Genomic DNA, 72,089 nt, shown 5'->3' with positions numbered 1-72,089 from the left:
AAAGCAATAAATATTTCAATCAAATGTTACAGTAAATTACAATGAGCCTCCAGTTCGTTTCATTTCATTCAAATTGTATTACATACAGTAATACATTATTTTTATAAATGTTATTTCCTACAAAATGCACAAATAATACATACCCCGGTATATTGGAAAGTGGCAATTCAGATTATATCATCCCACTAAATGTATCTTCCCGATCCTATCCTCTCTCCTATCCTCTCTCCTCTCTCCTATCCTCTCTCCTATCCTCTCTCCTATCCTCTCTCCTATCCTCTCTCCTCTCTCCTATCCTCTCTCCTCTCTCCTATCCTCTCTCCTATCCTCTCTCCTATCCTCTTTTCCTATCCTCTATCCTATCCTCTCTCCTATCATATGCTAACATTGTGAATTTCCCAGGGGTATTTAGTTTTTCTTGTTTTCAACTTTGAGAAGCTGTATAAACATGCTAGGTCGATTGATATGTAATGTATATACACTTCGAGCTAATATCTGCAACAAAGTCTTGATTTAGTTACAAAATGATGCCCAAATTTCTAACGTGTGTGTATGATGTAAAATACCATAACTGACATTTACACCGGTCTACTTTAACTCTCCATCTGAAAACCCATAAACATATCCCAGAATCCTTACCAACAAATGGAACACAAAGGACACTTCGATCAGAAACACGATTTACTGATACTGGTTTGGTGATTTGGTGACAATCTTTTTGGAATCGACCTTTATGTTTTCACTCGATACTGAATTGGTCCAGGTAAACGATATCTATTATTACCAAACTAGTAAAATATTTGTGCTTACTCATTACTCGATCTTTAAAAAATAAATTCTGTATTTTCCAATAATGGATTTCAAATGAACGTTTAGGACATGTTTGTGGGCCAATATGGCGGACGATTATTTTCAGCTGCGGAGATAATTATTTCCGGCTCAGTGACTGGTCAATTAATTTTCGCGTCGGAAAGGTGAATTGTGTATGGATGAAAAAGCAACAGGCAGGTTACGATCAACCTCGGGCCAGCAGTGTCTATCACCTGTAACCTCTAAAGATCGTACGACAGATACAGGTTGAGAGTAGTACTGTGACTGGTTTTGGTAGGAAGCGTTGGATACGATACTGTATATCTACATATCTGTCTGATGTAACGGGAGTTGACACGGTACCATATACAGACTGAGACTACTGGTCAAGGCTCCTCTCTGTCATCTTATTATCAAATAAATAAAGGAGATTAAATCAACAGGATTATCTGACCAGTACACTTGACCCGAATGTACTACGACATTTGACCGCTACATGTGAACTTCTTATCGAAATAAAAGTACACGACAAATACTGTTCTAATCATGACCCTGCGTAAACTGAAAACCTTGCAGAAATGGTGTGTTTTTTAAGGAAAACGTTCTCGTTAGAACGTCGTGTAAAAAAGTATCTGTAAAAATAAACGCAGTTTACATACTAGTAAACGATAAAAAAAGCAAGAAGTATTCCTTATATTAACATTTTAACGTGTGTTTTTATCGGCATTCCCTTTTCGGCGTTAACCTATAGACGTAACAGTCGGACAATTAATGGAATCGCTAAACAGCTCATTCAATTTTAGCGAAAATGTAAGTATAAAGGTATATGACTTGTACAGTTGTATGTTAATTATATAACGACATACTGCCCTAATTACGACCCTGCGTAAACCGAAAACCTGTACAGAACTGGTGTGGTATAAGGGTATGTGGCTCGTACAGTTGTATGCTAACTATATAATGTAAATATATTCTGTATACATAAAAAGTAAATATTTCGAGTCATGCTTACTGATGCTACATCTGGTGGAGAAAGTTGTGTCTTTGTTCAGATGTGGTGGAGAAAATTGTTTCTTTGTTTTGTGTCCTATCTCTAATTAAGCATGGGGGTGGTGGTGGGGGGGGGGGGGGGGGGGGGTATAAAAATTCAACAGTTGTCTCCGTGGTTCCCTAATATTTTGAGTTCATTAAACTTGTTCTGCTTGTTGTCGATGGGTTATACAATGATAAGTCCATCGTTGCCATTCCAACAAAGATATGGTTAGCGACGTGTTCCAATTATCACGTTTTCTGCGACAGATGTCGACTGACGGAAAAAACCAGCTAGGTATCCAGAGATACATGGTCGACACCGTGGTCACAATTAGTACTATTGTATCTCCTTGTACGACATGAAGTCAGACGTTTACAATGTTATACCCCGTGGTTCTGATGTCACCACACTTGTCCTCATTTTGTCGTCATCTATATCAAAGTTGGATTTGGAAGGCACAAATCGTTGATGAAGCAGAAGACGCTTACCCTGTCAGAACCCCTGGTCTGGGATCTCCGATGTTCCTTTAACAAAAGATTCTACGATATACTATCCTACAGCACGCAGAGCCGCAACAGAGGGGATCAAAAGGTATACAAACAATTAGGAGACATAGTCCCACTTCATGAAGATTGTATGGCGTTTTATGACAAGTGGAAACGGTTTCCACGGAGCGGGCGAGGAAGCAAAGTTATTTCAACAAAGTATATGTGTAATCCGTAGAAATTCATAATTGAATTTGTTTTTACTTCAAACTGGACACGATTTTGAACACTGAAGAAATTTATATGAATTTCACTACTATTTATAGACCATTGATACAATGTTGGATTCTTCATAGAAAAATCCACGGAAATGTTTACATAGCCTATTATTAAGTGCTTGAATCATCCCTAGCTGTTTAAAGATACCAGCGAATAACAATTCAATAACGAATTTGGTTTAACTCGGTATTTTTAGTTTTTTATTTATCTATATTTCCTTATTTTTTTAAAAATATCCTTCAAAATTTGCTTATCCCCAAAACTAAGAACATGGTATGATTGTCAAATAACTGACGGATAAAACACATAGCTTACAAATTAGCATGTTGATAAAGACTGTAGGGCATTTAAATGGATTGGGCGTTTTTGTTTTTGTTTTTTTTTATTGTTATTATTATTACTATGATTGATTTCATTTATTTATTTATAACTAGTGTTTATTTATTGATTTATTATCATTATTCATACGTAATTACGGTGAGTTGATGTTATTGAACGTGTTTGTTCAGATGGATTATACACATTGATATCTATGTACGAAGAGTACTTTTCTATTATCAAAATCATGATTTACTTAGGTGGTAATTATAAGGAGTTGATGAACTCGTGAGTTCATGGAGATTACACACGTACCAGCTGTATCTATCTGTGCCACGCTGCACTCACACAACCCTTTATCTCTGTTTCTACGTGTTGTAGTTTATCTACAGAAGGACGTCCTCTATTCTAGCCTTGTACTCTGTGTTTTGACTGCCCATCCAAAACTATGTCATTTCTGTCTGACTGCTACGACGAGTTTACATGTCATGATAACGTTTGTCCTTCGACATCCATCTACTTCATTCACGAGGTCCTTCTTCAGAACATACAGTGTACGTCTGACGTAACATAGTTTTAGTGTTCTGCCCTATTAAAAGTTTTCGCGTCCTTGAGCAAAATATTTCTTACATCGGAGAAGCATGCGACAGTCATGGTTTACCAGTCCGATTTTTTTTTTTTTTTAGTACAACCCAAAACGTACATGTGGTGTTAAAACAAACATCTTTACAGCATTTACCCCCTTACATTACCTGAAGGACACGTTCAACAGCAATGAACCCCTCCCGTAAAGATGTAAAGAAGTACAACATCACCACACTACAGTGTATCCACGCCCTTTTGAATCTTAATTGGTCGTTAGCCATAATTATTCCTGTTCATAAAAAAGGAGTTTTAAATTTACAGGTATTAGTTAATTATATGTATTGGTGATCATTTTTCCTCTGTACCAAATAAACGTATTTTAGATGTGTATACAAAATATGACCTTATTACCAATTCGGATTTCGTCCAGAACTTAGTGCGGCTAGTTCTATTTTTGTATTACATTCTATTATAACGAACATTTTATCTTCGTTTATACTGTTGCTTTGTTGATTTCTGCGAAGAGCGTTTGATCTTCTTGTTGACAGGTTTAGATTATGGCGTAAGCTGACTAAGCTTGGTATTCGAGGGGAAATATTAACTGTCATTATGTCGTTGTACAAACCTTGTGTATCAATTCACGATAAATGTTCTAATCATTTTGAGTATAATATTCGACTGATGCATGGGGGAATATCTCCTCTATTGTTTTTAGTTTCTGTTAATGAATTCGAAACCTCATTTATTGAAAATGGTGCTACAGATCATGACGTTGCCGAGTTAAGTTTGTCTTTGTTAATGTATGCGGATGAGTTAGTAATAATGTTTTAAGCTGTTGAATGTCTTTTAATTAAACCTGGATGCTAATTCAGCTATATTGAAATTAACAGTTAACACTGAAAAAAATGTTGTATTTAGAAATGGAGGTCGTATATGAGATAGAGAACGATGGATGGATAATTGTGTGAAGGTGGAGGTTGTAGATGTGTCAAGCTATTTAGGAGTATAACTTTAATTCAAGTAAAGATGCTCTTTTTCCAAGCTGTTCCATCTTGATCAAAAATTGTACAACATTATTGCATTTATTTTATACGTTTGTTTGCAGTATATTGCATAATGCGTGTGCTGTTTGGGGATCTACAAAATGCTTAGATATTGAGATATTACATTTGCACTTTTGTAAGAAGATTTTTAAAGTGAAGAAGTCGACTTGTAATGCAGTGGTGTATTTTGAATAAGGTTTGTATCCTTTAAAATGTATAAGATAAGATATTGGTTAAAACTAATGGATTCGAAAAATTGTATTATGAAGACTGAGCATTCCTTTTGAAGAAGTAGCAATATAAGCAATTGCTTAAACTGGATTAATGTTGTCAAACTGTGTTTTCTCTCTCGGATTTGCAGATATAATACATGAATTGCTATTCTTATAACCATAAACGTATGTTGTATTTGATAAAAAGCATTTGATAAAGTCAACAATATCTGAGATATATTATTAACTTCTTAAGTCTTTTGTGTGGTGTAGATTGTAGATGTTGTAGTTGTAGAGTTGAATAAAGATGAAGTTGTAGAGTTGAGGTTCCTCTGTTTATTGGTGCAGGTGGGTATATGATGTGTCCGTACGCAGACGGCTAAGAGCGACCATGTCCGTGCAAAGCACGGCCGAAGGACCGACGTGTCCGTGCAGACGGGTAGGAATGACCTTAGTATGAATGGAAGGCTAGCTTTTATAATGATCATGATGTGCATTGGCCGGACAGATATATTTCCCCTCACTTAATATGGTTATGGGGATCGTGACCTGAAGTCTACATGTAAACACCACATTAATTATAACTACAAGAAGATAATTGGATACAACCAGTATTACATAAACACTGAATAGCTAACATCCAAGTTGTTTAGAGAACCGAGGTCCATCTAATTATTGGCAAATTAGCTAACAAGTGCACATGTAGATATGTTTATTTACAGGTTCTATATATAATTATATAAACTTCTACTGAACATTTACAGTACATTTCGTTTCTATGCAATTTAAAAGATTTCAAATTAGATATAATTTGACATCAAGCGTAAGCGAAATAGTCGAAATTAACACTTATTTTTAACAGGTAGATTTAACAGGTTAAATCAAAAGTATGAATTGTTAGTTATTAGAGGCCTCACCTTAATATGTTTATATAAACCCTAAGTAAAGCTACAGACCCTTAAATACTATTAGAAAAAGTTTATTCTGGTACATATAGTAATACAACGAGAGATCAAAAACTCTGTATTAGCTGCAATTTAGATACAGAAGACGAATACTATTTTATTTTGCGATGCAGGAACAACCTGAGAGTAAAATACATAAAGCCATACTATACTACTGGCGAAATTCTCCCATGTATAAACTATCTATGTGATCTTTGTATACTTTCTAGATATATATTTGAGACCGATTAAGGAATTCGTTTGAATATCATATTTTATTTGCATTTAGAACATGTTGGTTGAATTAATAACGGATTATGTAACCTACATGTTGCTGTCATGATGATTCGTTTGCAATATTTGAATAGCAAGTTGAAGCAGTAAGGTTTACTATTTTTGATTGACAGCTATTCCAATGTTTATGTTTACACCGGAAGTAGAATCCTTAGGATTGCTCCACGTGTTTACAGTCTAAACAGTTTCGTTATAAAACAACGAGCATCCATGTAAAGTTCTAATTAAATTTTTAATTGTTTCATCATAACTCGTCATTCAGAATGGCATCAGCTCTATTAGGGCCCTTTATCCCCCGTTCTCCGTTTCCCAAGGGGATGATGATAGCTGGCTAGTGGTTATCTTGTAACAGTGTATCCTATAGATCACCACATTGACCATAGAGTCTAACTAATGATTACTCCCACATATGACCCATATAGGGCATATCTTGTGGATTAGGGAACCACGTTCTCACTTTGTCTAAGACACATTTAGGTAAAATATCCCTTTTATGCCAGGCTGGATTTCTCCTATGTGGGTCCTGCTGCAAAGCTTGCAGTTTCTTTGTTTTGTATCTATCGTCCAATCACACTTCCCTGTGGAAAAGCCTTGTCTAAAAACGCTTTTATTTCTCTTTCCTTAAACTGTTATTTTACCTGTTTAGCTCAGTATTTTTAGTTTTCCACCACTTTTGCCGGTTAAATTCACCAGTAATACAGGGCTTACAGAAGCAATATGGACACTCTTCATAGTCTTCTCTCTGCTCAATAATAAACTTATCATTATCAGTCTTAGGTTTACTCTCTCCCTTTTAAAATAACAAAAAATACAAAACTACAATGGCTACAATTCAGAATAAATAATCACATATTAACCACTAATGCTTTTATTTACAAGATTGGCCTAACACATAATCCTAACTGTACATTCTGTTATGGTGACAGGGAGACAATCACCCATATTTTATGGGAATGTAATGAAGTTCAATTTTGAATCACTTTTAGATTACATTACTATTCCTTTTGCAATTAATAAACAAGCTATGCTATTTGGATTATTTGAACATATAGGCATTTCTAATAAAGTTGATAATGAAATTATTTTAATTCTTAAACAATTTCTGTACAAAACCAGGTGTGCTCATAAATCATTAAATGTTGTGGAGTTGGTAAATTTAATAAAAGATTATTACACAGTCCAAAAGTACATTGCTCAGGGTAAAGATGAACAGTGCCTCAATGCTTTTAATTATGAATGAAAAAAATGGTTAAAACTACTGAACATACATGTACTTGTTCGAAAGTGTTGAAAAAAACAACAAAACATCTATCTTTTTATTTTATAAACCGTAAGGCTGACCTCCTCTCACCTTCATATCACAGGGTAAGGCTGACCTCCTCTCACCTTCATATCACAGGGTAAGGCTGACCTCCTCTCACCTTCATATCACAGGGTGGTTAATATCCCCCTCTATTCCCTATCTTTTCAATCACCTCAACCCCCCCCCCCCCCCCCCCTGTTTTTCCTCTCTCTCTCTCTCTCTCTCTCTCTCTCTCTCTCTATCTCTCTCTCTCTCTCTCTCTCTCTCTCTCTCTCTCTCTTCCTTTCTCTGTAGCTCTTTTTATTTGTGTTTTGTTTTGCTTTTGTCCTGCTGTTCTTTGTGTTTTGTCCGATTCTATATGTCTTCATGTTGTATACGAGTGTGAATGTAAGGTGGGTTGGATATACCATAATTATAGTTTGATCAGTTAAACTGTTCGAATGAGGAAATGAAGAAAATTGTGAGCGAGTAATTATATAATTGTACTTGTGAAATGTAACCTGTTGTTGTTTATCATGCAAAATCTTTAAAAAGATAAAAGAAATCTAAAAAAAAAAAAATAAGTCTTATTTTCTGTCTCAGACTCCAAACAAGTCATGTCATACATGTGTTCATTAAAATCCCATCCATTATGAAGAAATAAATGACGAGTAGTATCCTCTTGAAGCTGTGTTACTTTCAGAGAAATGACTTGTTTTTCCTCAATTCATTCATTGTTCTAATCTGTACTAAGCCCCCTGAAGTAATTAGTTCTGATCACAGAACAAGTTTGGGATGGTGTACATGGGAAAACAGTGTTTACTCATTGTATGAGTTCGAACTTTTTCTATTTGAAAACTGATCTTTTATAAGAATATATCAATGGACATAATAATAATATGTTAAGTTCAGAACCCCTTCTACGGCCCACTTGTCACAGAGGAGCCATGTGCCATTTTGGCGGGACCATTCTCAGGTATTCCTATAATGGTCACAGCCTAACACAGGGGTCAATTGATCAGTGTCTTCAATTTACAACAAAATCATCAAAATGTGTAAATAATTGCTTTATAAATATATTACAATCTGATTGATGTAATTCTATAACTGGTTTTCCAGTTTTCTGTAGATCAACTTATGTTTGTATATGTTTTTATAATTGCCTTGAATACTTCTTTCCAGGATTGATTTTTATATTTTTGCATATGTTTTATGATTGTGAAAATTGTTAAGAGGCTGTGGATATTACTTGAACATTGGATATTTGAAAAAACTTATATATTTAAATCTGTCAAAAAGCAAATGCTGCTTAAATAGGTAAACAATATGACATACATAACCTGACTCATTGTTAACAATATATCTATAAACAGCGTGTTAAAGGGGAACAACTCATGTTTGAAAGTGTAAAGAGAAAACTTGTGGACTATTACAATATGGGAAAATATACATCAAACATAAATAGTAAGTACACTCTATTCACTCAAAATCTTTTTGATCAATAGACAGAAAAGAATTGTTTCATGCATTTTTGTCATCGGTTCTGAAACATAAATGTATACTAATTATGCTGCCTTTCTATGTGGGAATCGAATAAGTAATGGGGAATTGAACAAGTAATAAGGTATTAAAAAGGAAGGGAAAGGTGGAATGGGCATTGGGAATGTTTAATTATTAGTTTTGAACCATGTGAAGTGCTAATTAGTAAAGGGGAATCGAATATGTAATTATGGAATCGAATAAGTAATGAAAGAGTTGAATAAGTAATAAGGCATGGATAAGGAATAAAATGTTCGAATAGGTAATGGGAACGTTTACTAATTAGTTTTGAACCATTTGAAGTGCTAATTAGTAAAGGGGAAACGAATATGTAATGATGGAATCGAATAAGTAATGAGAGAATCTAATAAGTAATGAAGGAATTCAATCAGTAATAAGGTATGGATAAGGAATGAAATGGTCGACTGGATGATAGGAATGTTTAATAATTATATTTGAACTATTTAAAGTGCTAATTAGTAAAGAGAAAACGAATAAGTAATGAAGGAATCGAATAAACAATGACAGAATTGAATAAGTAATAAGGCATTGATAAGGAATAATTATGGGAACGTTTAATAAATAGTTTTGAAGTAATGGAATAAGGAATAAGTAACAAATATGTAATGATTGAATCGAATAAGTAATGAAATAAAGAATAAGGAATAAGTAATCAACTTCACGGAGGTCTCTAAAATATGTGTATGGACTCTGTCTAATAACTACTGCATAAACTTCATGGTGATACAAGGGAGGCCACTCAATGTATAAGATCCAACGATTTAACGTTAGTTTGGAAGGTGCATACATTTTAAAACCACACTTACCTCTCTCCCCCAGAACACTGCCTTGGGATATTATAGTCATAGTGGTATTTTATGTTCACTATTTGAAGTCCCCAGTAACAGTAATATATTATGTTCACTATTTGACGGTCCTCAGTAACAGTGATATTTTACGTTCACTATTTGACGGTCCTCAGTAACAGTGATATTTTATGTTCACTATTTGAGGTCCTCAGTAACAGTGATATTTTATGTTCACTATTTGACGGTCCCCAGTAACGGTGATATTTTATATTCACTATTTGAGGTCCTCAGTAACAGTTGTATATTATATTCACTATTTGAAGTCCTCAGTAACAGTGATATTTTATGTTCACTATTTGAAGTCCTCAGTAACAGTGATATTTTATGTTCACTATTTGAGGTCCTCAGTAACAGTGATATTTTACGTTCACTGTTTGACGGTTCTCAGTAAAAGTGATATTTTACGTTCACTGTTTGAGGTTCTCAGTAACAGTGATAATTTACGTTCACTATTTGACAGTCCTCAGTAACAGTAATATTTTATGTTCACTATTTGACGGTCCTCATTAACTATGTAGGGATGATAGCATGACACTATTCATTTTTAACAAAAATACTGGTGTGGGATTCAAGATGGCTACCAAACAGACGCTCCTGATTTGTCAAAATTTAAATGTTGTCTGATTTTGATAAATTTGGTGCATTTGGATATATGTGTGGGTTTGCATAATAAATGCAAAGACAATGACAGTTTCCATGTTCTCCATGTTGCTATAATTAGTAATTTTAGTAAATAAGTAATTTTCCTTGTATTGTTATTGCTTGAGCGAAAATTATACCAAAGAGGCATAAGTGATCCTAGTTTAAGACGTGTAGCTTTTAAATAACAGTCGAATAGATTGAGATTTAGGAGAATGTTATTAATGATGTAATATTACACGTGGCAGTTTCTAAAAATGATTATGTAATATTGATAAACTAGATCCACTGCCTTTTTTTCTGGCCACTCCAAAATTAGAATCTATTTTTAATGTACAGCAGTACCTTGTAGTAATGCATTTTCGGAGCGGGAACATTCATATCTTACGGACATTTTCTAGTTTATTATATTTCAATACCGAATGTTGCTGCTTAAAATGTACTGTACATGGACTATGTTGGAAACGACCATTTACTGTTAGACGACATAATTCAAATGGAACCAATCTCTACTCGGACATATTTCACACACCTGTGATGCATGCACATCTTCAAAAGTTGCAAAGTATACTAAAGGACACCACTGTACTCAGTTGTAAATATATATTATACAGATATTGAAAATATCCAGTATAAACACAAATAGGTGTGTGTTATAAGTAGGATATAGCCTCAAACTGCCTGTTATTATTATCTTTATTCTCTGTATCTATATCACCCAGGTATCATATCACCCGTACCTGTCTGTATCTATATCACCTAGGTATCATATCACCCGTACCTGTCTGTATCTATATCACCCAGGTAACATACCACCCGTACCTGTCTGTATCTATATCACTTAGGTATCATATCACCCGTTCCTGTCTGTATATATATCACCCAGGTATCATATCACCCGTACCTGTCTGTATATATATCACCTAGGTATCATATCACCCGTACCTGTCTGTATCTATATCACCCAGGTATCATATCACCCGTACCTGTCTGTATCTATATCACACAGGTATCATATCACCCGTACCTGTCTGTATCTATATCACCTAGGTATCATACCACCCGTACCTGTCTGTATCTATATCACCTAGGTATCATATCACCCGTACCTGTCTGTATCTATATCACCCAGGTATCATACCACCCGTACCTGTCTGTATCTATATCACCCAGGTATCATACCACCCGTACCTGTCTGTATCTATATCACCCAGGTATCATACCACCCGTACCTGTCTGTATTTATATCACCTAGGTATCATACCACCCGTACCTGTCTGTATATATATCACCCAGGTATCATACCACCCGTACCTGTCTGTATCTATATCACACAGGTATCATACCACCCGTACCTGTCTGTATCTATATCACCCAGGTATCATACCACCCGTACCTGTCTGTATCTATATCACCCAGGTATCATACCACCCGTACCTGTCTGTATCTATATCACCCAGGTATCATACCACCCGTACCTGTCTGTATCTATATCACCTAGGTATCATATCACCCGTACCTGTCTGTATCTATATCACCCAGGTATCATATCACCCGTACCTGTCTGTATCTATATCACCCAGGTATCATATCACCCGTACCTGTCTGTATCTATATCACCTAGGTATCATACCACCCGTACCTGTCTGTATCTATATCACCCAGGTATCATACCTACCCGTACCTGTCTGTATCTATATCACCCAGGTATCATACCACCCGTACCTGTCTGTATCTATATCACCCAGGTATCATACCACCCGTACCTGTCTGTATCTATATCACCCAGGTATCATACCACCCGTACCTGTCTGTATCTATATCACCTAGGTATCATACCACCCGTACCTGTCTGTATCTATATCACCTAGGTATCATACCACCCGTACCTGTCTGTATCTATATCACCTAGGTATCATATCACCCGTACCTGTCTGTATCTATATCACCTAGGTATCATACCACCCGTACCTGTCTGTATCTATATCACCTAGGTATCATACCACCCGTACCTGTCTGTATCTATATCACCCAGGTATCATACCACCCGTACCTGTCTGTATCTATATCACCCAGGTATCATATCACCCGTACCTGTCTGTATCTATATCACCCAGGTATCATACCACCCGTACCTGTCTGTATCTATATCACCCAGGTATCATACCACCCGTACCTGTCTGTATCTATATCACCCAGGTATCATATCCACCCGTACCTGTCTGTATCTATATCACCCAGGTATCATACCACCCGTACCTGTCTGTATCTATATCACCCAGGTATCATACCACCCGTACCTGTCTGTATCTATATCACCCAGGTATCATACCACCCGTACCTGTCTGTATCTATATCACCCAGGTATCATATCACCCGTACCTGTCTGTATCTATATCACCTAGGTATCATATCACCCGTACCTGTCTGTATCTATATCACCTAGGTATCATACCACCCGTACCTGTCTGTATCTATATCACCCAGGTATCATACCACCCGTACCTGTCTGTATCTATATCACCTAGGTATCATATCACCCGTACCTGTCTGTATCTATATCACCCTAGGTATCATACCACCCGTACCTGTCTGTATCTATATCACCCAGGTATCATACCACCCGTACCTGTCTGTATCTATATCACCCAGGTATCATATCACCCGTACCTGTCTGTATCTATATCACCCAGGTATCATATCACCCGTACCTGTCTGTATCTATATCACCCAGGTATCATACCACCCGTACCTGTCTGTATCTATATCACCTAGGTATCATACCACCCGTACCTGTCTGTATCTATATCACCCAGGTATCATATCACCCGTACCTGTCTGTATCTATATCACCTAGGTATCATACCACCCGTACCTGTCTGTATCTATATCACCCGTACCTGTCTGTATCTATATCACCCAGGTATCATACCACCCGTACCTGTCTGTATCTATATCACCCAGGTATCATACCACCCGTACCTGTCTGTATTAATATGACCCAGGTATCATATCACCCGTACCTGTCTGTATTAATATGACCCAGGTATCATACCACCCGTACCTGTCTGTATTAATATGACCCAGGTATCATATCACCCGTACCTATCTGTATCTATATCACCCGTACCTGTCTGTATCTATATCACCCGTACCTGTCTGTATTTATATCACCCGTACCTGTCTGTATCTATATCACCCAGGTATCATACCACCCGTACCTCTCTGTATCTATATCACCTAGGTATCATACCACCCGTACCTGTCTGTATTTATATCACCCAGGTATCATACCACCCGTACCTGTCTGTATTTATATCACCCAGGTATCATATCACCCGTACCTGTCTGTATCTATATCACCCAGATATCATACCACCCGTACCTGTCTGTATCTATATCACCCAGATATCATACCACCCGTACCTGTCTGTATCTATATCACCCAGGTATCATACCACCCGTACCTGTCTGTATCTATATCACCCGTACCTGTCTGTATCTATATCACCTAGGTATCATACCACCCGTACCTGTCTGTATCTATATCACCCATGTATCATACCACCCGTACCTGTCTGTATTATATCACCCAGGTTTGTATATGGTACATTATATGGTACCATTCAAAGCGTGGTATATCCACACAGTTTGTATGTTAAGGATGTCAAGGACGTTGATGGTTTGTAATTTAAACAGATCAATGATCTACGTACCTACGTTACTATTTATAGCCACACACTTCATGTTTCGGCCGATACGCTCCAGTTTACAGTCAAATCTGACACCGCATGGCTAACTGGATATCATTGGTAAAATTGTTCTCTTGAGACTGGAGGATTATTAAGGTAAACCTACTCTGATCAGTAAGTGGTTTGGAATTCTGAGACAATTAACTGCTCCGTATCGATTAATTCAATCGTTTATAATATATGTTGTCTGTCAACACGTTTTCATAACGACAGGATAATCTAAAATATTGTAGAGAGAATTATGAATTATGCAAGTATGTATGTGTTACAAGTTTTCAGTCAACTACATGTCGTGTTTATATACATATAAGGTCCTTGTTCCTACACAATACAACACACACAGGTAAGCGTTGAAGCAATCATCATTTGTATATATTCGTCTTCGTTTCTCGGTATTCACATGTGATTGGAAAATGTCAATATAGGTCTAACCCGGAACTTGTTTATTTATAGCTCACACTCATTTACTCCATACAGGGGAAAGGGGGTCATGAATATCCGTGGATAATGTGATTTGTCTGTCTACTTTGGAACTGGAAGCTTTGACGTCATGTCCGAAAGGGCTGCAGGAGACTCGGACAGTGACTTCGATACTATAGACATCACTGAGTATAGTCAACGGAGCAAGAAACTAAAGAACTCAAAATCAGCATGGTAATTACCTACTACATTTAAAACCACGATAATACTTAGAAAGTTGATGTTACATTTAGAAAGAGTATGGTGTGTGGTTATTCGCAATACTGATTTTTACATCTCAATTCTGTATAACATTTGTCTCATTGTTTCCAATAATGATATTACATTTCAAAAGAATATTGTGTTGTAATTCTCAATACTAATGTTACATTTCAAAAAAATATTTTTTTCTTTTTATTCTCAATACCAATATTACATTTCAATAGAATATTTGTCTGATTTTTTCCAATACTGATATTACATTTCAAAGGACAATATGTGGTAATTCTCGAAACCGATATTTCATTTCAAAAGATTATTGTGTGGTAAGGTTTGCACATCAATGTGTTATATTTAGGTTGAATTATAGATGTTAGTATATTAATGTGGTATATTTGTATTGTTTTATTAATTATACATGTTAGTAAATCAATGCGGTATATTTATTGTGATTTATTAATTAGAGATGTTTGTACAATAATGCGGTATATTTATAGTGATTTATGCTATTTTCAAATACACTTACTACTATCTTCACAATAATTTTAGATTAAACATTTACAAGTGAGAAATACCACTACTGTTTAAAACACACATGATTATATATACATGTATAGATTTAGTCACACCTGCGACATACATAACTGGGGAATACCTACATGTAGGTATAGTACTTCCTGATGTCGTGATAGTAAACGGCTTTATGTAAGCTTAGTCTACCTGTATTAAATATTATCTAGGTATACAATGATAGCCTATACCTGGCATTTATAGAATCTCACGCTATACGACCCCGTGTAGAGACTACAACCAACTTTGTGTTGTACGAGTTGAAACGACTTATTTTAAATGATATCTATATACGGTGGAGCTGTTTTGGTGAAGCCTTCGTATGTATACACGTTCAATTGTTTATTAAAGTGTCAAACATGTAACCGTTTTACGATACGATGACCCCATACGATTGCTATTATGATTCATTTCTGATAATTTCCCTTTTAATCTACCCCATTGTTTGCTTCATATGTTCTCTGTATGAAGTTAAGTATATATATGTATCGTACACACACGTATTGACAATGGTTCATTTTACTTGGTATCTTGTCGAGTTTATCTGTTTCATGTAATCCTTAACATTTATCACAATTTAAAGATAAACCATGTACGTTTTAAAGGAGACATTTATTTATGTATTTCTTTAAAGGAGACATTTATTTATCTATTTCTTTAAAGGAGACATTTATTTATCTATTTCTTTCACAATTTGTAATAAAATAGATACCATCATCTCTAAAAGAAATCAATTAACGAATAAAATAATTTGAAATGTTTGTGTAAAGAAATAACGATATATCATATAATCAAAAAATATGAGATATTGATAGATGAATACATTAAACTAATCATAAAATGATGACGATGGCATCTTTTTAATGAATTTAATTCGTTATGATTATTAGATTCATCTTCTAAATAATAATCTTTAATTTGGTTGAACATTTCCGACAGATATTTGTTTTTTTTAGTAACATATAAGTGTATTTGAATGGTTTATATTTGTAAAATAGTATACCATATAGGCACAGTACAGCTACGGCTAATATTTCATACGTGTTACTTAAGGATCAACAACTTTAAATATGTATGATAAAGAGGTTTGTGTGTATTAAGTGTTCGAAACGTAATTTTACGATCGAAGGAAAGAAGAAAAATTGCAAGTTTTTCAACCCTGTACGATCCTCCTACTTAACAATCTAACATAATATTGCCGACTTACAATTTGTGTTATATATAATACTATCAAACTGATCATTGCTTAAATTCGAATTTTAAACACAAACAGGACGAACGAAGTGCCGAAAACTTTACGAGAGGAAATAGAGGTGGCAGAGGCGGAGGCGTCGTTCTACCAGGGAATTCTCGACGTCATCATAGCACACCTTGACCCCAACATTGAGACTGAAGACGTCGAGAGGATCGTGCTGCCACCTAGGGTACCCAGTGACGTCAGAAAGAAGCTACGGAAATACAGAGTCGAGGCAAAGAACATTGTAGAATTTATTGACGATAAAATCGGGTGAGTTGTACAGTGCCGTGAACAAAAAATTACCATGTTGGTATGGTTACATCATATACTTTCTCTCTTAAACGATCCAGGTTTTTATCTTAAATATTTTTTTATTATATTCAAATTGAGTTTAGAATAGTTTTCCTTTTGTTGCATGCTCTTATTATGACTATTACTCATTTATGTTAATAGGGACGAAAGTGATGATGATAAGGGGAATGAGGATGAAAAAGCTGAAGCTACCTTCTTAACGACACTCATAGAAAAGCTTTGTGTAGCTGTGAAACAAGACAGCATATCGTCGAAGTTTAAGTTACCTCGCGTTCCAGTTGTAGAGGCAGAGAGAAAGGACAGGCTGAAGGACTACAGGAAAGATGGGATCGAAATCGTCGAATGTCTGAAAAGGTTAGATATACTTATACATCTATTAACAATGTTTTTGATTAAGAAAGAATGATTTTGAAAAGAAGTAACTTTGCTGTTGTTTTTGGACAATGATGTGTATCATAATTTGATTCAGCATTAGTTGTCTGAGAAAATTGTCATTAGTGAGACCGGAAACGGCCGTACGTACGTGGTACTGAATTATCAGTCTTTATCTACACACTAGTTTATTATAATGTCGGTATCACTGATTTTTAACGTGCAAATATGAGACACCATATAATTATCAGATTGCTAATTAATTGATTGATTATTTAAGGTTAAAAATTCACAAGATAGATAAAGTCGCTCAGACGGACTTTCCCGAGAAAGAGAGAGAGGTTACACAGACTAGAGTTACGGAGTACATTGAGTCAAAGTCCACACAAAATGTTCCCCAAACAAAGAAGATAAGGACACGAGCAAGACAGACCCAAACAGACTTTGACGACCACACTTTGGGGAAAGCAACGGTGATGAATACAGCTGGTGAGCCACATGTTCGTCCACCGTCCTACAGTACTGTGATAACGAACTATGACGTAACACAAGAAGGTTTAGCTGTAGCTAGGCCAGGGCAAGCTCAAAATTCTGACTTTTTAAAAACTGTGAGAGGTCAGCAGGACTTACTACAACAGCAAGATCCGAGTAATCAACCACGCCAACATAACCAACAGTTTGGACAACAACAACAACAACAACAACGTATATCTAACGTTGTCCATGATAACGTACACAACCAACATCCTGATGATAGCCACGCTATGAGGACTGAGGGTGGAAATGGTGAAAGTGACCAACTCAGTTATAACAGTCGTACGAGAGGAGGTGCATCACCAAATCCAGGTGCTGAACAGACACACAGGTCTGAAAGCAATTCCGACTTTTATAGACATTTCACACAAAATGGCGGAGCCCTTCCACAGAAACCTACAGATAAGTCAAGCGAAGATTATATAAATATGATGGAAGCCCACATTCTCAGATTGTCATGTCAGGTATCGATGTTAGAAAGCCAGCTCCATGACTCCCAAAGGTCCCTTGTAGTGACAGCGTACGCCAACGATGATGTTCTTGACAGGTACTTTTTACACACCAAACTGGTTCTATCCAGTCTAGTAAGATAAATAAACTGGTTCTATCCTGTCTAGTAAGATAGATAAACTAGTTCTATCTTGTCTAGTAAGATAAATAAATCGGTTCTATCCTGTCTAGTAAGATAGACAAACTGGTTCTATCCTGTCTAGTAAGATACATAAACTGGTTCTCTCCTGTCTAGTAAAAATAAACTGGTTTTATCCTGTCTAGTAAGATAAATAAACTGGTTTTATCCTGTCTAGTAAGATAAATAAACTGGTTCTATCCTGTCTAGTAAGATAAATAAACTGGTTCTATCCTGTCTAGTAAGACAAATAAACTGGTTCTATCCTGTCTAGTAAGATAAATAAACTGGTTTTATCCTGTCTAGTAAGATAAATAAACTGGTTCTATCCTGTCTAGTAAGATAAATAAACTGGTTCTATCCTGTCTAGTAAGATAAATAAACTGGTTCTATCCTGTCTAGTAAGATAAATAAACTGGTTCTATCCTGTCTAGTAAGATAAATAAACTGGTTCTATCCTGTCTAGTAAGATAAATAAACTGGTTCTATCCTGTCTAGTAAGATAAATAAACTGGTTCTATCCTGTCTAGTAAGATAAATAAACTGGTTCTATCCTGTCTAGTAAGATAAATAAACTCGTTCTATCCTGTCTAGTAAGATAAGTAAACTGCTTCTATCCTGTCAAGTAAGATGAAAAAAATTGTTCTTGTTATTGTTTAAGTACCCGTGATATTCCTGTTACAGAGTAAGCAATACCATTCAGTCAAGTGACCAAAGAATGACAGGTGATGATGTTCAGCCCGTAATAAGGGAAATGTCAGATCTCGCCGACAAACATCGACCTATCAAGATTGCGGACAACTTTGCCAAGCTATACGACCGAGAGTGGATAGACGTCTTCCGGTTTGAAACAACGGATATGAAGAAATCGGAACCTAATGCAATCGCCGATATTTTGGAGATAATTCAGGTAATAATGTTTAGTTCAACTGTAATAAACAGGTAGACATAACATTATCAGTTTTGTGTATCCCTATAGTACCACATAATGTAATGGTTTATTCTGCTGCGGTCACTCACTAATTAGAATATATAATTATGTCGTACCATCTTTGTCTCTGACAACCATAAACACACTCTAGTCTCTGACAACCATAAACACACTCTAGTCTCTGACAACCATAGACAGACTCTAGTCTCTGACAACCATAGACAGACTCTAGTCTCTGACAACCATTAACACACTCTAGTCTCTGACAACCATAAACACACTCTAGTCTCTGACAACCATAGACACACTCTAGTCTCTGACAACCATAGACACACTCTAGTCTCTGACAACCATAAACACACTCTAGTCTCTGACAACCATAAACACACTCTAGTCTCTGACAACCATAGACACACCCTAGTATCTGACAACCATAGACACACTCTAGTCTCTGACAACCATAAACACACTCTAGTCTCTGACAACCATAAACACACTCTAGTCTCTGACAACCATAAACACACTCTAGTCTCTGACAACCATAAACACACTCTAGTCTCTGACAACCATAGACACACTCTAGTCTCTGACAACCATAAACACACCCTAGTCTCTGACAACCATAGACACACTCTAGTCTCTGACAACCATAGACACACTCTAGTCTCTGACAACCATAGACACACTCTAGTCTCTGACAACCATAAACACACCCTAGTCTCTGACAAACATAAACACACTCTAGTCTCTGACAACCATAGACACACTCTAGTCTCTGACAACCATAAACACACTCTAGTCTCTGACAACCATAGACACACTCTAGTCTCTGACAACCATAAACACACTCTAGTCTCTGACAACCATATACACACCCTAGTCTCTGACAACCATATACACACTCTAGTCTCTGACAACCATAAACACACTCTAGTCTCGAACAACAACAACAACAATTTGAAATGTTGAATACTTAAACAAGGTTAGGTAGATTTTTAGGCCAATAATGGTTTAATAAAAAGAAATTCCCTAAATACAGTATTCATATATATCTGCTATACAAGAATATATTGATAAGTATTCACTGTCGTGTTATCCCACAGATGGGATGGGAACGTTTATCAGTTATATTTATAATCTTACGATATTGTTTTGAATCCTATTAAATCATCTACAATATGTTCACATTATTTACTATTATTTTGTGTTGGTTGCAATACAATTAATACATTATTTTCATATATCATTTGTGTGACTATTCATCAAAAAATATCAAATAAATAAGAGTTTATTTGTTTTTGAAGTGTTTATAACATATTGTCTGTTTACATTTGACACAACTATAGAGCGTATACCAAATGTGTATAAGACTTACACAGGAGCAGATCGAGGACTGGCAGGTACAGATCCAGACCAGCAGGCGGTCAGAGCTACCAGAGGTATAGTATACCCAGGATAGACAACCAGGGGTATAGTATACCTAGGATAGACAACCAGAGGTATAGTATACCCAGGATAGACAACCAGGGGTATAGTATACCCAGGATAGACAACCAGGGGTATAGTATACCTAGGATAGACAACCAGGGGTATAGTATACCCAGGATAGACAACCAGGGGTATAGTATACCCAGGATAGACAACCAGGGGTATAGTATACCCAGGATAGACAACCAGAGGTATAGTATACCCAGGATAGACAACCAGAGGTATAATATACCCAGGATAGACAACCAGGGGTATAGTATACCTAGGATAGACAACCAGGGGTATAGTATACCTAGGATAGACAACCAGGGGTATAGTATACCTAGGATAGACAACCAGGGGTATAGTATACCCAGGATAGACAACCAGAGGTATAGTATACCCAGGATAGACAACCAGAGGTATAGTATACCCAGGATAGACAACCAGAGGTATAGTATACCCAGGATAGACAACCAGGGGTATAGTATACCTAGGATAGACAACCAGAGGTATAGTATACCCAGGATAGACAACCAGAGGTATAGTATACCCAGGATAGACAACCAGGGGTATAGTATACCCAGGATAGACAACCAGGGGTATAGTATACCCAGGATAGACAACCAGAGGTATAGTATACCCAGGATAGACAACCAGAGGTATAGTATACCCAGGATAGACAACCAGAGGTATAGTATACCTAGGATAGACAACCAGAGGTATAGTATACCCAGGATAGACAACCAGAGGTATAGTATACCCAGGATAGACAACCAGAGGTATAGTATACCCAGGATAGACAACCAGGGGTATAGTATACCTAGGATAGACAACCAGAGGTATAGTATACACAGGATAGACAACCAGAGGTATAGTATACCCAGGATAGACAACCAGAGGTATAGTATACCTAGGATAGACAACCAGGGGTATAGTATACCCAGGATAGACAACCAGGGGTATAGTATACCCAGGATAGACAACCAGGGGGTATAGTATACCCAGGATAGACAACCAGGGGTATAGTATACCCAGGATAGACAACCAGAGGTATATTATACCCAGGATAGACAACCAGGGGTATAGTATACCAAGGATAGACAACCAAGGGTATAGTATACCCAGGATAGACAACCAGGGGTATAGTATACCCAGGATAGACAACCAGAGGTATAGTATACCCAGGATAGACAACCAGGGGTATAGTATACCCAGGATAGACAACCAGGGGTATAGTATACCCAGGATAGACAACCAGAGGTATAGTATACCCAGGATAGACAACCAGAGGTATAGTATACCCAGGATAGACAACCAGAGGTATAGTATACCTAGGATAGACAACCAGAGGTATAGTATACCCAGGATAGACAACCAGGGGTATAGTATACCCAGGATAGACAACCAGGGGTATAGTATACCCAGGAAAGACAACCAGGGGTATAGTATACCCAGGATAGACAACCAGGGGTATAGTATACCTAGGATAGACAACCAGAGGTATAGTATACCCAGGATAGACAACCAGGGGTATAGTATACCCAGGATAGACAACCAGGGGTATAGTATACCCAGGATAGACAACCAGGGGTATAGTATACCCAGGATAGACAACCAGGGGTATAGTATACCCAGGATAGACAACCAGGGGTATAGTGTATAGTATACCCAGGATAGACAACCAGGGGTATAGTATACCCAGGATAGACAACCAGAGGTATAGTATACCTAGGATAGACAACCAGGGGTATAGTATACCCAGGATAGACAACCAGGGGTATAGTATACCCAGGATAGACAACCAGGGGTATAGTATACCCAGGATAGACAACCAGAGGTATAGTATACCCAGGATAGACAACCAGAGGTATAATATACCCAGGATAGACAACCAGAGGTATAGTATACCCAGGATAGACAACCAGAGGTATAATATACCCAGGATAGACAACCAGAGGTATAGTATACCCAGGATAGACAACCAGGGGTATAGTATACCCAGGATAGACAACCAGGGGTATAGTATACCCAGGATAGACAACCAGGGGTATAGTATACCCAGGATAGACAACCAGGGGTATAGTATACCCCGGATAGACAACCAGAGGTATAGTATACCTAGGATAGACAACCAGGGGTATAGTGTACCCAGGATAGACAACCAGGGGTATAGTATACCCAGGATAGACAACCAGGGGGTATAGTATACCCAGGATAGACAACCAGGGGTATAGTATACCCAGGATAGACAACCAGAGGTATATTATACCCAGGATAGACAACCAGGGGTATAGTATACCAAGGATAGACAACCAAGGGTATAGTATACCCAGGATAGACAACCAGGGGTATAGTATACCCAGGATAGACAACCAGAGGTATAGTATACCCAGGATAGACAACCAGGGGTATAGTATACCCAGGATAGACAACCAGGGGTATAGTATACCCAGGATAGACAACCAGAGGTATAGTATACCCAGGATAGACAACCAGAGGTATAGTATACCCAGGATAGACAACCAGGGGTATAGTATACCCAGGATAGACAACCAGGGGTATAGTATACCCAGGATAGACAACCAGGGGTATAGTATACCCAGGATAGACAACCAGGGGTATAGTATACCCCGGATAGACAACCAGAGGTATAGTATACCTAGGATAGACAACCAGGGGTATAGTGTACCCAGGATAGACAACCAGGGGTATAGTATACCCAGGATAGACAACCAGGGGGTATAGTATACCCAGGATAGACAACCAGGGGTATAGTATACCCAGGATAGACAACCAGAGGTATATTATACCCAGGATAGACAACCAGGGGTATAGTATACCAAGGATAGACAACCAAGGGTATAGTATACCCAGGATAGACAACCAGGGGTATAGTATACCCAGGATAGACAACCAGAGGTATAGTATACCCAGGATAGACAACCAGGGGTATAGTATACCCAGGATAGACAACCAGGGGTATAGTATACCCAGGATAGACAACCAGAGGTATAGTATACCCAGGATAGACAACCAGGGGTATAGTATACCCAGGATAGACAACCAGAGGTATAGTATACCTAGGATAGACAACCAGAGGTATAGTATACCCAGGATAGACAACCAGAGGTATAGTATACCCAGGATAGACAACCAGAGGTATAGTATACCCAGGATAGACAACCAGAGGTATAGTATACCTAGGATAGACAACCAGAGGTATAGTATACCCAGGATAGACAACCAGAGGTATAGTATACCTAGGATAGACAACCAGAGGTATAGTATACCTAGGATAGACAACCAGGGGTATAGTATACCCAGGATAGACAACCAGAGGTATAGTATACCCAGGATAGACAACCAGAGGTATAGTATACCTAGGATAGACAACCAGAGGTATAGTATACCCAGGATAGACAACCAGAGGTATAGTATACCTAGGATAGACAACCAGAGGTATAGTATACCCAGGATAGACAACCAGAGGTATAGTATACCCAGGATAGACAACCAGGGGTATAGTATACCTAGGATAGACAACCAGAGGTATAGTATACCCAGGATAGACAACCAGAGGTATAGTATACCTAGGATAGACAACCAGAGGTATAGTATACCCAGGATAGACAACCAGGGGTATAGTATACCCAGGATAGACAACCAGGGGTATAGTATACCCAGGATAGACAACCAGGGGTATAGTATACCCAGGATAGACAACCAGGGGTATAGTATACCTAGGATAGACAACCAGAGGTATAGTATACCCAGGATAGACAACCAGGGGTATAGTATACCCAGGATAGACAACCAGGGGTATAGTATACCCAGGATAGACAACCAGGGGTATAGTATACCCAGGATAGACAACCAGGGGTATAGTATACCCAGGATAGACAACCAGGGGTATAGTATACCCAGGATAGACAACCAGAGGTATAGTATACCCAGGATAGACAACCAGAGGTAAAGTATACCTAGGATAGACAACCAGGGGTATAGTATACCTAGGATAGACAACCAGGGGTATAGTATACCTAGGATAGACAACCAGGGGTATAGTATACCCAGGATAGACAACCAGGGGTATAGTATACCTAGGATAGACAACCAGAGGTATAGTATACCTAGGATAGACAACCAGAGGTATAGTATACCCAGGATAGACAACCAGGGGTATAGTATACCCAGGATAGACAACCAGGGGTATAGTATACCCAGGATAGACAACCAGGGGTATAGTATACCCAGGATAGACAACCAGGGGTATAGTATACCCAGGATAGACAACCAGGGGTATAGTATACCTAGGATAGACAACCAGAGGTATAGTATACCTAGGATAGACAACCAGGGGTATAGTATACCCAGGATAGACAACCAGAGGTATAGTATACCCAGGATAGACAACCAGAGGTATAGTATACCCAGGATAGACAACCAGGGGTATAGTATACCTAGGATAGACAACCAGAGGTATAGTATACCCAGGATAGACAACCAGAGGTATAGTATACCCAGGATAGACAACCAGGGGTATAGTATACCCAGGATAGACAACCAGGGGTATAGTATACCCAGGATAGACAACCAGAGGTATAGTATACCCAGGATAGACAATCAGGGGTATAGTATACCCAGGATAGACAACCAGGGGTATAGTATACCCAGGATAGACAACCAGGGGTATAGTATACCCAGGATAGACAACCAGAGGTATAGTATACCCAGGATAGACAACCAGGGGTGTAGTATACCCAGGATAGACAACCAGGGGTATAGTATACCCAGGATAGACAACCAGGGGTATAGTATACCCAGGATAGACAACCAGAGGTATAGTATACCCAGGATAGACAACCAGGGGTATAGTATACCTAGGATAGACAACCAGAGGTATAGTATACCTAGGATAGACAACCAGAGATATAGTATACCTAGGATAGACAACCAGAGATATAGTATACCTAGGATAGACAACCAGAGATATAGTATACCTAGGATAGACAACCAGAGATATAGTATACCTAGGATAGACAACCAGAGGTATAGTATACCTAGGATAGACAACCAGGGGTATAGTATACCTAGGATAGACAACCAGAGGTATAGTATACCCAGGATAGACAACCAGGGGTATAGTATACCCAGGATAGACAACCAGAGGTATAGTATACCCAGGATAGACCACCAGAGGTATAGTATACCCAGGATAGACAACCAGGGGTATAGTATACCTAGGATAGACAACCAGGGGTATAGTATACCTAGGATAGACAACCAGGGGTATAGTATACCCAGGATAGACAACCAGAGGTATAGTATACCCAGGATAGACAACCAGGGGTATAGTATACCTAGGATAGACAACCAGGGGTATAGTATACCTAGGATAGACAACCAGGGGTATAGTATACCTAGGATAGACAACAAGGGGTATAGTATACCTAGGATAGACAACCAGAGGTATAGTATACCTAGGATAGACAACCAGGGGTATAGTATACCTAGGATAGACAACCAGAGGTATAGTATACCTAGGATAGACAACCAGGGGTATAGTATACCTAGGATAGACAACCAGAGGTATAGTATACCTAGGATAGACAACCAGGGGTATAGTATACCTAGGATAGACAACCAGGGGTATAGTATACCTAGGATAGACAACCAGAGGTATAGTATACCTAGGATAGACAACCAGGGGTATAGTATACATAGGATAGACAACCAGGGGTATAGTATACCTAGGATAGACAACCAGAGGTATAGTATACCCAGGATAGACAACCAGGAGTATAGTATACCCAGGATAGACAACCAGGGGTATAGTATACCTAGGATAGACAACCAGAGGTATAGTATACCTAGGATAGACAACCAGGGGTATAGTATACCCAGGATAGACAACCAGGGGTATAGTATACCTAGGATAGACAACCAGGGGTATAGTATACCTAGGATAGACAACCAGAGGTATAGTATACCCAGGATAGACAACCAGGGGTATAGTATACCTAGGATAGACAACCAGTGGTATAGTATACCTAGGATAGACAACCAGGGGTATAGTATACCTAGGATAGACAACCAGGGGTATAGTAGACCTAGGATAGACAACCAGAGGTATAGTATACCTAGGATAGACAACCAGAGGTATAGTATACCTAGGATAGACAACCAGGGGTATAGTATACCTAGGATAGACAACCAGAGGTATAGTATACCTAGGATAGACAACCAGGGGTATAGTATACCTAGGATAGACAACCAGAGGTATAGTATACCTAGGATAGACAACCAGGGGTATAGTATACCTAGGATAGACAACCAGGGGTATAGTATACCTAGGATAGACAACCAGAGGTATAGTATACCTAGGATAGACAACCAGAGGTATAGTATACCCAGGATAGACAACCAGAGGTATAGTATACCTAGGATAGACAACCAGAGGTATAGTATACCCAGGATAGACAACCAGGGGTATAGTATACCTAGGATAGACAACCAGAGGTATAGTATACCTAGGATAGACAACCAGAGGTATAGTATACCTAGGATAGACAACCAGGGGTATAGTATACCTAGGATAGACAACCAGGGGGTATAGTATACCTAGGATAGACAACCAGAGGTATAGTATACCCAGGATAGACAACCAGGAGTATAGTATACCCAGGATAGACAACCAGAGGTATAGTATACCCAGGATAGACAACCAGGGGTATAGTATACCTAGGATAGACAACCAGGGGTATAGTATACCTAGGATAGACAACCAGGGGTATAGTATACCCAGGATAGACAACCAGAGGTATAGTATACCTAGGATAGACAACCAGAGGTATAGTATACCCAGGATAGACAACCAGGGGTATAGTATACCCAGGATAGACAACCAGGGGTGTAGTATACCCAGGATAGACAACCAGAGGTATAGTATACCTAGGATAGACAACCAGGGGTATAGTATACCTAGGATAGACAACCAGGGGTATAGTATACCTAGGATAGACAACCAGGGGTATAGTATACCCAGGATAGACAACCAGGGGTATAGTATATCCAGGATAGACAACCAGAGGTATAGTATACCCAGGATAGACAACCAGGGGTATAGTATACCCAGGATAGACAACCAGAGGTATAGTATACCTAGGATAGACAACCAGAGGTATAGTATACCTAGGATAGACAACCAGAGGTATAGTATACCCAGGATAGACAACCAGGGGTATAGTATACCCAGGATAGACAACCAGGGGTATAGTATACCTAGGATAGACAACCAGAGGTATAGTATACCTAGGATAGACAGCCAGGGGTATAGTATACCCAGGATAGACAACCAGGGGTATAGTATACCCAGGATAGACAACCAGGGGTATAGTATACCCAGGATAGACAACCAGGGGTATAGTATACCCAGGATAGACAACCAGGGGTATAGTATACCTAGGATAGACAACCAGAGGTATAGTATACCCAGGATAGACAACCATGGGTATAGTATACCTAGGATAGACAACCAGGGGTATAGTATACCCAGGATAGACAACCAGGGGTATAGTATACCCAGGATAGACAACCAGAGGTATAGTATACCCAGGATAGACAACCAGAGGTATAGTATACCCAGGATAGACAACCAGAGGTATAGTATACCTAGGATAGACAACCAGAGGTATAGTATACCCAGGATAGACAACCAGGGGTATAGTATACCTAGGATAGACAACCAGAGGTATAGTATACCCAGGATAGACAACCAGAGGTATAGTATACCCAGGATAGACAACCAGAGGTATAGTATACCCAGGATAGACAACCAGGGGTATAGTATACCCAGGATAGACAACCAGAGGTATAGTATACCTAGGATAGACAACCAGGGGTATAGTATACCCAGGATAGACAACCAGGGGTATAGTATACCTAGGATAGACAACCAGGGGTATAGTATACCTAGGATAGACAACCAGAGGTATAGTATACCTAGGATAGACAACCAGAGGTATAGTATACCCAGGATAGACAACCAGGGGTATAGTATACCTAGGATAGACAGCCAGGGGTATAGTATACCCAGGATAGACAACCAGGGGTATAGTATACCCAGGATAGACAACCAGAGGTATAGTATACCCAGGATAGACAACCAGAGGTATAGTATACCCAGGATAGACAACCAGGGGTATAGTATACCCAGGATAGACAACCAGGGGTATAGTATACCCAGGATAGACAACCAGGGGTATAGTATACCCAGGATAGACAACCAGGGGTATAGTATACCTAGGATAGACAACCAGAGGTATAGTATACCCAGGATAGACAACCAGGGGTATAGTATACCTAGGATAGACAACCAGGGGTATAGTATACCTAGGATAGACAACCAGGGGTATAGTATACCCAGGATAGACAACCAGGGGTATAGTATACCCAGGATAGACAACCAGGGGTATAGTATACCTAGGATAGACAACCAGAGGTATAGTATACCCAGGATAGACAACCAGAGGTATAGTATACCCAGGATAGACAACCAGAGGTATATTATACCTAGGATAGACAACCAGGGGTATAGTATGCCCAGGATAGACAACCAGGGGTATAGTATACCCAGGATAGACAACCAGAGGTATAGTATACCCAGGATAGACAACCAGAGGTATAGTATACCCAGGATAGACAACCAGGGGTATAGTATACCCAGGATAGACAACCAGGGGTATAGTATACCCAGGATAGACAACCAGAGGTATAGTATACCCAGGATAGACAACCAGAGGTATAGTATACCCAGGATAGACAGCCAGGGGTATAGTATACCTAGGATAGACAACCAGAGGTATAGTATACCCAGGATAGACAGCCAGGGGTATAGTATACCCAGGATAGACAACCAGGGGTATAGTATACCCAGGATAGACAACCAGAGGTATAGTATACCTAGGATAGACAACCAGGGGTATAGTATACCCAGGATAGACAACCAGGTATATAGTATACCCAGGACAGACAACCAGGGGTATAGTATACCCAGGATAGACAACCAGAGGTATAGTATACCCAGGATAGACAACCAGAGGTATCGTATACCTAGGATAGACAACCAGGGGGTATAGTATACCCAGGATAGACAACCAGGGGTATAGTATACCTAGGATAGACAACCAGAGGTATAGTATACCCAGGATAGACAACCAGGGGTATAGTATACCCAGGATAGACAACCAGGGGTATAGTATACCCAGGATAGACAACCAGGGGTATAATATACCTAGGATAGACAACCAGGGGTATAGTATACCTAGGATAGACAACCAGAGGTATAGTATACCCAGGATAGACAACCAGGGGGTATAGTATACCTAGGATAGACAACCAGAGGTATAGTATACCCAGGATAGACAACCAGGGGGTATAGTATACCCAGGATAGACAACCAGGGGTATAGTATACCTAGGATAGACAACCAGAGGTATAGTATACCTAGGATAGACAACCAGAGGTATAGTATACCCAGGATAGACAACCAGGGGTATAGTATACCTAGGATAGACAACCAGAGGTATAGTATACCCAGGATAGACAACCAGGGGTATAGTATACCCAGGATAGACAACCAGGGGTATAGTATACCCCGGATAGACAACCAGGGGTATAGTATACCTAGGATAGACAACCAGAGGTATAGTATACCCAGGATAGACAACCAGGGGTATAGTATACCTAGGATAGACAACCAGGGGTATAGTATACCCCGGATAGACAACCAGAGGTATAGTATACCCAGGATAGACAACCAGGGGTATAGTATACCTAGGATAGACAACCAGAGGTAAAGTATACCTAGGATAGACAACCAGGGGTATAGTATACCCAGGATAGACAACCAGGGGTATAGTATACCCAGGATAGACAACTAGAAGTGTAATGTTGTTTGTAAACATGGAGAAAAACGAGACGTTTCTTTTAGAAATGTTGTTTCTTTAATTGTCAGCCGATAAGTAAACGCTTTAAAGATTTGAATGTGTGTTGTATATGAAATGGTTTACGTGAAACTATTCCCATTTGTCGACAGGCCGCGCGGATGATAACAGTGATACGTTAATCTATACATTTAAATACGTGTACATATGTCCTGTAATATTATAGGTACAATTATAAAGTGTAAAACTCTCAACTACTGCTGCGATGGCTAAGTGGAAGCACAAGAAGAAATGAAATTGACCCCTTATCCCGCCTCAGTTATCTGACATCGAGCATACACCGTCTGCCCTGCAGGTAGGGCGTAAGAATTGTACCTGCTGCTCCCATTGCATGATCGTAAGAGGCGACTATATTTGGGATGTTATGCTTTCTCTTCTTTCTTAACAACTTTCTTCTTCCTAATGTCTCCCTTGACAATGCCTCACTTTTGGCCTTTAGTTGAGCGTTCGCCCCTGTGAGGAAGGCTTTAGGTTCTGTCCCCTAGCCGAGACATACCAGAGTCTTTAAAAATGGTAGTTGCTACTCCTGCTTAGCGCTCAGCATACAAGGAGAGGGACGACTGGTTTGCCCGTTGTCAATATAATGTGACCGGGTGGAGGTGTGCTGCTGGGTGTCTTCGGCAGTATGCTTCAGTGAGGTAGCACTATAAATCGGCAAAAGTTCCGGCCTATCACAAGGAGACAACACGAACATACCGCAGCCTCTCAAAGCACACATACGCACTCACCACACGCTTGCATGTCGCATGCACGGGAGGCCGTCCTTAAATGACCTTAGCTGTTAATAGGACGTTAAACAAAATAAACCAAACCAAACCAAATCAAACCAAGCATACACCGTTCGCATATTATCCGCACATATATTCGATGTGCGATTGTACCGCACAATTGTGCGGTTTAGTGCGATTGGGTGATCAGAAACCACTGCTGAGATCTATTTAAAAAATATTTTGACAGCATTACTTTGTATTCTTAAATGAAATCCAAGATAGATATGCTTATAAACATTTACATGAAGGATATTTCCATCGTGTAAACATCGTGTAGATATCGTGTAGATGTCATGTAGACATTGTGTAGACATCGTGTAAACATCCTGTAGATATCGTGTAGATATCATGTAGACATTGTGTAGACATCGTGTAGACATCGTGTAAACATCGTGTAGATACAATTGTACCGTGAAGATATCATGTAGACATCGTGTAGACATCGTGTAGACATCGTGTAGATATTGTGTAGACATCGTGTAGACATCGTGTAGATATCGTGTAGATACCGTGTAGATATCATGTAGACATTGTGTAGACATCGTGTAGACATCGTGTAGATATCGTGTAGACATTGTGTAGATATCATGTAGACATTGTGTAGACATCGTGTAGATATCATGTAGACATCCTGTAGACATCGTGTAGATATCGTGTAGATATTGTGTAGACATCGTGTAGACATCGTGTAGATATCGTGTAGATACCGTGTAGATATCATGTAGACATTGTGTAGACATCGTGTAGACATCGTGTAGATATCGTGTAGACATTGTGTAGACATCGTGTAGACATCGTTTAGATATCCTGTAGACATCGTGTAGTCATCGTGTAGATATCGTGTAGATACCGTGTAGATATCATGTAGACATTGTGTAGACATCGTGTAGATATCATGTAGACATCGTGTAGACATCGTGTAGATACCATGTAGACATTGTGTAGACATCGTGTAGATATCATGTAGACATTGTGTAGACATCGTGTAGATATCATGTAGACATTGTGTAGACATCGTGTAAACATCCTGTAGACATCGTGTAGATATCATGTAGACATCGTGTAAACATTGTGTAGACATCGTGTAGATATCGTGTATACATCGTGTAGATATCGTGTAGACATTGTGTAGACATCGTGTAGATATCATGTAGACATTGTGTAGATATCGTGTAGACATTGTGTAGACATCCTGTAGATATCATGTAGACATTGTGTAGATATCGTGTAGACATCGTGTAGACATCGTGTAGATATCGTGTAGATATCATGTAGACATCCTGTAGACATCGTGTAGACATCGTGTAGATATCGTGTAGATATCGTGTAGACATTGTGTAGATATCGTGTAGATATCATGTAGACAATGTGTAGATATCGTGTAGATATCGTGTAGACATCGTGTAGATATCGTGTAAACATCGTGTAGATATCGTGTAGACATCGTGTAGATATCGTGTAGATATCGTGTAGACATTGTGTAGACATCGTGTAGATATCATGTAGACATTGTGTAGACATCGTGTAAACATCCTGTAGACATCGTGTATATATCATGTAGACATTGTGTAGACATCGTGTAGATATCGTGTAGACATCGTGTAGACATTGTGTAGACATCGTGTAGATATCATGTAGACATTGTGTAGACATCGTGTAAACATCCTGTAGACATCGTGTAGATATCATGTAGACATTGTGTAGACATCGTGTAAACATCCTGTAGATATCGTGTAGACATTGTGTAGACATCGTGTAGATATCATGTAGACATCGTGTAGACATTGTGTAGACATCGTGTAGACTTAGTGGATACATCGTGTAGACAGCGTTGGTAGAATATTAAGATATCTTGTACACACAGCAATTCTTGTAACATTGTTAGTTGACACAACTATATATCGGTTTTATTTTTTCAGTTCCTCCGGGATATCCGTAAATTGAAGGACGATGCTTTATTCACATCTTTGAGAAAAATTCAAATCGGAATGGCGGAAGATTCGATACCAAACATAAGACAAGTAAGCGTGGTACTCAAGGGATTCCATGACAACTGATAATCTGGTTACATGAATTAGGATTTTAACCTGAGATATGTGTAGTATGTGAGGTAACCTGAGATATGTGTAGTTTGTGAGGTAACCTGAGATATGTGTAGTATGTGAGGTAACCTGAGATATGTGTAGTTTGTGAGGTAACCCGAGATATGTGTAGTAGATCACGTGAGGTAACCTGAGATATGTGTAGTAGATCACGTGAGGTAACCTGAGATATGTGTAGTTTGTGAGGTAACCTGAGATATGTGTAGTAGATCACGTGAGGTAACCTGAGATATGTGTAGTATGTGAGGTAACCTGAGCTATGTGTAGTAGATCACGTGAGGTAACCTGAGATATGTGTAGTAGATCACGTGAGGTAACCTGAGATATGTGTAGTATGTGAGGTAACCTGAGCTATGTGTAGTAGATCACGTGAGGTAACCTGAGATATGTGTAGTAGATCACGTGAGGTAACCTGAGATATGTGTAGTATGTGAGGTAACCTGAGATATGTGTAGTATGTGAGGTAACCTGAGATATGTGTAGTATGTGAGGTAACCTGAGATATGTGTAGTATGTGAGGTAACCTGAGATATGTGTAGTATGTGAGGTAACCTGTGTGTAGGCAACTCCTCTTTGGTTTTGGTTTTTAACACTTTTGAAATTTTCAAAATTTCCATTAAGTAATATCTCAAAGAAGAATATTTTGACATTAACATGTTTTTATTTTGACTTCGTCAGGTTTACCTATGTCCGTTATATACTAACTACGTCATTCGATGACATTTTAGTTATGCTAACAAGTTTGGAGTATCCAAGCTTCACTACCTTTGGATATGGTGATACTCCTGTTATTGCCGGTATAATTATGATGACACTTCCTCTTGTCGTTATCAGATATGTTATATTTTACTGTGGCCCTTCTTTTTTAGGAAATTGCCTCCAACGAAGCTTTCACATCGTTTTACGGCCCTGAGCTAGCCAGCTGTGAGCGGTTCGTGTTCGCGTGTGTTGACGTGTGCTGGCTGATGTCAGTGAGGGAACCTCCCATGTTTCTCGACTTCACGTGTAAAAACGGGTCAAAGTTCAACAAGGAAGTATACTCATTCTACACAAAGACAGGCAATAAGGTGAACTACCTCGTTTGGCCCCCTATCTACATATACGAAAATGGACAACTCCTTCACAAAGGAGTAGTCCAGCCACAATAAACATTCTTCCATACTTAATGACATTTGTTTTTGACATAACACATGTATATGACACAGTGGAATTTATTCCATATCATGTGGAAATCTTAATATTCCACAACAGTATTGTATTAGGAATGTATTTCTTTCTATGAGTTTAACGTTTTTGCGAACAGCGAAGGCTATACATGTATGTACCACATGATGGATAATGAAATATATGTGATTATGTACTTCTGATCCGTCCAAATTATATTTATTGATATTAGTCATAGGCATCAGCTAATTTTGCATAATATATCATAAACAGCTTATACCTCTACTTTTATGTGATGTACTGTCAGTAACTATAGCGTCATCTGACCTTAGGATGTGGTGATAAAAGGATTTAGTATAATGTCTCATCTCTATACTTCTATAACGACGGTAACCATGATGTTATCCGATATCCTGTACCAGTGTCCAAATATAACGTCGGCATACAATATATTCTGCTTACAGCTATTCTTACGTAAAGTCGGTATATAATTGTATTCCGTCTCTAACTATCCCTATATAACGTCGGTATATAATTGTATTCCATCTCTATCTATCCCTATATAACGTCGGTATATAATAATATTCAGTCTCTATCTATCCCTATATAACGTCGGTATATAATTGTATTCCGTCTCTATCTATCCCTATATAACGTCGGTATAAAATTGTGTTCCGTCTCTATCTATCCCTATATTACCTCGGTATATAATTGTGTTCCGTCTCTATCTATCCCTATATAACATCGGTATATAATTGTATTCCGTCTCTATCCCTATATAACGTCGGTATATAATAATATTCAGTCTCTATCTATCCCTATATAACGTCGGTATATAATTGTATTCCGTCTCTATCTATCCCTATATAACGTCGGTATATAATTGTATTCCGTCTCTATCTATCCCTATATAACGTCGGTATATAATTGTATTCCGTCTCTATCTATCCCTATATAACGTCGGTATATAATTGTATTCTGTCTCTATCTATCCCTATAGAACGTCGGTATATAATTGTTTTCCATCTCTATTTATCCCTATATAATGTCGGTATATAATTGTATTCCGTCTCTATCTATCCCTATATAACGTCGGTATATAATTGTGTTCCGTCTCTATCTATCCCTATATAACGTCGGTATATAATAATATTCAGTCTCTATCTATCCCTATATAACGTCGGTATATAATTGTATTCCGTCTCTATCTATCCCTATATAATGTCGGTGTATAATTGTATTCCGTCTCTATCTATCCCTATGTAACGTCGGTATATAATTGTGTTCCGTCTCTATCTATCCCTATATTACCTCGGTATATAATTGTATTCCGTCTCTATCTATCCCTATATAACGTCGGTATATAATTGTGTTCCGTCTCTATCTATCCCTATATAACGTCGGTATATAATTGTATTCCGTCTCTATCTATCCCTATATAACATCGGTATATAATTGTATTCCGTCTCTATCTATCCCTATATAACGTCGGTATATAATTGTGTTCCGTCTCTATCTATCCCTATATTACCTCGGTATATAATTGTATTCCGTCTCTATCTATCCCTATATAACGTCGGTATATAATTGCATTCCGTCTCTAGCTATCCCTATATAACGTCAGTATATAATTGTATTCTGTCTCTATCTATCCCTATATAACGTCGGTATATAATTGTATTCTGTCTCTATCTATCCCTATATTACCTCGGTATATAATTGTGTTCCGTCTCTATCTATCCCTATATAACATCGGTATATAATTGTATTCCGTCTCTATCTATCCCTATATAACGTCGGTATATAATTGTATTCCGTCTCTAACTATCCATATATAACGTCGGTATATAATTGTATTCCGTCTCTATCTATCCCTATTTAACGTCGGTATATAATTGTGTTCCGTCTCTATCTATCCCTATTTAACGTCTGTATATAATTGTATTCCGTCTCTATCTATCCCTATATAACGTCGGTATATAATTGTATTCCGTCTCTAGCTATCCCTATATAACGTCGGTATATAATTTGTGTTCCGTCTCTATCTATCCCTATATTACCTCGGTATATAATTGTATTCCGTCTCTATCTATCCCTATAATTATAACGTCGGTATATAATTGTATTCCGTCTCTATCTATCCCTATATTACCTCGGTATATAATTGTATTCCGTCTCTATCTATCCCTATAATTATAACGTCGGTATATAATTTGTGTTCCGTCTCTATCTATCCCTATATTACCTCGGTATATAATTGTATTCCGTCTCTATCTATCCCTATATAACGTCGGTATATAATTGTGTTCCGTCTCTATCTATCCCTATATAACGTCGGTATATCTCTAGCTATCCCTATATAACGTCGGTATATAATTGTATTCCGTCTCTATCTATCCCTATATAACCTCGGTATATAATTGTATTCTGTCTCTATCTATCCCTATATAACGTCGGTATATAATTGTATTCCGTCTCTATCTATCCCTATATAACGTCGGTATATAATTGTTTTCCGTCTCTAGCTATCCCTTTGTAAAGGTGCTATCAAATGTTAAACGGCTTCCCTTTTGAGGTCCATTTCTTGTAAGATTACTCCAACATTTGTTTGTTATTCAATGTGGTATATGTTTGAATTACAAACATCAATTGTATACGGATTTAGTATAAGTACTGCATCATAAAATCAAATTCTGAAAAGAATCTTGTTGTTTTGTTATTATGATTTAATGATACCTGAACACCGTCGTTTGAAACTAAATTCCTGCATCTCATGGTATGCACCTTAAGGCAAACAGGCAAACATTTATGGAAACAAACACAAAAAAACTTATCAGGACAAAGATTACGCTTTGCCTTGCATTGCTCGTGTATGAACAGAAGTTTCGCAAGTACATTGTAACAATCACTGGTATAGTTTGGCCGGACCTTAGACCGCTTCATACATATGTCAACAGAAACTGTTCATTACATAGTCACTACGTATACGACTTTTAATCAGTCTGACTGCCTTTCATAGGTGGGTTATTTTCGAATGAAATTGGGTCGATGGGGTCGTTTTTCGTTTTAAAATGAATACACAAGGTTCCGAGAGATGCGTGTTGACGACTATGGGAAAGTTATATGGTGGACATCATGACCTCATTGGGTAATATGTTCACTTATGATGAGATTTGACCTAGATTGGCGGTTGTCGTTGAAGCAGGAGACGCTTATCTTTTCAATGATCTCCATCTCGATATTTGTTGTTTTTTAGTTAGAGTAACGGTTTCGTTATTATGTCAGTATTCTCTGTTGTTTTCAGTTATAATTACGGTTTCGTTATTATGTCGGTATTCTCTGTTGTTTTAGTTAAAATTACGGTTTCGTTATTATGTCAGTATTCTCTGTTGTTTTAGGTAGAATTATGGTTTCGTTATTATGTCAGTATTCTCTGTTGTTTTAGTTAGAATTACGGTTTCGTTATTATGTCAATATTCTCTGTTGTTTTAGTTAGAATTACGGTTTCGTTATTATGTCAGTATTCTCTGTTGTTTTCAGTTATAATTACGGTTTCGTTATTATGTCAGTATTCTCTGTTGTTTTAGTTAGAATTACGGTTTCGTTATTATGTCAGTATTCTCTGTTGTTTTCAGCTATAATTACGGTTTCGTTATTATGTCAGTATTCTCTGTTGTTTTAGTTAAAATTACGGTTTCGTTATTATGTCAGTATTCTCTGTTGTTTTAGTTAGAATTATGGTTTCGTTATTATGTCGGTATTCTCTGTTGTTTTAGTTAGAATTACGGTTTCGTTATTATGTCAGTATTCTCTGTTGTTTTAGTTAGAATTACGGTTTCGTTATTATGTCGGTATTCTCTGTTGTTTTAGTTAGAATTACGGTTTCGTTATTATGTCAGTATTCTCTGTTGTTTTAGTTAGAATTACGGTTTCGTTATTATGTCGGTATTCTCTGTTGTTTTAGTTAGAATTACGGTTCGTTATTGTGTCGATATTCTTTGTTGTATTTAAGTGAGCATGGCGGTCGGTACTCTCTGTCTTTGTTCGTCAGATTTTACTCAAGAACTGAATAAAGCCGTAACGATTTATTATAGATTGGCTTTGGTCTACTCCCCTCGTAAAGTAAAGTTGAACCTTTCACCATTCAGTTGCTATGGGAGACTTTCGTGTTTTCTTCACGGGTATACAAGTCGACGGTTTCCTCTATTGGATAGATGACAAACCAGTTGGCAATTCTTGTTGGTGTTTGAAAGCGAATTCTTTATACAAATATGCTTTGACATATTTTCAAAAATTTCAGAGACGGGTCTCAATAAGCTTTGTTTTAGCGCTCAAATTGACTTACGATTTGAAAAGACGTTGTTTATTTTTTGTTTTTGTTTGTTTTTGTTTTTGTGAATCGGGCTGTAATGATAATTATTTGCTCTTGCAATATATACATGTATATATAAACTAATCAGAGATCGTTTAATTTCAAGAAGTTTCATTCCAGTATGTTACAGTTATTTCAATGAAATATGTAAGAAATAAACATAATTTATCTACCTGACCTTTTAGATAAAGTATAAGTATTTAAGCCAATATGCCAGTTTCAGTAATGTATTAAGATATACATGTATATTGGAATAAACATGAATATATTTCTTTATCACAATCATTAGAAGTATGTTAAAAGGCTCTAGAATTAAAATGATCTCTGTAAATGATAGGGTTAAACAGTTGGTTGTTGAGTTCTGATCTTGATGCTCTGATCTTGATGGGCTGATCATACGAAATATTTAGTGTTCCGTTGTTTCATCTCCGACATAACAAATACATCTATCACAGATCACGAAAAAGGTTAGAGTTAAGGTTGTTGGCTAAATTGTTATCCTGGCAAATAATAATACGTATAGTTAGACAACTATAGAATCGAACAAAAGAGAAAGTTTACGAATTAGCGTGGAAAAGTACAACGTACTGATTAATGAACATTTTAAGTCATGTTATCAATATTTATATTTCAGTTCATTGAGCAGCACCCATACATCTACTCAAACATTGGTATATTACATATAGGGTTTCAATCCAGTGGTAGACCCTCAGGGGAACAGCCAATCATGTTAAATATTTCCAAGGTTAGGACAAATGTATTCAGCCATTCATGCTTTACATGAAATAAAAACAGACAAGATGTAGTAAACTCAAATTCCATAGCTAGGCAGAATATAAAGTCAAGAAATAAACTGACAAAATGTATATTTATTTTTATAGCAAACCAGACAGGTTGACAATGATAATATTTTGAAACTGTATTATTTACATTATATCTGATTAATTATTATAAATCTTAGTCTTGAATAACTTCTTCATGTGTCTGATAATCACATCAGTGAAGATAAACGTTCAGAGATATCCATATAGCACTAGTAATATTACGTATTAATTACAACTTTCTCTTAAATTTATTATCCGCTAGTGCACGTCATCCAGCCTTCTTTAGAAGGGGACTCCGTACCTCTTTAGGGGTTCCAAATGCTTGTGAAAACTGTTTTTTGTCCCCTTTGATTTTTGTATTAGGATCGCGGAGGGCATCAGCTCGAGCTTCTTCTCGTTCCTTGATGATCTTTCGTTTTAGTCTACGTTCACCTTCAATAAACTCTCTGAAAATAAAATAGTGAACACACTATCAATAATCACAGAACATTGATGTTACACTTCATCAACGTCTAGCAAAATATCTCATGTCAACGACGTTTGTTCTCTAAACAAATTTAAGGCATATCTTTGTTATTTAAATGTAAGCAGTGGATCATCATCACGTGTAAACTTTTTCAGTACGTTACCTTATTTGATATAAATTCCTGAGATAGTCAACATATCAATTCAATGACCGTATATAAGTTACGTACTAAATATTGTACACAGCGGGCTCACATAGATATCAGACGGAGACAAACATAAAAAAGACATTTGCTGAAAACAGTTAATATTACAAAATATTAGTTTCGTTTGAAAGACAGGACGCAATAAATGGAATGACGCTTTGTCATACCTCAAAACCCCTCAGCAGACAAATAGAGTTGTTTCAAATATTTACCAGTCAATATCCTTGTCCCAAGCCACGTACAAACGTGTATTTAGCGTGATTTGAATTAAATTGTGATTATTAGATGTTAACACTCCAATCAACAGACAAATTTACCCAGATTTACTACTGTACATTTAGTTAACTAGGGCTCGACACTGCAGCAGCCATCTGTTGAAGACTATGAAAGAAGAAAAACCTTTTCAGGCGGCATGCATGTTACACGTTAAACAACCTGATGAATAATAGCTGTACAAAAGCTGTACAATAACTGTACAATAGTTGTACAATAGCTGCACAATATCTGTACAATATCTGTACAATACTTGTACAATAACTGTACAATAGCTGTACAATAGCTGTACAATAACTGTGCAATATCTGTACAATAGTTGTACAATAGTTGTACAATAGATGTACAATAGTTGTACAATAGTTGCACAATAGCTAATCAATGTAGGGCGCCTGGTCTGATGCGACATGATTATTTCAAACAAACAAGTACGTTAACTGACTGACTCTCACATAATTGTTCTTAAATATTTACGGGTCTGTCTGATATTATATATTATGTATATATACTATATTCTACGAAGCACGGAAATGCAAGCAAAATTTGCTTTTTTTCATCGTAAAACATAACAATTGATAAGATTTACTTTCTTAATCACTTTAATAGGTATTTTGGAAAAGATAGTGTAACGAGATACTCCTACAAATAAATGAAGTTTAAACAAAAATCTTAATTATGGCTCCTTTTATTTAAGGCGATATTTTAAAGGATTCTATATAGGGATCATTGTTCTTTACTGTTTTTAAAGTTGGTGTGAAATATATCGCTAGAATGGCCATTGCATATAAAAATGAAGAATATCGCAAGCACGGCATATAAAAAATATAAAATAATACCAGCATGTCATATGAAAATGTAGACTATCGCAAACCTGGTATATAAAAATTATCTCAAACATGAGATATAGAAATTTAGAATATCGCAAGCATGGCATGTACAAAACGTAGAATATCGCATCTATGGCATAATATGTAGATTATCGCAAAGTTCAGCAATATCCATTGTAAAATATCGCACGTCTTTTATATACACAGGAACAATATATATGGTGCCAGCCTCTTACATGGAAATGTTACAGAATGCTTCACTTGCTTATATTGTATATCAACAACCTTCATCAATAAAGATAGATTATCGCAAACCTCAGAATAGCATGAGCATAACTAGACAACGTTTGATATTGTGAGGGTCATTGATAAGAAATGTAAATCATAGTGAGCCAGACCAATGGTAAATATAGAAATAATTGTATTTATAGTTTATTGATAATGAAGGCTTCATCCTTCGCAAATGTAGACTATTTCAAGATTCGTAAATTACACTTACTGTATATAATTATTAACCCTTTACTAACATTCATTTAAGAAACATAGATAATGATTTATTTATAAAGGCAATTTGTGCAGATTGTATTAAAATGCTGTGATTTATTTCAAAATTAATTCTTCATCGTTTCAATATTGTTATTTATAAAATGCAAATATGATGCAGTGAATATTACTCTTTTCACCACACGATCAAGAGTTAAGCATTCCTTTCGGTCTGCTTCGCGTTTTTGGTCCACTGACGAACCTTTAAAGGACGAAACAGCTAAAATGTACAAGGTATGGTTCAATAGATGTAGGCTCTACTAAATCTAACTCTGAACTTGTTTTTAAAGATACTCTTGTCTTATCTTGTGTGTCTTGTACAATTTTCTGTTTGGTGAACATTTAAACAGACGGCTGGCATCATACAGATGTATATATATATATATTATATACTATCTACGGAAACAATGTAGAAGCTGGCTCAGACAACAAAACACGTACATCAAAAGAACAAAAAAGCATAGCTTGACTAAGAGCCTAACATGCATACATATATTCCTTTACCTGTATGTACCAGGGTACAGTCGCTCCATCCTCCTCACACCAGTTTGTAACCTATCAATCCTATACAGGTGTGATTAATATGTTAGTACATTTTAATACAGAATTGTCGTTTACGTTGTTATTCCATCGTTAGTGGATAATTTCATAGAAAGAAAATAAAAACAATATGTACAAATAAAGAAAAGATATAGAAAGATTATTGATATCTGAGAGTTACTCCCCCGTACTGGCTAAGTCAATTTTTGGATAAAAAACAACACCCAGATATAAACCCATCAAGGTGTTAATTAGCACTTATAATTTAAACAAGATGTTATCAACACCAATCATATTGTATCATACTGTAATTAAGCAACAGACATCGTAATGTATATTAAACTGATATCTTCTCTACCTTCTTGCTGAATTGGATCAATGTTATCACGCAGCTACTTAATATATACATTTAATTATTATATATGTACAATTTCTAGTAATATATGTTATACATATGCCATAGAGCATGTTATCTATTACTACGCTTTTTATTCCTGAATATGATAGCGACTTTTCTTTATTAGTACAGATTCACAATACACATGTGCGACAGACAGAATATCACATTCAAAATGATCGTATTTACAAGTTTTAGTAAATATTCTAATTTATCAGTAGGATAAGAACCACACCAAAATGTTATTCGGGCAAAGTTAAAGAAGTTGAGTATTAAACGTTATAGGATAAACTACTGTTTTAATTCACACGTGTTATTATTTGTTTAACTGTGTACCCGAGTGTATGATACTTACAGCAGATCTACAGTGCCGTCCTTGTTAGTGTCTAGGTAACCCATCACAGAGTCTAACGCCGCACTACTGATGGGGTAGCCTTCCAACTACCGAAATATAAACAGTTATAATAGTGTGTAACCCATCACAGAGTCTAACGCCGCACTACTGATGGGGTAGCCTTCCAACTACCGAAATATAACCAGTTATAATAATGTGTCTAGGTAACCCATCACAGAGTCTAACGCCGCACTACTGATGGGGTAGCCTTCCAACTACCGAAATATAAACAGTTATAATAGTGTCTAGGTAACCCATCACAGAGTCTAACGCCGCACTACTGATGGGGTAGCCTTCCAACTACCGAAATATAAACAGTTATAATAATGGTTAACATTCCAACTACCGAAATATAAACAGTTACAATAATGGTTAACATTCCAACTACCGAAACATAAACAGTTACAATAATGGGTAGCCTTCCAACTACAAAAATATAAACAGTTATAATAATGGGTAACACTCCAACTACCGAAATATAAACAGTTATAATGAAGGACAACCTTCCAACTACTGAAATATTTAGGACTAAACGTAGCGCTAAACTTGTCAAGGGTTTAGATTACATTTTGATTGAAGTTGAGCAAGATACTAAGCGGTTTATAAATATAATATTAAAGTGATAAAATTTTGAAAACATATCTTATTGCGTAATTCGATCTTTTTAATTCTAAATATTTTTTCTGTGTATAATATACATATGGTTGTGATGTTCAGTCTTCAGTATATTGGATCCAACTAGGGACACACGTAATTAACACATACATGTACATATTTGTTTTAATTTAATAATAAATAATTCTTTAATTGTACCCTGATGGACCATCAACACACCTCAAAAGCAAATTGCATCTCCTCTCTTGTCAGTGAATTATCTGAGTCCTTGTCTATCTTCAGGAAAAGGTCGATGGTACGAAGGTGTTCCTTCATGAAGAACAAAATCCTGACTGGGTCAATGTTGAAAATGTTTTTAGGGTCTGCCTTGAAGACCTTGGCCTTGTTTAGAGGTAGTGCCATGTCGTACCGTACTATAAACATCCTGCTCTTCTGGATTTCCTCGAGTATTGGCTGGAAGTCTTTGTCGACAACCACTCCCTACAGACATTAAGAAGTGAAATAGTATTGTATGCCCTTTTACTGGCTCGAAAGTGTTACAGTAATACAGAGCTTCACATAATTACAGTTCCAAAACAATACTACAAGAAAGGGCACGTATTCACACGCACTCTCACATGTTGACACACACACATGTACAATGACAGACATATACGTTCACACACGCACGTTACAAAATACCGCAATACGCGCAATTACAAAGAAATTTGAGAAACACGTGCATCCAAATGCATGTTCAATGCACTCTAGTTCCTACTCATTACCAGTCAAAATGTTTCATTGTCTGAAGGACTAATAACTCAGTTCTATAAAAAGTTATCAAAGCAAGTTACCTACCTCCATATCCAGTTCTTATGGTTGCGCCCCTTGTTACCTACCTCCATATCCAGTTCTTATGGTTGCGCCCCTTGTTACCTACCTCCTTATCCAGTTCTTATGGTTGCGCCCCTTGTTACCTACCTCCATATCCAGTTCTTATGGTTGCGCTCCTTGTTACCTACCTCCATATCCAGTTCTTATGGTTGAGCTTCTTGTTACCTCGATATTAAGGTAATTAAGATTGCTCTCTTTGTTACTTACCTCGGTATCCAGTCTTTTTAGGATTATCTCCTTCTTACCTACCTCGATATCTATTGTTTTTAGGTTTATCTCCTTCTGACCTACCTCGATATCTATTGTTTTAGGTTTATCTCCTACTTACCTACCTCGATATCTATTGTTTTTAGGTTTATCTCCTTCTGACCTACCTCGATATCTATTGTTTTAGGTTTATCTCCTACTTACCTACCTCGATATCTATTGTTTTTAGGGTTATCTCCTTTTTACCTACCTCGATATCTATTGTTTTTAGGGTTATCTCCTTTTTACCTACCTCGATATCCAGTTCTTTCAGGTTGCTCTCCTTGGCATACTGTATTCGATTGAGTAAAATTGACGTCATTGGTGCGGTAATGGGATTGTGTGCTAACTGTAAACAGAGAATTTTATGATAGGTTGATTGTATAATCTATACAAATATCATTAAGATTTTTATCAAATCTTAAGAAGATATATTACAAATAATACATGTAGCATATGGTTTTTTATCCTGTGTGTGAATATAACGAACTGTAAGGAAAATACAATTAATCATATAACATCAGATAGTCACATACCGTTTTTGTACAAATAAAGGCCATATTTTGTTTTGTTTTTGTACAAATAAAAAATACTGTTTTACTTTTGTACAAATACAGGCCATATGTTTTTTTTTTTTTTTTTTTTTGCATAAATATAGGGCATATACTACTATTTTGTTTTTTGTACAAAAACCGGCCAAATGCGGTTTCGTTTTTTTCAGAAAATTAAAACAGGTCATATGTTGTTTTGTAATTGTACAAATAAAGGCCATATGCTGTTTTGTTTTTATACAAGTACAAGCCATATGCTGTTTTGTTTTTATACAAGTACAAGCCATGTGCTGTTTTTTATTTGTACTAATACAAACCATGTGCTGTTTCTATTGTACAAATACAAACCATATGCTGTTCTGTTATTATATTGCTCATCTTGTTTATTTCAAGTGCCGGAATACATTTGGTGTTCTTTTTATTTCATCGTACTAAATAATTACTAAACAATGCTACAATAACTGTGGAATGATAAATGGAAATCGATTATTTTTCAGACTTTAGAAAATATAAATACAGCATTGACTCAAATGATCCACTTTTCCATATTATATAACAATATTATAACATGAAACCTACCCTTAAGGATGCCAGTGTCTTGTTTTTCTCCAGTCCTTTTATGAGTTCAAACAAAGCGGGTGGGTGTACACGATTATTCGCCAGATCAATGCTCATCAAACTTGAGTTGTTCTCTAGCACACGAGATATGGCAATACAACCCTCGAAACCAAAACCATTCCATGCTAAGTTAACCGTCGTCAACTTCACGTTTTTCTAAAAGCAAAAAAAAGTGTATGGTGTTATTGTTTTATATTAGATATGAAACTTGATTGCAAAAATTCGGAATTCTATTATATTCATCTTGATCACAAGAAATTTGCATCAGGGCAGTGTGACGTCAAAGTGATTATGACGTTATCAATACAATATTGAATCATATCTAATATCAGCCAATAAGCACCCTATTTCGTATCCTTTATAACGGATTATGTAAATAGCATTATGTTTACGTCTACCTGTCTGACCTCCACACTATAAAACGACTCACCTCCAGTCCCTGAGCAACTCCTATTGCACCGTATCCTCGTATGTGGTTCCAACTCAGATCGAGACTGAGCATAATCTCGTTTTCTTCTGTAAATTGTGGAAATAAAAGCAATTTTGACATTTAAAAAAAGACAGGAAGTGATTGATTTGAATCTAAAAGATGCAGTTATTTAAAATCGTTTAATTCAGACATAGTGTGTTATTTTAAATGTTGTATTTTGTTTAAAGATAACATATATCTACTGATTACATTAATAATATAATGCATGGAATATAATTGGTTATAATTGATGAACATAACTTGTAAACGGCTAACTATATCTTAATTTATAATTAATTGAACGTAACGTGTTTTTAATATGACATACAACAGTATTACTTATGTGTTAAGAAGGTTTATGGCCTCAGTACTTTTCGATGCTCTAAAGTTAAGAGAAGGCATGTTCATTAGACAATTGATATCTCTAAGTAACAAAATTGTTCAGACAAGAGAGTACCACTGGATCAAACCATTGATATGGGGGTCATTTACATTTGCTTCTGGCATCGTCGATGCAGAAGACGCTTACTCTTGCTGAACATCTGATCCTAGTACCCATGTACAGTTTAGAGGCCTTCATGCAAATCAACATTTATGTTCATACTGGCCCTCGTTTTATCACGGTTCCGTTGTTGTGTTGATATTCTCTGTTGTTTATTGAAAGTTGTTTTCTCGATGTTAATACCAAAAGTGTGAAGGATTTTAAGTAAATAAAGATTCAATTCCGTTATCTTACACAATGTGACGCACACGCGTTATCTACGACGTGTAGGAGTTCTGAACCGCGACTAAATGCAAACAGAAAGGCAACATCGGCAGGAAAACATGAAATCCTGGCAGCAGCTCTACTTACATTGTATTCTGTCTGTACTAAATCTGAGTGTTTGACAAAGATACTTTTGTACGCCTTTCTTAACGAATTCTTCCTTACATTTTCTGTATTCGACAGTTTTTTACAATCCCGTTTTGTATCCGGTAGATAATAACTGGTATGGTTGTAACTTTAGATGTAATATACCAACAGATAGTGTCACTGTAGTTTTAAATGATCAACTCACTTATTGCATGCCCGATCAAGATGGCGCTCTCTCCAAACTTGTTTTGTGATAGAATCATATCACCAATACTCTCGTTTTTCTAAAATGAAAACAAAATAGAACTTATTATTGACATCCATTAATGAATTCAATCATCATCTTTTTTTAAACATGTTTAATGACTAATAAAATAAATTGTCTGAAATATCGGACAGGTAAAACATACCATGCATGTGTTTGTTGTGATGTTTTTCTAAACGACACAAATAAGTAAAATAAACAACGGATATTATAAACGTTCCTTTGTGCGAAATACTTAAATGTTTATTGCAGATAGAAGAACTTCCAGAAAGTCGGAAGGAAAGTCGGGTTACTGCGATCCACAAGAAGGGGGGGGGGGGGGGGGGGCAGAAAATGCCAGCGAATTATAGACCAGTTAATTTAACTTCGTTATATGTAAAAAAGAAAATGGAAAATATTGTTAGGACAGGAGCAATGGCTCATCTGGAAAACAATAATCTCCTAAGTAAACATCAATATGGATTCGTAAAAGAAAAGTCGACTGTTTTGCAGCTAATGAAAATGGAGGATCAATCGAAACATTATACCTAGATTTCATCAAAACATTTGATACAGTTCCACATCTAAGACTCACCAGCAAATCAAAATAATTTACGCGTGCTCCACATAAAACTAAAACCAATGATTGAATTGAAAAGGCAATCTTATACAAGATGGCAATTTATTATAGAAACATGATAATTATTATCATCAGAAATATTTTGAAAAGCTCATCATAAGATGGCTAATTCCGCATCAGTATTAGAACAAATACAAATTTTATGACAATTTTCATCCTTAGGTAGTATCGGTAAAATGTCCAAATAGATGAAGGCTACAAGTGGGATTCCCCAAGGAAGTGTTTTATGACCGACACTCTTATACAGATATATATATATCAATGACCTCCTAGGAAATGTTAATGAAACCACATATTCATTTACTGATGATACTAAAATATTTAATGGAAAATAATTATCAGAATGATCTAGATCAACTCCAAACAAGGTCAAACCAATGGCTTTTAAAATCCCTTACAGACAAGTGAAAAACAGAGCTGCGACTATACTTGGAATTATAACTGATAGCAACGTTAACTTCAATGAACATATTTATGATATTGTCATCAAGGCAAATAGAATAATGGGGATCATCCGAAGAACCTACACATATATGGATACTACGACCTTCTGTCTTCTATGTAAAACACTTGTAAGGCCTCATTTAGAATATGGGGCTTGTATTTGGAACCCATATTTGCAGAATATTATAAATGAATTAGAAAACGTCCAAAGAAGAGCAACGAAACACATACGAGGAATAAGCTAACAAAACAAACAGAGAGATCTGAAATTGCCTACACAAAAACATAGAAGACATACAGGAGATATGATCCAAGTATATGAATTAGCACACGGAGGATATGGTCAAGTTATCACAGAGGGATTCTTAAATACCAACAAAAGAACCATGATACCATGATATTAGTAAAACGGAAAAGCAGACTAAACGTGAGGAAATATTTGTTTAGCGAGCAGAATGTCAATCACTGGAACTTTCTTCCAGATGCCTTGGTTACATCACTAATAGTCAAAACATTTGAATCCCGATTAGATAAACACTGGGGACAACCTGAATGCTATTTCAACCACGAAATAAATGATAATGAACTATCCATATTCGAGACGTCATTATGTGAACTTTGTTTTAACTTTTAAGATCGTGATATATAGACATACATGCCTGCGTCCAGTATTTAATATCATTGGTATTATCATTATAGTAAATTGATCAACCATTAACTCTTGCATTCAAAACTGTATCCTTATAGTTATGCAATTAGTTAACAGACCAAGAAGAACTTTTTCATTGATCTCTTCATTATTCCGGAGGAAGTAAAGAATTGAATGAATAAACATTTCGGTGGGCTGTTCTTACCTCGATTATTTTTGCAACGTGCGGGGCGTCGTTATCATCTAAGTCATTGTCTGCAAATCAAAAGATTACATTAATATGTCTGTAACTTAATGTATTATAATGTCACCATTAATAGAGCCCTGTATATAATATACACTGTAGGTAATCTGTTACAATATGTCTGTAACTTAATGTATTATAATGTCTACCATTAATAGAGCGATGTATATAATATACATATGTACACTGTAGGTAATCTGTTACAATATGTCTGTAATTTAGTGTATTATAATGTCACCGTTAATAGAGCGATGTATATAATATACACTGTAGGTAATCCCTCACAATATGTCTGTAACTTAGTGTATTATAATGTCTACCATTAATAGAGCCCTGTATATAATATACACTGTAGGTAATCCCTCACAATATGTCTGTAACTTAGTGTATTATAATATCTACCATTAATAGAGCCCTGTATATAATATACACTGTAGGCAATTATATATATATATATATAATCTGTTACAATATGTCTGTTACTTAGTGTATTATAATATCTACCATTAATAGAGCGATGTATATAATATACACTGTAGGTAATCTGTTACAATATGTCTGTAACTTAGTGTATTATAATATCTACCATTAATAGAGCCCTGTATATAATATACACTGTAGGTAATCTGTTACAATATGTCTGTTACTTAGTGTATTATAATGTCTACCATCAATAGAGCGATGTATATAATATACACTGTAGGTAATTATATATATATATATATAATCTGTTACAATATGTCTGTAACTTAGTGTTTTATAATATCTACCATTAATAAAGCCCTGTATATAATATACACTGTAGGTAATATGTTACAATATGTCTATAACTTAATGTATTATAATATCTACCATTAATAAAGCCCTGTATATAATATACACTGTAGGTAATCTGTTACAATATGTCTATAACTTAATGTATTATAATATCCACCATTTATAGAGCGATGTATATAATATACACTGTAGGTAATCTGTTACAATATGTCTATAACTTAATGTATTATAATGTCTACCATTAATAGAGCGATGTATATAATATACACTGTAGGTAATCTGTTACAATATGTCTGTAACTTAGTGTATTATAATGTCTACCATTAATATAGCGATGTATATAATATACACTGTAGGTAATCTGTTACAATGTCTGTAACTTAGTGTATTATAATGTCACCATTAATATAGCGATGTATATAATATACACTGTAGGTAATCTGTTACAATATGTCTGTTACTTAGTGTATTATAATGTCTACCATCAATAGAGCGATGTATATAATATACACCATAGGTAATCTGTTACAATATGTCTGTAACTTAGTGTATTATAATGTCTACCATTAATAGAGCGCTGTATATAATATACACCATAGGTAATCTGTTACAATATGTCTATAACTTAGTGTATTATAATATCTACCATTAATAGAGCGATGTATATAATATACACTGTAGGTAATCTGTTACAATATGTCTGTAACTTAGTGTATTATAATATCTACCATTAATAGAGCGATGTATATAATATACACTGTAGGTAATCTGTTACAATATGTCTGTAACTTAGTGTATTATAATGTCTACCATTAATATAGCGATGTATATAATATACACTGTAGGTAATCTGTTACAATGTCTGTAACTTAGTGTATTATAATGTCACCATTAATAGAGCGCTGTATATAATATACACCATAGGTAATCTGTTACAATATGTCTGTAACTTAGTGTATTATAATATCTACCATTAATAGAGCGATGTATATAATATACACTGTAGGTAATCTGTTACAATATGTCTATAACTTAGTGTATTATAATGTCTACCGTTAATATAGCGATGTATATAATATACACTGTAGGTAATCTGTTACAATATGTCTATAACTTAGTGTATTATAATGTCTACCATTAATATAGCGATGTATATAATATACACTGTAGGTAATCTGTTACAATGTCTGTAACTTAGTGTATTATAATGTCACCATTAATAGAGCGCTGTATATAATATACACCATAGGTAATCTGTTACAATATGTCTGTAACTTAGTGTATTATAATATCTACCATTAATAGAGCGATGTATATAATATACACTGTAGGTAATCTGTTACAATATGTCTATAACTTAGTGTATTATAATGTCTACCGTTAATATAGCGATGTATATAATATACACTGTAGGTAATCTGTTACAATATGTCTGTAACTTAGTGTATTATAATGTCTACCATTAATAGAGCGATGTATATAATATACACTGTAGGTAATCTGTTACAATATGTCTGTAACTTAATGTATTATAATGTCTACCATTAATAGAGCGCTGTATATAATATACACTGTAGGTAATCTGTTACAATATGTCTGTAACTTAGTGTATTATAATGTCTACCATCAATAGAGCGATGTATATAATATACACTGTAGGTAATCTGTTACAATATGTCTGTAACTTAGTGTATTATAATGTCACCGTTAATAGAGCCCTGTATATAATATACACTGTAGGTAATCTGTTACAATATGTCTGTAACTTAGTGTATTATAATGTCACCGTTAATAGAGCGATGTATATAATATACACTGTAGGTAATCTGTTACAATATATCTATAACTTAGTGTATTATAATGTCTACCATTAATAGAGCCCTGTATATAATATACACTGTAGGTAATCTGTCACAATATGTCTATAACTTAGTGTATTATAATGTCACCATTAATAGAGCGATGTATATAATATACACTGTAGGTAATCTGTCACAATATATCTGTAACTTAGTGTATTATAATGTCTACCATTAATAGAGCGATGTATATAATATACACTGTAGGTAATCTGTCACAATATGTCTGTAACTTAGTGTATTATAATATCTACCATTAATAGATCTAGAGCGATGTATATAATAAACACTGGTAACGAGTGTTTGTACTTATATACACTGTATATATGTCGATATGTTATATAAGGTATAGTTATTTACAGAGAACAAGGGAGTGTAGTATTCTGATTGTATTTAGTTAATCTTTAAAACAGGCGAATGTTGATTATATTGTATATACCCACCTCCAATATCCAATTTCCTTAATGTATTTGTCTTTGACAGAAATTCGGCCAGATTCTTCATCGGTGGACCATGAAGGTTGCATTTTCTCATTATCTATTAAACAAAGCAAACTGATATCATCCTTGTTGTCTGAACAGGATAATCATATTAGTACGTATTTGTTAAGATTTGGTGTTTTACATCAAACTTAAATATGAATGAATATCACAAAGTTTGCCAAAGACTGACATATCCTTTGATATATAATACATTATAAGACATGTTGGTGCTTGTTTGATATATACGTTCTAAGACACCTAGTTGCTTGTTTGGGTGCGTGTTTGATATATTAGACACTAAGGTGCCTGTTTGATATATATACGTACTAAGACACTTAGATGCTTGTTTGATATATATACGTACTAAGACACTTAGGTGCGTGTTTGATATATATACGTACTAAGACACTTAGGTGCGTGTTTGATATATATACGTACTAAGACACTTAGGTGCCTGTTTGATACATATACGTACTAAGACACTTAGGTGCGTGTTTGATATATATACGTACTAAGACACTTAGATGCTTGTTTGCTTTCATTATCTGACACACGTAGTTGACCTCTCTCACTCCGAGTTTGTTTCCGGACAGATCGAGTTCCAATATATCGACGCTGTTCTGAAAAAGTATCGTGCATAACATTGAAAAACGTTCGGCATGGAGGATAGATATTATTTCATACATTTGTAAACTATGTACCTGGTATATTATTAAATCATATTTCTTATTGAAACACTGTAATCAGTTATGTTCGTCTTAGTTTTTCTAATCTTTTTCTTATTTTCAAAAACGAGGTGGGTTTTTTTTCAAATTAACTAATATTCATTTAGAACAGATTGTCTTTCCTATCATATCTTATACCATACAAATTATACAAAGAAGATTTGTATCACTGATGACTGCATACAGAGACTTATTATTTCATTGTTTTTTATAATACTGTATTGCTGTAAGGGAAAGAATGTGAAATGAAAGAGAAGCTGATAATAGGACAGAAATGAGACAAAAGAAAAAACCGGGACAGATATCAGAACAAGCCTGTTATGGCAGGAAGTCAAAACAGAGCTAGAATAATTAAAACTTTAATAGAGGAAAAAATATGTGTTGTCAACCTAATTTATGTCAGGTTTTAGGCAATATCAATTAGTTTGATCAATGTCTTCCATTCATTTACCCAAAACATTGTAGACATGGGCTACCATTACCATAGGAAATACATTTTTGAACGATATAATTTTCTTTTATTACATTTACTAGAGCCATAACATAGAGAGAGTGTTATGTATAGTTTTAGTTCTAAAGATGTAGTATTTAATAAGAAAAAACAATTCATTATAAATGCGATTAAAAATGCCTGTTTCATTTACCATTCCAAATAATATTGTTTCTTTATTAATCGGTTATGTAATTGTTAGAATCCCTAGCATCCTTTCGTGACTTACTAGAAACTTGTGAACCTCCTCACATTCCCTGAACAGTTGCACGATTGTCTTCCTTTAATTATTACAAAATTACAATTAGGATTGTTAGATAAGCCTACTTTATACGCATAAGAGTAAACTGTTTGGATATTATGGTTACCCAATAAAGTGTAGCCAGCCGAGTTTAGTGGATAATCTTACCGCAATACTGACGAAAATCATTTTGAGCTCACGTGCCGACAACTGAAGATCCTCTATAGAGAAGACCGCCTGGCCAAACTGCTGTAGGACTTTTTTGATAGGAATCAACCCCACTCGTTTACACGACTTCCGGTAAAGTGCCCGAGATTGTTCGATCTGTGTAGCATATCTCTCCGTTTTCGGGGTATCTGCTGCAGCGGGAAAATGAAACCAGTTCAATCTTATACATTTTTTTTACTTTGATATTGATAAATACCAACGTTGTTGAACCCTAGGAAGGTCTGGACTAAAACAAGTCATCGCCATCAGCTACCCGATACAAGTTGATACAGAAAAAAAACCTTTTAATTTAAACATCAGTTGTATTTATAGCTTTCTTGCTCTCAACAAATATCGTTATTTTTCAGACATAATTCTTATTTCCACTTACCTTCATCATCTTCGTCAAAATCGAACGGTTCATCGGGATCAAAAGTTGTTTTATTTTCAAATGTAAACTTTGTTTTCCTCTTTCTGTGTGGAGCTCTGAAGGACGCCCGAGAGAGGTTCCGGGATTCCAGGCGAGGACTAGGAGCTTCCGGCTTAGGCGTGGCTGCTACAAAATCGTCCTTATCGCCGTCTTTACTGTTCGGTGATGCCATTGACAATGCTGTTTGTTTACGTGAAAATGTTTTTGATGGGGATGAGGGCAAGGGAGGTAACTTCACGTCGGCCATAATGGATAGATCACTGTCTTCCCGGTCAAGGTCTGACAAAGAAGATAAAGAGTAGGTATTAAATCAGAATAATTCAAATGTACAGCGTGAGATTTAACAAAAAACTACAACAATTACATACGAAATTACAAAAAAACAATATATCATAATTACCTTAAATAATGCCACATTAATGTACGTGTAATACCTACAAAATAGTACCACATTAAATTACGCGTAATACCTAAAAATAGTACAACATTCAAATACGTGTAAAATACCTACAAAATTGTACCACATTAATTTACGTGTAAAATACCTACAAAATATTACCACATTAATTTACGTGTAAAATACCGACAATATATTACCACATTAATTTACATGTAAGATACCTACAAAATTGTACAACATTAATTTACATGTAAAATATCTACAAAATAGTACCACATTAATTTACGTGTAAAATACCGACAATATAGTACCACATTAATTTACGTGTAAAATACCAACAAAATAGTACCACATAAATGTACGTGTAAAATACCGACAAAATAGTACCACATTAATTTACGTGTAAAATACCGACAAAATAGTACCACATTAATTTACGTGTAAAATACCGACAATATAGTACCACATAAATGTACGTGTAAAATACCTACAAAATTGTACCACATTAATTTACGTGTAAAATAACTACAAAATAGTACCACATAAATGTACGTGTAAAATACCTACAAACAGTACTACATTTTTTTCAGTTTTAAAATCTTTTTATTCATCCTTTTGCATATTATAAGTACATAAAATACATAGAAAAAAAAACATCAATTATAGATACAATTTTACCGCACGTAAATGTACGTGTAATACCTACAAACAGTACTACATTAATGTACGTGTAATACCTACAAACAGTACTACATTAATGTACGTGTAATACCTACAAACATTACTACATTAATGTACGTGTAATACCTACAAACATTACTACATTAATGTACGTGTAATACCTACAAATATTACCACATTAATGTACATGTAATACCTACAATATCCATAACGATTTTTTTTTAAATTGCGCACGTATATTTTGTAATGAAATTACAGGTCCATTTTATACTTATCAAGAGAAACAGGAGTCAACCCTTGTGAGATTTAAATAAAAACGTATGGAACACATTCCAGGTGAAAATCTCATTACCTGTGGTTAAAACTCTCATCAACTGTGGTTAAAACTCTCATTACCTGTGGTTAAAACTCTCATCAACTGTGGTTAAGCACTCATCAAATGTCAATTTTCCAACATAAATACGACAGGAACTGTAACTAAATCACATCCTGTGTAGGATACACACCTGTACGATTGTTGGAGAATCACTGATCCACCAGGTTTAGTATAAATATACCTACTCCAATTTTATGGTGTCGTGTTGAAATGTGCGAGTTCCTTTGTATGTTTCCACTAGATTTATAACTTACGATCAATTAAGAACACTTAAGATAGTCCTGTATCAACTATGAAGGATACTTGAGGACATACATGGTGTCCCTATCAACACACACAGTAGCTATCTACTGTTGTAATACGTTGCTATATGTCGTATATTCCGGGTTTTTTTTATCGATATTTTAGTTTTAAACATGGAGTAAGGAATTGACAAAAAAACTGCATGTTTACACACAAATAACACTATTAATGGTACGTAGTGATGATAAAATGAACTGGCGTACCTTAGATCCCTTATAACAGGTCCACTCATCACTGACCGCTGGTCAGACGTGGTCAGTGTTGTACCCCCGATGCTACATCAAGTGATGACTGTGCTAACCTGGTGACCAAGTGATCGTGACTATATATATGTTTATAGACTAAAGATCAGGCTATTGTTCCAACGTACATAATAACATGGTATTAATGGATTATGATTTGGGCTATAATGCCGGTATTTATATACCTATGAGTGCAGGCTTAAATGGTGTTAGCAATTAACGTTTTATAAAAGGAAACTTAACATGTGTAATATAATCACAGCTAGTTATGTATTAGCCATTTTAAATAGAAACATATTTACTGTACAGAAAACGACCTCAAATAAAAACAGATTTACTTGACAAAATAACGACAGTGTAAATCTGGCTGAGTTCATACCCAGGCAATCCAATAACATGTCGATAGTGTAATGAAATGTGTCACAGTACATATATACTATAGGGTTATCATACTAACACGATATCACAGTACAGATATAATACAGGGATATCATACTAACACGATATCACAGTACAGATATAATACAGGGATATCATACTAACACGATATCACAGTACAGATATAATACAGGGATATCATACTAACACGATATCACAGTACAGATATAATACAGGGATATCATACTAACACGATATCACAGTACAGATATAATACAGGGATATCATACTAACACGATATCACAGTACAGATATAATACAGGGATATCATACTAACACGATATCACAGTACAGATATAATACAGGGATATCATACTAACACGATATCACAGTACAGATATAATACAGGGATATCATACTAACACGATATCACAGTACATATATAATACACGGATATCATGCTAACACGATATCACAGTACATATAATACACGGATATCATACTAACACGATATCACAGTACAGATATAATACAGGGATATCATACTAACACGATATCACAGTACAGATATAATACATGGATATCATACTAACACGATATCACAGCACAGATATAATACACGGATATCATACTAACACGATATCACACTACAGATATAATACAGGGATACCATACTAACACGATATCACAGTACAGATATAATACAGGGATATCATACTAACACGATATCACAGTACAGATATAATACAGGGATATCATACTAACACGAAATCACAGTAAATATATAACACATGGATATCATACTAACAGGATATCACACTACATATATAATACAGGGATATCATACTAACACGATATCACAGTACAGATATAATACAGGGATACCATACTAACACGATATCACACTACAGATATAATACAGGGATATCATACTAACACGATATCACAGTACAGATATAATACAGGGATATCATACTAACACGATATCACAGTACAGATATAATACAGGGATATCATACTAACACGATATCACAGTACAGATATAATACAGGGATATCATACTAACACGTTATTACACTACAGATATAATACAGGGATATCATACTAACACGATATCACACTACAGATATAATACAGGGATACCATACTAACACGATATCACAGTACAGATATAATACAGGGATATCATACTAACACGATATCACAGTACAGATATAATACAGGGATATCAAACTAACACGATATCACAGTACAGATATAATACAGGGATATCATACTAACACGATATCACAGTACAGATATAATACAGGGATATCATACTAACACGTTATTACACTACAGATATAATACAGGGATATCATACTAACACGATATAACACTACAGATACAATACACGGATATCATGCTAACACGATATCACAGTACATATAATACACGGATATCATACTAACACGATATCACAGTACAGATATAATACAGGGATATCATACTAACACGATATCACAGTACAGATATAATACAGGGATATCATACTAACACGATATCACAGTACAGATATAATACAGGGATATCATACTAACACGATATCACAGTACATATATAATACACGGATATCATGCTAACACGATATCACAGTACATATAATACACGGATATCATACTAACACGATATCACAGTACAGATATAATACAGGGATATCATACTAACACGATATCACAGTACAGATATAATACATGGATATCATACTAACACGATATCACAGTACAGATATAATACACGGATATCATACTAACACGATATCACACTACAGATATAATACAGGGATACCATACTAACACGATATCACAGTACAGATATAATACAGGGATATCATACTAACACGATATCACAGTACAGATATAATACAGGGATATCATACTAACACGAAATCACAGTAAATATATAACACATGGATATCATACTAACAGGATATCACACTACATATATAATACAGGGATATCATACTAACACGATATCCCAGTACAGATATAATACAGGGATACCATACTAACACGATATCACACTACAGATATAATACAGGGATATCATACTAACACGATATCACAGTACAGATATAATACAGGGATATCATACTAACACGATATCTCACTACAGATATAATACAGGGATACCATACTAACACGATATCACACTACAGATATAATACAGGGATATCAAACTAACACGATATCACAGTACAGATATAATACAGGGATATCATACTAACACGATATAACACTACAGATATAATACAGGGATATCATACTAACACGATATAACACCACAGATACAATACAGGGATATCATACTAACACGATATAACACCACAGATACAATACAGGGATATCATACTAACACGATATAACACTACAGATATAATACAGGGATATCATACTAACACGATATTACACTACATATATTTTAACTTCTCTCCGTTTATATTTCCGTACAGAAAACAATTATTACAATGGAAACATGCTGCATTTGACAGTGATTTTGATGAACTCAAAATCTGTTGCTGGATTTGATGAGAAAAAATGCACTTACAAATGGTAACTAAAGATGTAACTAAGGATATAACTAAGGATGTAACTAAGGATGTAACTAAGGATGTAACTAAGGATGTTACTAAGGATGTTACTAAGGATGTAACTAAGGACAGGTGTATTTGAGCTTAGGTCAAAGGTAAGATGCGTGTTTCCAACCAAATTATTTGGAAATCGAATTCAGCATTTTAAGTGTTGAAATTTTTTATTTTTGCATTCCTCTCATTTAGAAAAAGGCGACGTTCTAGTAGTGAAAGACATTCTCGGAAACCATATCTACCGATAAATTTTATAACAGAGATATATTTACTGTAGTATACCCCGCGTGGGGTTTATTATTAGCCCGACACACATTCCACTACAAGGCATTGTTTCTCGGTAGTTAAGTATATCCGTTATAAGTTCAGGCTAACTATTTACAAGAGAAACAAGTATACAAATTATCGATTACACAGCGAGTCCTGGGGCGACACAACACAGTGTCCCTCTGAACCATAGCAATAACAGTTTGTACTACGACGTAACCTAGTACAGACATTTACAATTAATATCCATGTGTCGGTCACTTAGATGTAAGTCGTGTAGAAATGCGCAGCCGACTGAAAACCTAATCGAATGAGTTCCAGTCCATTTTTAATTAAATCAAGCGAAAGAAACAGGTTGTTTCTACCTCCCACGAGCGTTTGTTTTATCGGCGTCAACAATAGATCTTACGTTAGAAAACCAGTATACCGAAAGTATCAACTGGGTCCAGTTTTAACTGAGTCGGTGTCAATAGGTCCAGCTGGTTAAACGATACCATAGATTTTTGTTTAGATTTCTTTCGAAACTTTCCTTCTTCATTAATACTCAAGTATGTTTGTATTTAAATAACCCTCTGGTAGTCGGTTCGTAATCATCTCTATTTGCTTTGATTTATTATCATACTGAAATGAGTTTTACATGTGTATACTAAATGTATTTTTTCAGATTTTAGCGAGTAATTCACAAACAGATATGAATTAATATATATCATTTGATCCATGGTTTAATTTTACCACTTGGACATTTAAAGTATTTATATAAAACATCAAAGCACACTATTACATTTTCGATGTTGATACCTATATCAAAATGGTCCGAACCACTCGTATATACTAAAAGAATAGTCTTCAATGCTCGAAATGAGTTTCAAAACAGAAATTATTTTAAGTATTTTTGGGACATTAAGAGACATTGGAGCTTCTATAATTGTACATGTCAATGGTGTGTAGATATGCTTAAAGCATTGTGATTAGTATGCTAGTCATTAGATTTCTGGATCAGATTACTCTTAATACACATAAAATATTACAGGTCTCAGACTTACATTACCGGACCATACCACTCTCAATACACAATAGGTATAACAGGTCTCAGACTTACATTACCGGACCATACTACTCTCAATACACAATAGGTAAAACAGGTCTCAGACTTACATTACCGGACCATACCACTCTCAATACACAATAGGTATTACAGGTCTCAGACCTACATTACCGGACCATACCACTCTCAATACACAATAGGTATAACAGGTCTCAGACTTACATTACCGGACCATACTACTCTCAATACACAATAGGTAAAACAGGTCTCAGACTTACATTACCGGACCATACCACTCTCAATACACAATAGGTATTACAGGTCTCAGACCTACATTACCGGACCATACCACTCTCAATACACAATAGGTATCACAGGTCTCCGACTTACATTACCGGACCATACCACTCTCAATACACAATAGGTATTACAGGTCTCAGACTTATATTACCGGACCATACCACTCCCAATACACAATAGGTATAACAGGTCTCAGACTTACATTACCGGACCATACCACTCTCAATACACAATAGGTATTACAGGTCTCAGACCTACATTACCGGACCATACCACTCTCAATACACAATAGGTATCACAGGTCTCAGACTTACATTACCAGACCATACTACTCTCAATACACAATAGGTATTACAGGTCTCAGACTTACATTACCGGACCATACCACTCTCAATACACAATAGGTATTACAGGTATCAGACTTACATTACCGGACCAGACTACTCTCAATACACAATAGGTATTACAGGTCTCAGACTTACATTACCGGACCATACTATTCTCAATACACAATAGGTATTACAGGTCTCAGACTTACATTACCGGACCAGACTACTCTCAATACACAATAGGTATAACAGGTCTCAGACCTACATTACCGAACCATACTACTCTCAATACACAATAGGTATAACAGGTATCAGACCTATATTACCGGACCAGACTACTCTCAATACACAATAGGTAGTACAGGTCACAGACTTACATTACCGGACCATACCACTCTCAATACACAATAGGTATTACTGGTCTCAGACTTACATTACCGGACCATACTATTCTCTATACACAATAGGTAGTACAGGTCTCAGACTTACATTACCGGACCATACTATTCTCAATACACAATAGGTATTACAGGTCTCAGACCTACATTACCGGACCATACTACTCTCAATACACAATAGGTAAAACAGGTCACAGACTTACATTACCAGACCATACCACTCTCAATATACAATAGGTATTACAGGTCTCAGACTTACATTACCGGACCATACCACTCTCAATACACAATAGGTATTACAGGTCTCAGACTTACATTACCGGACCATACTACTATCAATGCACAATAGGTATTACAGGTCTCAGACCTACATTACCGGACCATACTACTCTCAATACACAATAGGTAGTACAGGTCACAGACTTACATTACCGGACCATACCACTCTCAATACACAATAGGTATTACAGGTATCATACTTACATTACCGGACCAGACTACTCTCAATACACAATAGGTATCACAGGTCTCAGACTTACATTACCGGACCATACCACTCTCAATACACAATAGGTATAACAGGTCACAGACTTACATTACCGGACCATGCTACTCTCAATACACAATAGGTAAAACAGGACTCAGACTTACATTACCGGACCATACTACTCTCAATACACATTAGGTATTACAGGTCTCAGACTTACATTACCGGACCATACCACTCTCAATATACAATAGGTATAACAGGTCACAGACTTACATTACCGGACCATACTACTCTCAATACACAATAGGTAAAACAGGACTCAGACTTACATTACCGGACCATACTACTCTCAATACACAATAGGTATTACAGGTCTCTGACTTACATTACCGGACCATACCACTCTCAATACACAATAGGTATCACAGGTCTCAGACTTACATTACCGGACCAGACTATTCTCAATACACAATAGGTAGTACAGGTCTCAGACTTACATTACCGGACCATACCACTCTCAATACACAATAGGTATTACAGGTCTCAGACCTACATTACCGGACCATACTATTCTCAATACACAATAGGTATAACAGGTATCAGACCTACATTACCGGACCATACTACTCTCAATACACAATAGGTATTACAGGTCTCTGACTTACATTACCGGACCATACCACTCTCAATACACAATAGGTATCACAGGTCTCAGACTTACATTACCGGACCAGACTATTCTCAATACACAATAGGTATTACAGGTCTCAGACTTACATTACCGGACCATACCACTCTCAATACACAATAGGTATTACAGGTCTCAGACCTACATTACCGGACCATACTACTCTCAATACACAATAGGTAAAACAGGTCACAGACTTACATTACCAGACCATACCACTCTCAATATACAATAGGTATTACAGGTCTCAGACTTACATTACCGGACCATACCACTCTCAATACACAATAGGTATTACAGGTCTCAGACTTACATTACCGGACCATACTACTATCAATGCACAATAGGTATTACAGGTCTCAGACCTACATTACCGGACCATACTACTCTCAATACACAATAGGTAGTACAGGTCACAGACTTACATTACCGGACCATACCACTCTCAATACACAATAGGTATTACAGGTATCATACTTACATTACCGGACCAGACTACTCTCAATACACAATAGGTATCACAGGTCTCAGACTTACATTACCGGACCATACCACTCTCAATACACAATAGGTAAAACAGGACTCAGACTTACATTACCGGACCATACTACTCTCAATACACATTAGGTATTACAGGTCTCAGACTTACATTACCGGACCATACCACTCTCAATATACAATAGGTATAACAGGTCACAGACTTACATTACCGGACCATACTACTCTCGATACACAATAGGTAAAACAGGACTCAGACTTACATTACCGGACCATACTACTCTCAATACACAATAGGTATCACAGGTCTCAGACCTACATTACTGGACCTAACTACTCTCAATACACAATAGGTATTACAGGTCTCAGACTTACATTACCGGACCATACTACTCTCAATACTAGTACACAATAGGTATCACATGTCTCAGACTTACATTACCGGACCATACCACTCTCAATACACAATAGGTATAACAGGTCTCAGACTTACATTACCGGACTAGACTACTCTCAATACACAATAGGTATTACAGGTCTCAGACTTACATTACCGGACCATACCACTCTCAATACACAATAGGTATGACAGGTCTCAGATTTACATTACCGGACCATACCACTCCCAATACACAATAGGTATGACAGGTCTCAGACTTACATTACCGGACCATACCACTCTCAATACACAATAGGTATCACAGGTCTCAGACTTACATTACCGGACCATACCACTCTCAATACACAATAGGTATGACAGGTCACAGACTTACATTACCGGATCATACTACTCTCAATACACAATAGGTATCACAGGTCTCAGACTTACATTTCCGGACCATACCACTCTCAATACACAATAGGTATGACAAGTCACAGACTTACATTACCGGATCATACTACTCTCAATACACAATAGGTATCACAGGTCTCAGACTTACATTACCGGACCATACCACTCTCAATACACAATAGGTATTACAGGTCTCAGACTTACATTACCGGACCATACCACTCTCAATACACAATAGGTATTACAGGTATCAGACTTACATTACCGGACCATACTACTCTCAATACACAATAGGTATTACAGGTCTCAGACTTACATTACCGGACCATACTACTCTCAATACACAATAGGTATTACAGGTCTCAGACTTACATTACCGGACCATACTATTCTCAATACACAATAGGTAGTACAGGTCTCAGACTTACATTACCGGACCATACCACTCTCAATACACAATAAGTATTACAGGTCTCAGACTTACATTAGCGGACCATACTATTCTCAATACACAATAGGTATGACAGGTATCAGACTTACATTACCGGACCAGACTATTCTCAATACACAATAGGTTTCACAGGTCTCCGACCTATATTGTTATCCTGATATAGCGATTAGATCTTCTGCTGTATTTCATTGTCAAGTTCATGTATTTTTATCGTCATCTACTTATGTGTGAGAATGGTTGACCAGTTGACCCTTAGGTTTTTGTAAAAAAAAAAAAACAGCTTAATTTTAATACTTAATTTAACTTTACCTAGTTTTTAAAATGCCATGATGCTGTTTTATTGCACAGAAATTGCAATGTGTTAAAAAGAAATAATTATTTTTTCTTTGTTTTCATGGTAAATACTAAAATGTGATTGGTCGAAAAAAAAGAAATTCCGAGAATGGCGCGAAAAATGTGACGTCACAATACGACAATTGACGTTGCGTATTGATTTGAGAAAAAGAATCCCATTTAAAACCAGTAAAATTGTACATAAAACATGTTTTAAATTAGAAAATAATTTTCAAAAATTAATTATAAGCGTTGATGTCAATTTTTTTTTTAGTTTCACCGGGGTATGAAACAAATTTTGTTTGCAAACTTCTGTAAGAATCCGCTACGCGGATTCATACTGTTTGCAAACAAAATTTGTTTCATACCCGATGAAACTAGAAAAAAAATCACATCAATGCTTAAATATATTTCAAAATTGCTTTCAAAATCTTATCTTAGGGTAAAATTTGAATATATTTTCTAGTATATTTTCCATGAATTAGCATGACTTCTTTATAATACCAATCACCTCCGATATTTGTGTGTTTGATTATTCAGACGACAATACCAGTTAATCTGTGTTTCCGAGGACATTACGAGGAATGGCAGTAAATCTCGGTAATATAAACCAACATGTTGTTATCTTTACATCTAAACTTTAATTCTGTCCTATATTCTCTGTATAAACAGACTGGATCAATATCGAATTCGTTCGGGAGTTCAAGCTAGTAGATTTCAACTCGATAATTCGACCTACAAAAGCCCGCAGAGAAATCGAATATGTTGCCATTTGAACTTTGTTCTTTGTCAACAAACACACGTTGGCTGTCATAATATTGTCCAGATTTTTAATTTCCATTCGAGGTCACACATCATGCATGTTCGGCATGGCTGACAACACTACCAGGTGTAACCTATATACGTGTTATCATAGACTTCATCAAGTTAAATCTGCTGCTAATCCGGCCGACTAATAAACCGGGTTTTTAGATAACGTTACACCGTCAACTTATGTCAGCGTGATGACGTGAGTGATATTGTCAACACAGGACATTTAACGTCTACACCAAACTTACTCATCATCAAATACACCACCATATAAAAAACGAGGAAATTTATATTTTTTACAACGAAACTGACATACTTGTTAAGTATTTTGTAGATAATCATTTACACAGTGTCACGAAATATTTAGTTATTATAGAATGTTAAAAAATATATTGGGTCAGCAAAGATAAAATACAATCTAAACATTATTTTACTGTATGCGAATGCAAGCTTAATCAGGATGAGAATTGGGGTACTTGATCTATGAGATATGTTGACAATAAATATTATATTGTCGATCTTAAACGGTTAAAAAGGACATAATAGTTAACAAAACTACCATCCTAAACTGTCAGTATCAAATATTTACAAAGGTCATAGTAGTTATCATAAACTACTATCATAAACTTTCAGTCTAAAATAGTTACAAAGAACATAAAGTGTAGCAGTCATCAAAACTACTCCAGTACACTGTCAGTCTAAAGCTATCTATCTAGGGCCAATCCAGATATAGGATCGTCTAATTCCTCATTCAAATGGTGACAAATGCCTGACAAGTGTCAATATGATAGGAGTTATATAACACAACCAATAGGATATTTAAGAGTGGGACGTTTCGATAACTACATTGCCACCTTCATCAGACTAATGACGTTTCGATGACTATGTCACCTTCATTAGACTAATCTGATTAGTCTGATGAAAATGACAGTTTAGTCATCGAGACTTCACACTCTTAAATATCATATCGGTTGTGTTATATAAATTAATCATATTTACATTACCGACCTTAAGGTATGTTCCAGAATAGCCTCTTAGTGTCGTTAGACACAACAAGTGTAAAATTAATCCATGTAGTACCTATGTGCGGTACCACATGTTTGACATTAATAAGTTGTTTTTACTTTCTGGTTGTATTGTTTATTCCGTAATTTCAAGGCGGATTGTACTCAAAACATTAACGTGTGGGGCTAATACGAATGTTTTGCAAGGTTTAAATTTCGGAGTTTACTTCTAATTGTTTTATGAAAACATATACATCAGTTACTACTTTGTTAGTAATATTTGAATGATGTTCAGGTTTTCTTAATTTTTTTTTTTTTTCAAATAATTAGAATAGAATATCATCAACTTTATCGAAACGAGGAGAACATCATAATTCGTCGCATGGTCCTTTATACAGGTTTTTATAATGTGATTATCCGAATAATTGTATTGAGTTTCCTGCAATAGCATACCGTTTCAACAACATTTAATCAAATAATTCACCGTTTCTATATATTTTTTAACTAATATCTAACCTATCTGTTCTGGGGATCAACTGGACCACTTGTAGATAAAGTACACCTGCATTTAGGGTTAAGTGTACAGACATGCTAATTGATCTGAATTTGGATAACAATAAGGATGTGTGTTGGCACGTGGTTGTCACGTCCTGTAAATTATCATACAGGTCAACACTACAATGAAGTTGTATTTAAACACGATTCTGAATAACCAAACATCCACTAACATATACACACATTTAGTAAAGCATGAGGACTCTAACTTAACATCAAAATCCACAATAGATGGTAAAACGTTTCTACCATATTTGTACTGGTTTGAGAAATGTTTACTCCGGTGACAAGTCCATATGTACTAATCACATAATCACATTAGTTGAATATATTAAATATATAGCTTAAGAGACACTTGCGGCTTTTGTTTGCTTGTTGTTTGTTGTTTTTTTAACGCTTGAAAACATTACAAACCTGTATCGTATTGTTCTCCCTCCATTGTCGCCATATTTTAGGTATCAATGTGCGGTACGATGAATGAGTCCAAACAATCTATCCTTGTTGCTAGTGCACTTCTCAACCCCACTCCTGGACAGGTACCCTGCTGCTACTGGAGGTCCTGGATTCTTAGTGATGGTCACTATAAACCATGTCCATGCACTTGTCTGAAACACCTATTCCCAATTATGCTTACTATAATGTAAATATCTTTTTCGCTCGTTAGTTCACATCATCATATATATCCGTGATTTCGATGGAGTCTACATCTCGCGTCCTTCTGCTCCGGTGACGTTGTTCATGATTGTGTTCAATTTGTACCATTTGGTGTCTGATTCACGATCCGGTGACTATCACATCCCTCGCTGTTTACTGGTCAGGTCTGCCTTCAGGTTTGTGTCGACAGAGAATACTAATAACATTTACACTAAACCTTTTTCGCTTTAGATAATAACAAGAATGATAGACGAAAATCTCAGGCGTACTTTTCTGATTTAGAGAGTTGAGTGGGGGATTTAAAAACATCCATTACAGTCGGTGTACTTTGACTGGGACATTTAAAACATGTTGAACATACGACTTATATAGTCGATATGGTCCATCGATCTTAGCGTGTCCATGAGTGGCTCGACTAAATTAGGAAATGCTTAAATCTTATTAATCAGTTTTTACATCGTATTAACAACTATGTACTTATTCAAAATACAGCAACATATTCATTTTGAAGTCATCTGGCAGGTAATTCTATGTTGTTAAATCCATTAGTCACAGGGGTGAAAGCTGATCGTATCAGCTGGTATTATAATGCTGCATTATTACACACAGGTAATATTGTATAAGGTAAGAATTACAATACCACACTCACGCCTTTCATTTTCGGAAAGTGGTGCGTTTAGGGTCTCTTGAACAACCAAAAACGATCCATTGTTTATGAATCCATAATAATTTAGGCATTTAATAAGATATCGTAGCACAAACCGGTACACGGACTGGGCGTAACTCTAATACAGTCCTCCAGCAGTAGTATTGAACGTGAGAGGTAGACTGTGTCTGTGTATCTAAAATATGTAGCATGTTTGATTCCGTTTATGGTGTAATGATTTCTCGACAACTAATTCAATTGAAGAGTTCATATTATAACATTCTAGTATATTTTTCCATTATAAACCATACAGTGACAATTTTTTTTATAGTTTAATCACTTAAAGGTTCAATCACCATTAGAATGATCTTAGCTCGGCATATATTCGTTATCTTAAACTCTCTTTTTTTTCTTTTTTTTTTTTTCACAAGCTTCCTCTGCGGTTTGGTAATGGTGGTTGTTTGTTGGAATACGTGTACCTGTGGTTTCAACTAAAGTCATTGCTATTCGGCGTCGGGGACTGTATGTCGGACTATGCGACAGTTCCACCGTTCCTTTTGTTCCCGCTAAATTACCGTCGTTTGATGGCGGTGTTGGATGAGTAGGTTGGAGTATGTGATTGTTCTACGGTACCTGTGATGACAGGTTGTGACTATAAACTAAGATATGCGACAGTGTATCTGTGAACCTGTACTTTTCGTTGTTATCCTCGTTTCCATCACGTGTTAAATACATTTCCATTAAATACTGACACTATAGTGATGAATGACTAGTTTCCATATCTGAATAATCTATTTTTCAATGTGAATACATCAATCGACATGCCGTATAACTAATACCCTATCCAGTGACTCAGACGTAACGGTAATATAACCATGTTGATTAACTCTACACTGGTTAATGAGCCATGACGGTGATGTTTGATGGATTTCATTTCGTTTGATTTACCCATTACAACGCTCAATTTGTGATACATGTACTAACCAATACCTAATACCAATACCAGTACCATTGTCTTTCGTCTTTGCCTTAATCATTCGAAAGGCGAGTTCCTATAATAACTAAAAACAAGTTTATTTACAAAAGAACTTCAAAGTATTAACAAGGGAAAGCACAGATAACTAAAACAGGTTTCTTTCTGAAAGCGATTTAACGTAAGAAACACATAATACCTTGGTTTCCTGAACTGTGCCGTGCCAGTAGTGATGCAATCGTTATATGGGTCAAGGACCGACCACTTTACTGGAGTAAAAATGTAAAGCAAATCATGAAAACTTACTGTAAAAAATATCTGTGTGAAATATACTTCTGTAAGGTGAAATGGTTAAGCAACGCTCTAAACCCTCTTACAACTAATTTCCTGTGTGGGAGAAAATACTAAATGCATTGGTATTTAGGACAGTTGTTATGGGTTATCGCCCTTCTTCCAAGCTCTCATGTGTGGTATCATATGATATCCAACATATTAGCAAGTGGGCTTACACAACTAATGGATGCACAAAATACCACACAAAAATATGACAAAAAATAAACGTTAAATATGCTAAATGAAACAATTGCTATTCTGATTCCGAGTTAATTGAACAGGACAAAGAAATTGAACGTCCGAAATTTTAAAGAAACTACGAGGATGATTGAAAAGTTGTGAGCCTCGTATTGAAGGAGGTACTTAAGGATGTTCCTTTAAAGTCCTACTATTCTCTGAATATATAGGGCCGTGTACCCAAGGACTGGTCCCATTGGGTTAGTTTGTATAGAGGTAGCACTCTAAAGTAACCAAGACATGCGGCTTTTGCAAAATGGACGAAATCGGTGGAAGAACAGACATCCAATGTTTGCATAAAAAGGGTTTAACACATAAGGATATCCATAATGATATAGTAGCAACACTAAGGAAAGATATCCCTTCATATGTTGCAGTGAAACGATGGGTGTCGGAATTTAAGTGCGGCCGACAGAGCCCTGAGGATGACCCCCGAACTGGAAGGCTTGTCAATGTTTCAACCTCAGAAATGGTCAATAAAGTTCATGATATTGTTATGACTGACAGACTGACTGACTGATAGAGTCACAGAAAGATATATAGGCAGTAGAGTTTGTATTTCACAGGAAAGAGTACATTCCAATCTGACCGCGGATCTTGCAATGAGAAAGCTTTCCGCCCGATGGGTACCAGGACTTCTGACAGTTTATCGGAATCACGCCGGCGTACATTATCGCGTGCTAATCTTTACCATTTAGGAAGATCCTGCCAGCTTTCTTCAGCGATTTGTCACTATGGATGAAACATGAGTCCATCATTTTACCCCAGAGGCCGAACAGCAATCGAAACAATGGAAGCAAAGAAAATGTTCGTTAGCTGGGAAGGTTATGGCCTCGGTTTTCTGGGATGCAGATGGTATTGTGCTGATAGATTATCTCCAAAAAGGACAAACAACCAATGGCACATACTATGCTTCTCTTCTGAGGCA

General features: G+C 36.3%; 2 protein-coding genes across 12 annotated transcripts; one reads left to right on the top strand and one right to left on the bottom strand.

Moving 5' to 3' along the window:
* The first annotated feature begins 14,068 nt into the window (after positions 1-14,068).
* LOC117328768 lies at positions 14,069-36,361 on the top strand. Its single transcript, XM_033886305.1, has 9 exons — positions 14,069-14,180; positions 14,562-14,738; positions 16,606-16,839; positions 17,023-17,235; positions 17,534-18,334; positions 19,100-19,325; positions 20,693-20,785; positions 33,510-33,611; positions 34,562-36,361. The coding sequence occupies exons 2-9, from the start codon at positions 14,635-14,637 to the stop codon at positions 34,838-34,840; spliced, it is 2,052 nt and encodes a 683-aa protein (XP_033742196.1). The 5' UTR covers positions 14,069-14,180; positions 14,562-14,634; the 3' UTR covers positions 34,841-36,361.
* A 3,716-nt stretch (positions 36,362-40,077) lies between these two features.
* Positions 40,078-69,299, bottom strand: LOC117328766 (leucine-rich repeat-containing protein 74B-like). 11 transcript variants are annotated; one of them, XM_033886299.1, is made up of 15 exons: positions 68,733-69,299; positions 55,316-55,633; positions 54,886-55,076; positions 53,774-53,881; positions 53,223-53,316; positions 50,105-50,154; positions 48,128-48,206; positions 47,031-47,116; positions 46,562-46,756; positions 45,685-45,780; positions 44,532-44,792; positions 43,659-43,744; positions 42,871-42,930; positions 41,041-41,104; positions 40,386-40,498 (listed from the first exon to the last, which is right to left on the bottom strand). In XM_033886299.1, the coding sequence occupies exons 1-14, from the start codon at positions 68,764-68,766 to the stop codon at positions 41,065-41,067; spliced, it is 1,698 nt and encodes a 565-aa protein (XP_033742190.1). In that variant the 5' UTR covers positions 68,767-69,299; the 3' UTR covers positions 40,386-40,498; positions 41,041-41,064. The 11 variants fall into 11 exon arrangements, with proteins under 11 accessions (XP_033742186.1, XP_033742185.1, XP_033742192.1 ...); XM_033886300.1 differs by having other exon boundaries at positions 41,059-41,104; XM_033886295.1 differs by lacking the exon at positions 41,041-41,104 and having other exon boundaries at positions 40,078-40,498; positions 54,886-55,073.
* Between the last annotated feature and the right edge of the window lie 2,790 nt (positions 69,300-72,089).

The sequence above is a fragment of the Pecten maximus genome, chromosome 6 (genome assembly GCF_902652985.1).
Source record: "Pecten maximus chromosome 6, xPecMax1.1, whole genome shotgun sequence".
Classification (NCBI taxonomy): Eukaryota; Metazoa; Mollusca; class Bivalvia; order Pectinida; family Pectinidae; genus Pecten; species Pecten maximus.
This window is presented reverse-complemented; position numbering and strand designations above follow the sequence as displayed.

Coding starts and splice junctions, on each gene's coding strand:
- LOC117328766 (XM_033886294.1), bottom strand. CDS start 68,766: ATGGCGACAATGGAGGGAGAACAATACGATACAG. Junction 53,317..53,773: donor ACAAGCATCTAAGTGTCTTA/GTACGTATATAT, acceptor TTTGTTTAATAG/ATAATGAGAAAATGCAACCT. Junction 46,757..47,030: donor GAGTTGCTCAGGGACTGGAG/GTGAGTCGTTTT, acceptor TTTTGCTTTTAG/AAAAACGTGAAGTTGACGAC.
- LOC117328768 (XM_033886305.1), top strand. CDS start 14,635: ATGTCCGAAAGGGCTGCAGGAGACTCGGACAGTGACTTCGATACTATA. Junction 16,840..17,022: donor TTTATTGACGATAAAATCGG/GTGAGTTGTACA, acceptor TTATGTTAATAG/GGACGAAAGTGATGATGATA. Junction 33,612..34,561: donor CGATACCAAACATAAGACAA/GTAAGCGTGGTA, acceptor CTTCTTTTTTAG/GAAATTGCCTCCAACGAAGC.